The 72089-nt window shown below is 40.9% G+C and overlaps 1 protein-coding gene across 10 annotated transcripts; it reads right to left on the minus strand.

Annotated features, from left to right (window-relative positions):
- Positions 1–19994: 19994 nt before the first annotated feature.
- LOC147606921 (inorganic pyrophosphatase TTM1-like) lies at positions 19995–46587 on the minus strand. 10 transcript variants are annotated; one of them, XM_086790929.1, is made up of 13 exons: positions 45992–46587; positions 44472–44849; positions 33454–33568; positions 33137–33332; positions 23069–23182; positions 22815–22988; positions 22398–22592; positions 22194–22316; positions 21914–22047; positions 21313–21354; positions 21052–21187; positions 20590–20943; positions 19995–20464 (listed from the first exon to the last, which is right to left on the minus strand). In XM_086790929.1, exons 2-13 carry the CDS (start codon positions 44809–44811, stop codon positions 20225–20227), a joined length of 2163 nt encoding a protein of 720 aa, XP_086647055.1. In that variant the 5' UTR covers positions 44812–44849; positions 45992–46587; the 3' UTR covers positions 19995–20224. The 10 variants fall into 10 exon arrangements, with proteins under 10 accessions (XP_086647055.1, XP_086647053.1, XP_086647054.1 ...); XM_086790927.1 differs by having other exon boundaries at positions 19995–20473; positions 45992–46580; XM_086790928.1 differs by lacking the exon at positions 45992–46587 and adding an exon at positions 45293–45429.
- Positions 46588–72089: the final 25502 nt, after the last annotated feature.

Raw genomic sequence — 72089 nt, forward strand, 5'->3', positions numbered from 1 at the left:
GATAGGATTTTTTGTGGCCCAAGGGGTATGCCCAATAGAGGTTTCCACCCCAACCCAAGAGAAGAAAAAAAAATTGGGTATGGTTAGGAGCCTTAAAAGGTAGGGGATTGTTGTGTGGTTATCTCTGCATTAGTGAACTAGTCATTGTTTACTGTTAAGTGGAGGGAGGACTGTTGCATGGAGAATAGCCAATAAGGTTGGGTAGAATAGTAGAGGAATGCATGGAGAGAGGATTCCATGAAGAGGTGAGAAGGAGAAAAGCTTGGATTGTGTGAGAGCTTTGTGTGTTGAAGAAGAGAGTGATGAGAGAAGCAAGTTTTTTATGTTGGGAATTTTGCTGTGTAGCTTGTTGGAAATAAATTGGTTTATTCTGAGAAGAAGGCAACGTGGGGGGACTGCTAATAAAGGAGACTTAGATCTTTTTAGAGCAGGGATTGCAGAGGTGAGATAGAGAGTTCTATGTGAAAAGTGGTGTCCCAGAACCTCTAAGGTTGCATCATTGTTGGAACGTGGATTAGATCAAGGATTGCTCAAAACAGTTCCCAGTTGTATTGGATGGTTGATGCATGCAAGCTGTTTGCTATAGATTTTATTATTATTGGTGATCTTGATAGGGTTGAGAATATAAGTATGGTTTCTGTTGAGGTTATTTGTGTGAGAGCTCCCTTGATCTCTTACTGTTTTCTCTCATTTGCTCAATTCCCAATTCTCAGGGTTTGTTGTGAGTTGCGAAGTTTTCTTTAAATTCACAGGTCAAGTTGTGTGGAATTGAAGAGTTCTCTTGTTTGTTTTGGTTCTCTCAGTGTTGTTTGGATAAAATTCCATTGAAGGAAAGGCTGTGAATGAAGAGCTAACCTTGGTTGAATCTGTGCTGGGTCAGTTAGCTCGTGTAGGGGTCAACCATAATCAGCTTATCATCAATATAATTAGCTTATGGTGTAGGGATCTCGCTTCGCTTGTTTGAGTTGAGGAGAAGTGGTCATAAGTCTCAGTTGCCTGTTGGAGGTCTATTAGAGGTTAGCTGTCATTAGCAGTTAGAAAGCTTTGTGGTCTGATGGGATTCTCGTGGCACTTGTGATTCAATTGTTGTCAGCTAAGTGATTCTAAGGTTGGGTTATGGGTTTTGAGGCTCTAGAAGTGCTAGTTGATGCAGAGGAGAGGATACCTACATCAGTTGTATCAACTTAGTTGGTTGGTTGGGGACAGTCAATTCAAAGGCAGTTGGGTGCCCGCTGTAGTTAGCAAGAAGCTAATTGTGTAATATCCCTTCAAATTTAGAGATACCTGAGCGTCTGTGGATATGTCAGGATATTTGGAGAAGATTTTGATTCACTATAGGCATTTGAGTCAGACAATTCTATGTTATGGCAGAATTTAGTAAGTGAAGGTCAGAAGAGGGTCGACAAGATAATCAGGAAGGTTTAGGGATCATGAAAATTAGGTCAACTAATGCTGGAGGATTGTAGAGAATCCTGGAGGACCCATTTTAGATAGTTGAGGTGAGCTATCAAAAATTGGAAGTAGGTAGACAATTAGGATATAATTTGTTTGTGTGGCGACCAAAGAATTTTATGTTAGCTCTACTGGTCAGCTAAGGGCAGCTACCTGGTTTAGAGAGGCTCTGATGCAAGGTTTTGAGGGTAGCTAACTCTAGAGGACATTCTGGAAGCCTAGAGGATGGATTTCTTACTAGGGACAAGTAGAGGACTTCAAAGGAATTTTATAGGTAGTTATGTAATAACTCAAAGCCATTTTGGTCAGTCGGGAGTTAGCTAAGGTTAGGAGGGGCTCTTAGTTGGAAGATTAGAGGTACTAGAGGTGAGAGCAATTGTGAGAGGACAGTTTGAGTAGATAGCTAGATTGAATAGGGAGGTTGAGAGGGTACTGAAGTGTTGAATTGTGTCGACATATGATCTAGGGACATCAGCTAGGCATATTGGTGTCCTCTTTTGGTGCTTATGCTAGGTGGTGGTGCTGGTGATAGTTTCCTCCCCATGATGGTGTGTTTTAGACGGGGCTATAAAGGCAGGTTCTCCCAGACACATCATTGTTTTGGTGCCTCCATGGAGGAGGGCTTTTAAGGCACCCTTCAAAGTGTTGGCAGAGCTAAGAAGTGTCAGCTATTGAGATGGTTGCAATGATGACTTATCTCGTGTTCCATGGTTATGCTAATGAGGACCCAGAGGACTTTTTGGGAGTTGGCAGCTTTCACCTTTGGGAATGATAGAAATGAGGACAAATTAACACTGTTTTCCATGTTAAAGGGGGAAGGTGGTTCCAGACTTGGAGAGGTCAGCCACATCAGGCATACGAAGATGTCAAAGGAGATCTGGCGCAACATTACAAGAAGGGTGAATCCCCGGATGCTATATGGCAAGACATTCAAAAATTAAAGCATAATCTATCTGATGTGTTTGATAGATTTGTAGATCGTTTTGAGGATCTGTGGGAAAGATGGGATACTTCCTTGGGAATAGAACACCTGCCTGTCCACCTCCTTAAAAAGGATATGTTCATTCAATCCCTTCATGCTAATCCGAAAGAGAAGGTGGAGTTAAAAAGACCAGGAACCTTTGATGAAGCCTTAAGGATTACAAGAGAGAAGGAATGGAAGCTTCAGAGGTTAACTCAGAAGAAAAGGGAGGTTCCAACCGAGGGTATACCTGCTAACTGGGAGAGAAGGACAGAAGAATGGAGGACTACTCCAGATCCATTGGCTACCGATCAATTGATGCAAGGTATTAATCAATTGACTCAGCAAATGGAGAATTTGAATCTGATTTTGTTGCAAGGAGGTAGAAATGCCCCAAGGGCAGGAGATAGAGAAGGAATGAGAGGTAGAGGAAGACGAGGAGCCAACATGAATGTCCAATGTTTCAATTGTATGGAGAGGGATCATATCTCTCCTCAGTATCCTTATGCCAAGACAATAGTATCCTTACCCCAAGATAATGGGAGGAGATGTATATCCTCTGGAACCTAGGAGGGAGGAAAGGCAACATGAATGTCCAATGTTTCAATTGTATGGAGAGGGATCATATCTCTCCTCAGTATCCTTATGCCAAGACAATAGTATCCTTACCCCAAGATAATGGGAGGAGATGTATATCCTCTGGAACCTAGGAGGGAAGGCAAGACGTCACGAGGTAAGAGGAAATTCCAAATCCACAGGGACCTCAGGATCAACAGGCAGCCAATAAATGGGCCTAGACAAGGTGAAGTAATCCTAATTGGTATGGATGAAGAAGCTGACATGTTAGCCAACAAAAGAACTAGAAGTGCAGAGGTTGAAGATGAAGCAGGACCATCTAGGAGGAAGAAGGGAAAGCAAGTGGAGGACCAATTTAAAGAAGGTAAGAGGAAGAGCAGGCCTAGAAGGTGTATTGGAATGCAAGATTTTTCTTTAGGAGCTCAGGAGGAAGAGTATGATTTCGTGCAGGATCTCTAGTAGAAGGGACTCAATCTAACTTGGCCCCAACTCTTGTAATTGTGCCCTAAACTTAGAAGAACATGGAGTAAACTGGTCAACACAAGGGTTTCCAGGAAAGAGAAGAAAGGGGGTCAGCTTAATGTAGTGCGTGTAAAATGAGATAAGGATTATCTGCCTATCATGGATGCCTGGGCAAACAAATTTAAAGTTCCGAAAGTGTATATTGATGGTGGTGCCCAAGTCTATGTAATGACCTAGGAGACTATGAAAGCTTTAAGGCTGAAGGTAAGTGCACCTTCTAAGTCTAGAGTTATAATGGCAAATAATGCAAAAGTCGGATGTTTGGGAGTGGTAAAGAAGTTGTAGGTGACCATTCTTGGACAAGAAGCTGAGTTAGATGTTCATGTGATGCCAGTAAGGAAAGAAGCTTACTGGGGAGGCCATGATTGATAGCAATGAGAGCAAGACAAGATTGGTGGAGAAGACACCTTATCTTTGGATTGGATCGACCTTTGAGAAAAAAAGTCAGATGTGACATGGCCAAGGAGAGAATTAATTCCAGAGAGTACTTCAGAAGATGAAGATGAAGAAACCAGTTCCATAGAGGACATGGCAAGACATCTTAGAGGATGATGGGGAGTAGGAGGTTCAATTGTTAGAGCCAGATTCTAACCTCATGTGTATGTCTGACAGCTGTGTGCAGAGGAAGGGGAGAAGCTAAAAATTGAAGTTGAAGTACATTCAGATAGGGAAGAAGTCTTACAGAAAATTCTTGCCCACGGATCTAGCTGAGGCTAAGAGGAAAGAGTATCTAACTATGTTGCAAAATTTCTAGACCTTTTCATTTCCTCTTATACACAAGTTAGAGGGGAGTGTCAGTAGTGCAGCATGAGATCCAGTTGAAGCCAGAGGCTAAACCAATTATGCAAAGATTGAGAAGATTGGGAGTTGTGCAGCAGCAAGTATTGAGAGAGGAGGTGAATAAACTATTGAAAGAAGGGTTTATCTTCCCAGTCAATAATTTGGAATGGGCTTCTCAAATAGTAATCACTCCAAAGAAGAATGGGAAATGAAGAGTCTGTGTTAACTTTAAGCCCCTAAATGCTGTAACCAAGAGAGATCATTATCCACTGCCTTTCTAAGATGAGATTTTGGATAGTGTGGCATGAAAGATATAGTGTCTGTGATGGATATTCAAGATACTTCTAAATTTTGATTTCCCCCCAAAGGATCAAAAGAAAACCACTTTCATTACCCCATGGGGATGTTTTGCTTACAAGGTTATGCCCTTTGGCTATACAAATGCTCCTACTACCTTCCAAAGGTTCATGAATCTGGTGTTTGATCCCTACCTCTAGGATCCTTCATCAGAGTGTTTATTGATGATTTTTGTATCTATAGTGGCAAATAAGTCCATTGTAAGAAGCTGAGGTTGGCTTTAAAGAGGCTAGATGATCTAGGTGGTCAGCTGAACCCTAACAAATGTCATTTGGCTCAAGCCAAGGTAACTCTACTTGGACATGTGGTTTCTGAGAATGGGATTCAGGCAAATTTTGTAAAAGTGGAAGCTTTGCTCTTATTGGAGGCACCTCAGAATGTGAAACAATTGTTGACATTCACATATAAGGTAAGATACCTTGTCAGATTCATTTACCTTTTGTCTCAGGCATTATATCAATTGCAACAGGCATCCCAAAGGGATCCCATTTGTGTGGTGAGACAGGGAAGAAGAGGCCTTTCTACAAGTTAAGGAAATTCTGAGCATTTTGCTAGTGGTCATGCCCCCCCTAACTGCAGTAAAGAGTCTTTTGTGAACCCTAGTATGGGTGAGGATGCCATAGGTGTAGTACTATTACAGTAGGGAAAGGAACATTCCTATATGAGGCTAGTATATTTTGTCAACATAACAAAGACATTAGGAGAAAGAACATATTTTGAAGTAGAGCTAGTGATGGTGGCTATAATGTTTTCTTTAAGAAAATTAAGGTCTTACTCCCAAAGCCTTTCACTATATTGACCCATTACTCTCTTCTTCCTCATTTGATTCAGTCTGACATTCCATCCAAGATATTATCTAAATGGTTGATTGAGTTGCAAGAGTTTCACTTCACTTGCATGGTGGAAGATAGTACAAGAGCTGCACTGGCATATATTCTGATGTTACAAACAGAATCTTGTGGTGTTAAAGAAAGAGATAGTGATCAAGAAGAAGGTGCCCAGGTGGAAGGACCTTGAAGCAGGTTTGTTAAATGCTTTTACTTTGTTTTTTGATGGAGATTTTAAGAGAAGCTCAGGAGTGGCTAGTGGAGGTGTAGTCTTGTTGGATTCAGAAGGTAAAGTAGTATGTCAAGAAGGGATTAAGTTGCAAGTGCAGACCAGCAATGAATCTAAGTATGCCACTTTAGAATATGGACTTCAACAGTGTATTAAGAGAGTAATTAGCAGGATTGTCATCAAGGGAGATAGCCTACTGGTCATCAAGAGACTTTAAACTGTCTGGAAGGCCAAGAGCCCCAAGTTGAAAGAATGGTGCTTTCAAATAAGAAGAATGCTATAGAGATTTCAAGAGGTACAAATTCAACATGTGAAGAGGGAGCTAAACCAGGCTGCAGATGCATTAGCAAATGGGGGGGTTAGGCAAGGATTTGGATGTATGTGCCATCACTATAGCCCACCCCAACTATGTTGAAAGAGACAATTTACAGTTGAATATTTTTTATACACAGGTCTTATGCCTTCAAGATTATCCAAAAGGCAAAGATATGGTTTCATAAGGAAGGATTTGTAGTACACTATTATGAATAATCAACTTTACATGAAGGGAAAGGATTTGATTTTGAGAAGAGTTCTAACCAGGGAGGAGATCTTTGCCATTATGGCCTCCTGCCACCATGAAGGGGTCTCTGGAGGGCACTTTGCCCTAAAGCTAACTCTGAGGAAGATTTTGACTGTAGGTTATGTATGGCCCACTTTGAGAAAAGATGTTTATCATTGGTGCAAGAGTTGTGAGACCTGTCAGAAACAAGGTTAGAAGGTGCTGCATCATGAGTTAAGGAAAAGTATTGTATCATATGGGGCTTTTGAAAAGTGGGGACTAGATGCAATTGGTCCTCTGTGCCCACAATTGCTAGTGGAAAAACCTACATCTTGACTGGAGTAGACTAACCAGATGGGTTGACCGATAGGGGTTCCGTGTGTTGTTCCAATGTTTGAGTACATTAAAGATCACTTAGAGGTGGTAAAGGGAATTAAGGAATATTGGGAGGCCATGGTTCAAGCACTAGAGAGACCAAGTGTCTAGGATGGAGGCTTCTATCAAAACTTTTGGCCAAGAACTCTAGGCACACATGTGGATGATATAACTATTGATATTGATGAATGATGAATTCTTAGGATTGGAGGAATTTGATGATCGCTACAAAGTAAAAGGCTAAATCAAGATTTTCAACCCATGATATTAGAAAGGGAGACTTTGTTCTCATTTGACCATCAGAACCAATAGATCGAAATGTTTGATTAGAATTGTAATTTGAAAATTAGGACTATGATTAGTTTAGGGCTATGATTTGTAAACTGGGAGTGTGATTTATAAACTAGGATTGTGATTTGTAAACTCGGATTGTGATCTTGTAAACTAGGATTGTGATTAGCAATCTTGGACTGTGATTTATAAACTAGGACTGTAAAGTCACAAAGGGATTATGTGAAGTCTAGGTTCCAAAGGAAGTGTGATAGGACTATAAACTCATTAAAGGGATTATGTGAAATCTAGGGTCTAAAGGAAATGTGAGATGACATCTACACATTGATGACAAATCTTATGTGAAGTCTAGGTTCCATAGGAAATGTGATTTATAAACTAGGACTATAAACTCATCAAAGGGATTATGTGAAATCCAGCTTCTAAAGGAAATCCAAGATGACATCTAAACATCAACAAATCTTATGCACCCTATCAAAGAATTTAACTTTGAGAAAAAGTACCAAGATCTTTTATGAGGTTATTCCGCACATGATAATGTGCAATGATATGTTACGAATGGATGGTGTCAAAATATTTGTATATGACAGACGGGCTAGATTTTTGATTAAGATAATGAGTTTATCATTAAGAACCATCCTTCTAACAAGGATCTAACTATAAAGATGATTAATCTTTCCAAGAAAGAGAGATTTACTAATAAAAACACTATAATTAAGCATAAAGATTAGTATTAAAACATTTAAGCATTATGAATCATTAACAAAACTTGATTTCAAGAAAAAACCATTTAATTGAAAGCTTCCCAAGCATTAGAGGGGCTGGGGAAGAAGAAAGTCATTGAAAAAGATAGAAAAACCATTGAATTAAGACTTACCTTTGATTTTGGCTTGATTCTTTTGGAGACAAGTGAAGCCCACAAAGCAAGGTTTGGCCACCAAGTTGGGGAGGGTAATCTCCAAGAGAGGATGGAGAATTGAGAAGCTCCAAAGCTCCCAAAAATAGAGGCAAAATAGAGGGATAATAGAATTACACTAAAATGAAGATAATACTGGCATGTAATTACTCAAAGATGAAAATACAAAGGAATGAGGGTCTATTTATAGGTGAGGGAGGCCACTAACCAAGTCCAACTGAGTTCTAGAGGCTTCTAGCTTCAGTTTGATTCAGTTTGGACAAGATTTGGACCAATTTGGCTTCCTTTTTGATCTAGTTTGCATGAGGAGAGAGGAGAGATAAAAATATCTCATTTTTTTAAAATTAAAAATGCCAAGTAATGATGAGAAAAAAGAACCTACTTCATGGGGCCTCTCCCTCCTTAATTACTGAGGTGTCAAAAATTGATTTTTTTAGTAATAAACCTTAATTTTTAACTAATAAACCCAATACTCAGTCAACTCTTCATCTTATGTGAGCATTTACTCATTTTTGGGATATTTTCTTTTATTCTTTGCATTTTGTCATCCCAACACTTGGATTAATCCTATTGGCCCTTTAGAACCTTATTTGGACCTTAATCAAAATTTTTTGAAAATGTGGATCCTTAGGTTAAGGCCTTTAATACACATATTCAATTAATTTCTAATGCACATTGAAAAATTCTTTTTGAACTTCTGTTTCAAGGAAATCCATCTTAGATACTAGGAGAAACTTTGTATTCAGAAATGTCTCAATTTTGAATTATCTCTCTCTAGAACATTTTCTCTCTCTAGGTAAAAACAAGCGAAAACAATATTTTCTTGCATTTTGAAATAGGGGATGATTACATGGGATTGAGGTGCGAGCTTATACATCTTTTAGGGCTGAGGAGGAATCTTACATCCTCTCCCACTTGAAAAATGTGAGATGTCCTCATCTCGCAAAGTGGGGGTAGTCGTTTACCAACCCTTTTTCTTTCTCCCAAGTGGCATCCTCTAAAGGGTAGAACTTCCACTTGATCAAAAATTCTGTGAGGACTGTGCTCCTGAGAACCTCCTCCCGAACATCAAGGATTTCTTCATGTTGGAGTACCATCTGGCCTTGAGTCGAAGAAGTCAACTGTTCATCATCCAGCACATGACTCGAGCTAGTGGGTGGGTACATACTTTTTAAGTAAACTGACATGGAATACATTATGTACTTTGAGATGGGGATGCAAAAGAATTTCATAAGCTAGATCTCCTATTTTCTTAGTAATGGCATACGTCCCACAATATCTTGGAGGTAGCTTTTTGTACTTCCGTAAAGATAAAGAACTTCTCTTGGGTCGTACACGAATGAAAACCATATCTGCTTCTTCAAACACTCTCTCCGATCTCTTTTTGTCAGCATACTACTTTTGTCTATCGTGGGTAGCCTTGATATCCTTCTTGTTGCGGATTGCCTACATTTGCTACTCCATATCATTACGCATCTATTTAGACATCTCAACCCTGATCAATGGGTCGGACCAAGTTAATGGTGTGAGGCAATCTTGTCCATACAGAGCTTTGAATGGGCTCATCTCGATACTTCGGTGATAAGAGGCATTATAAGCAAACTCAACCAGGTGCAAATAGCTTAACCACTTCTTGGGTTCTCTGCCACCACAGCATCCCGAAGGATATCTTCTATTACCTGATTTACGCTTTCAGTTTGACCATCAGTCTTTGGATGATAAGCTGTACTGAGATCCAAGGAAGTTCCTATTGCTTCGAGGAACGCAGTCCAAAACCTTGATGTGAACTTAGAATCTCGGTCACTCACTATTCTTCTGGGTAAGCCATGCAGCGTGAAAATCTCCTTAAGGAAGACTTTGGCAACATCCACTGTCGAGTAGTTTTCTTTTACTGGAATCAGATGGGCAACCTTGGTTAATCTATCAACTACCACAAAAATGGAGTTGTAACCTGATTGCACTGACGGTAATCCAATAACAAAATCCATAGTGATACATTCCCATTGCATCTGTGGAATGTCCAAGGGATGCAGCTTACCTGGCATTTTAACCCTTTCTGCCTTAACTCTTTAACATGTTAAGCACTGGCGTACATGATTGAGTACATCCCTTTTGAGTTCTGGCCCCAGAAGAAGCTCTTCATGGGCCAATTCTTAACACACTCAACCTTCTCAGGGTCCACTATAATGCCTTCTTTGCTCACTATGTGTCCACCATAATGCCTTCTTTGCTCACTATGTGTCCAAGATACTCAACCTTTTGTGCCATAAATGTACATTTACTCTCCTTTGCATATAAGTTGTCTTAAAGCATCCAAAACAACCCTTACATGCATCAAGGGCTACTTCTCCCTTTTGTTATATATCAAGATATCATCAAAGAATACAAGCACCCATTTGTAGAGGAAAGGTCCAAGCACCTTGTTCATTAGAGCTTGAAATGTTGTCGGCACATTGCACAACCCAAACAGCATAACCAAATAATGGTAGAGACCCCTCTCAATCTGAAATGTCGTTTTATACTCATCACCTTCCTTGATTCTCAATATGTGATAGCCCGATCTCAAATCAATCTTGGAGAAGAAACATGCACCTTTCAACTCATCAAGCAAGTCATCAATTCGTGGAATGGGAAATCTATTCTTGATTATAGATTTGTTCAAATCTCTATAATCCACGCACATGCGAAAGGTGACATCCTTCTTCTTGACCAAGAGTACGAATGATGCAAAAGGTGATTGGCTTGGAGTAACCCATCCCATATCCATAAGCTTTTGCACTTGCTTTGCCACTTCATCCTTCTCCACTTTTGACAATCTATAAGGTTACTTGTTGACGGGTTTGGTATGCGGTTCAAGCTCTATCCCATGATCCACCTCCCTTTTTGGCAGCAAAGCACTTTGGCATTTGGAACACATCCTCATACTCCTTAATACCTTTATGCATAACTTCACCCTTTTGTTCATTTCCTTCCTCTTTATAAAGCTATAAAACATATATGCATCCCATCTTCTTTAGCTCCCTCTTAAGTTGTGTGGCATTGATCATCTTGATACTAGGCACATGAGTTCCGATCAATGTAACCTCATGATTTCTATGCATAAAACTCATATACCCTTGCTGTAAATTCATGTGAAACAACCCAAGAGTTGCCAACCAATCACATCCCAAAACAATGTCAATGGGACCCATATCCAAAATCAGCCTTGCAAGAATAATAATTTGTGAGAATCAACCTCACATTCTTGCATACCATTGTGCAATCCATCTTTGCTCTATTAGCCACTTGAACCTCATGCCACAAAGATAAAGCTACGGGCTATAATTTGAGACTGTGCATGGATTTGGTGTTAATAAAGCTATGTGTGCTTTCATTATTAATCAAAACATGTGCTACCCTTCCATTAATGCATGCCTTCAACCTTAATTTATTGGCTCCTTTGCAACCAGCATAGGCATCACTTGAGATATTTAATAGAGTAGCCATATTGTCTTTGTCATGATAAGCACACATAGGCATTGGTAACCCATCATCATAGTCAACGTATCCCTTCTTTAATCCACCCGGATCAAAGTGAAATTCACCATCCTTCTCTACATCCTCAACTTTGGTGTTGGCATCTAACTTGGAGAAGCATTCCAATTGCCAAATAGAGGTGGTTCACCTGATGGAATACCTTTTCCTCTTTCCAAACTTCTCCCTTGCATTGGAGATAACCCATGCCCCGATGAACTTGTCATATTAGCATTTCCTTGATGCATAGGCATATTTGGAGCATTATTTCCACTTGATTGCACATGCATCCCATAACCACTTGATTGCACATGTATCCCATAACCACTTTGTTGCATCCCATAACCACCTTGTTGCATATCAGCATTCCAAATGTGCTTGTTCCACCTTGGTACATCTTAGGAGGCCTACTGCTTGATTCAACTTGATGAGGACTAGCTTGAGGTAGTTGTGCAGCATTTGCATTTGAAGTTCCCATGGTAGATCCAAGAGATTAGTGTCCCAATGCTGCTCAAGATCCCATTGGCTCATTGAGAACTTCCTTTCCCTTTCCCAATTCTTGCCTTAAGCTAGTGAATCCTTCCTTCATCTCAACAAATCCATCATGCAAGGTGTCACTATCCATCATGCAAGGTGTCACTAACCTTTCTAAAATTTTGATCCATGGCTTCAAATCTTTGATCCAAGCGGTTAAAGAATTTATTCTCACTTGCATCATCTTAACATCTTCTCCAACCATTGCATCATCCCTAGATTCTCAATGGACCCTTGTGGTAGGTTTGACCCTTGATGCAAGTCAACATTACCTTGCACAGTCTCTTGAACATCTTGCCTTGTTTCCAAAACACCACCCTCATGCTCAACTACTTTCTTAAAAGTAGCCTTGGCCTTTGACTTGGATGCCATTGGGAAATGACCAATTTCAAGTTGGATATGTTTCCGAACTCCGATTTACGAGTTCTTTAGCTCTATTGAGAGGCAATGATGTGTAGAACACCCGTGTATGATCACTTTGACCACGGTTGACCACGGTCAATACGTAAGTACTCTCTATTTTGACTTCTTTGAAAAAGTCAATCGATGAGTAATTTACCACTTTGACCAAGCAAACGGGGTCCAAATTTTGAATATTTTAGCTTGCCGGAATGAGGGAAGAGCATACTATCCAGCTACGGTGTCAAAATAGGTTTAGTCCAGAAACCCTAATTTTTACAGAAACAGGGCATCCAATGGAAAAATGGATGTAGCGGATAGCTCCGGTGTCTGAATCGTGAGGTCTAAGGCTAGATGAGAAGCTTAGGGTATGGGAAACCTAGCCCTATGCTCACGTTGATGTGCTTTTTTTAACTGGGCAGCCTTCTTGTCTTGCGGATAGACTTGCCAATTGGAGAAGTAAACGAAGTCCGAATGAAACACTTGATGGCTCCAAACGTAACCCTTGGAGAGTAGAATGAGATTATGCAAACACCTTGGAAGCATCCCTAACCCTCTTGGATTGAATTAGGGTTTAGTGCCACAACAGAAAACTATCAAACTTCTCTCCAATTCAATCCTCACTTCCCTTTTGCATTGGCAATGTCTTAGACCTTATTTGAAGACATGAATCTCATCAATTTGTAATTTGGCCTCCACATGTAACCTCAAGTGCCTTTCATAAGTGCTTTTTGTAAAAAATTTGACAACACCTCCTTTGTTTTTGTAATCAAATCTCAATATCAAATCAATCAAAATCAATTGTAATACTGAATTCCCTGCTTGCCAAATCCTTTCCCAATAAAATGCATCCACAATAGGCACTCGGAAGTCGATGTAGAGTGTTAAAGCTTGCCGATCTCCCGGCCAAGCTCTTCCTACTCTCATACCTAGATCAAAACTAGGCACAAGTTGGGGCCATTTCTTCTATAGGAGGATAGAGGAAGGCTTAATGAAGATAATGAATGCCCTGGATCTCATGAAAAACATGCAAAAACCTTAATTTCCCAAGAAACCCCAAATCACTCAAGAAGGCCAAGAAACTCCAAATCCAAGTTGAAATCAAGCATTGAGGCGCACTTTTTCCATTAGAACTTAATCATGAAAATGAAGCAAAGAGGCACAGTTTTTCCATTAGACATTCAGCCTATTTATAGGCTTTAGGTACAATGGCAAGCCCACAATCGTGGCCTTGATTGAAGGCAGAATGGTAGAGGATAGATGAGCTAAAATGGTGGAGAGGTGAAGCTGATTGAGAGCCTAAAAGGAGGTGGATACGATTCCCCTAAATCAAGGAAAAGTGCTAGGGTAAAGTGAAAGTAAAAGCTTGATAAAAAAGGTGGAAATAACCTTAGGGAAAACAAGCCATGGTTGGGGCACTATTTCTAACAAGCATAAAAGAATAGAAAATTCTCTTTATGCTCAACAAGTTAATGAGTATTAAAAGACATATATGAACTAAAAATTGACAATATGTACAAAAATTCTAAGTCTAGAGTTGTTTGTGTGTGTGTGTGTGTGTGTGTCCCTCCCCTTACCTAAGGGAAAGCCACCACGAGGTGGGGTGGGTGTGGAAGATTTAAAAGAGTTGTTACAAGGGTTGAATATTCATCAAGATGTGTCACACTCTTAATCAACATAGAAATTTTATAATCATCTTCTATTTCCTTCTTGTTTCCTATGAGTTGTGTTAAGAGGCTTTTAAAATCATTGATGTGGGCAGGCATAGTAGTTGTGGGGTTCTTTTGAAGCCCAAGAAACTTCACTAGGAGACTAATCTTGGAGTGTTTACATGTAGCACCAAATAGTTTATCTAGAGTTTCCCATGCATCTTGAGTTGTATCACAAGTGTAAATGTGATGTACAAAAGTGTCATCCAAGTGTTCCCCTATAATGCCTAGTGCCTTATCATTCTTTAAATCACATTGTGCACTACTCTCTCTAGTAGTAAGTCTTTCCTCTTTCCCTTGAACAATGTTCCCCAAGCCTTTTTTCATCATGAGATTAAACTTCACCTTGGTTTACCAAGTGTGAAAGTTCTCCCCTCTAAAGTTTTCTCTCACCTCACTATGAGCCGTAGCAAGGTCTTACCGCTTGTTGCAAGAGCAAGGGCAGTGTCTAATGCTTCACAAGCTCAAATTATGTTGATGGAAAAAAAATAAGACACAAGTGCAAAATAATTCCCACAAGAAAGTTAATAACCCATGTCTTCTTTCATATTCCATGTCCCATACAAAATGAAGATTTGATGCAAGATAAGGACCTAGTCCTATTTTAATGGCTTCTTTATAGTACCAGGGTTTGTTTGGATTCCACAGCTTTCTAGGTGCCTTATTAATGCTTCTTCTAAAACGGGTAGCTTCTCTCTCCTAGAGGTTACCTCATGTGAAGATTTGGAGGGTTGGTTGACCGGAGAAAATGATGAGCATTCACTCTTAGGTAGAAGATGGAATATTAATGATTTCAACCATGCTCTTGCTAGTGGACATAGCTATAAGTCATGAAGCTGTTGCTGTAAGAAAGAGTTATGTGCTTTACGAAGAAGATTTTTACCCACAGAACTAGATGTTAGATAAAAAATGGCGAGTTTGTAAAGTCGATGATGCTTTTAATGTAGCTCATCATGAAGAAATGAAGCCCAAAGATGTCCTTTTTTTTTGCCTCCACGTGAACATCCCCCAATGTAAGGGTAAGTGTAATGTAAACAAAGAATTTTTTCTTTCTTTTTTTAAAATAATAATAATAATAACGTGTCAAACCAGTTAGTGTCAAACCAGTTAATTGGTTTGTTGATGGCTGGCGCTGATTCTACTGAAGACGTTTGTCGATGACGATGTCATGGCTTGGCGTGGTTCTTTAGTGAGGACAGGCTGGTTTGCTGACGGCTAGCGCTGATTCTATTGCTAGCCAGGTCTACCTTCTGATCTTCACTCAAGAGGATGTGAATTGCTTCTTTGCTACTTTAATAGAGATGACACATGGACTGAGCCACAGAGACTATGCAATGGGCCAAATCATATGTCGTGAACTGAAGTTGTTGAGCATTAATGAAGAGCTAATAGCATAGGCTATTGGTGGCGCAAGCAAGGAACAATGGCACTCATCATTGTTGAGAGTTTTTCACAAGCATAATATTTGTGCTCGAAAAGTGAGCCTGATTAGTGACTAATAAGTACGATTAGTGCACAGGCCAAAGAGCGTGAGCTCTTATACCATATTAGCAAAATGATATGCTCTGCGCTAATCTACCTAGGGTGGATTATAAAGCAAATCAATCATCATAAGACTGTTAATTGAATATTAAGATTGCAAAATATAAACTAAAACTTAATCATGAAAATGAAGCAAAGAGGCACACTTTTTCCATTAGACATTGAGCCTATTTATAGGCTTTAGGAATAATGGTAAGCCCACAATCATGGCCTTGATTGAAGGAAAAACGGTAGGTGGAAATAACCTTAGGGAAAACAACCCATGGTTGGGGCACTATTTCTAACAACATAAAAGAATAGAAAATTCTCTTTAGGCTCAATAGGTTAATGAGTATTAAAAGACATATATGAACTAAAATTTGACAATATCTACAAAAATTCTAAGTCTAGAGTTGTTTGTGTGTGTGTGTGTCCCTCCGCTTACCCAAGGGAAAGCCACCACGAGTTGGGGTGGGCCACCATCACCAAAGAGCTACTCCAAATGAAAGGGTAGCAATGTTAAAAGTGTGAAAAAGAATTTCGGTTTTCTCGCCCATATTTGGGTCCATAGTGGATGTCCCACTATCCATCTTCAAACATTATGATCATGAAAAATAGAACTTGAGAAAAGCTACGAGGGTGTCTCCAATATTTTACTAGTTAGTAGGAGAGCTACCCATTTTATAAATGATGTTCGTAAAAGACAGATTTTGGGCCAACCCAACCAAAGGTTTAGAGAGAAACCATTGTGTGTGCGTGTGTGCGTGCATGCGTGTGTGTGTGTGTGTGTGTGTGAGCACACTAAGACTTCACAACCCTAGGATGCCAAATCATATGTTTGCATACAATCATTATACAATAAAGCTTTAATGACAATAAAATGAAAATCATTTCTAAAACAACAATCCATTTTGACCCAAATTTGGTCTTCAATTGAAAAGTTAAAACCAAATTGTTTATTGTCATTAGTATTAGAAGCCTTGAAGTATTACTAATAAGCTAAAGAGGAAGGATTCATACCTACCATCATCCCAAGAAATTAAAAAATTATGTTTAAAATTTGTATGAGAGGAAGGCAAGTCTTAACACCCTTTCCCTATTGTCATTGGGGTCATGACTTATTAGATCTACAATGATTCTGGTAATCCATACATACTACCTAGCATTAGATAGACACATTGAAGACAACAATATGAAGGTTCAAATAACATAGTTGCATCATACGAAGATCAAAAGCATTGACTATGAAGTTGAAATAACAATGATGCAATAAGAATATTTTTTTCCAGAAAGCCCCCTTTCGAGGGGATATAGCCAAGCTAGAAGCTACACCACTCTCACACACAAACCCTATGGTGTCGGTCGAACCCATGACCTAGTTAGGGTGGGTCATGATGATGAGCTAAGGCATTTGACTACTAACATGCAGTAAGCCTTTTGTAAACATCACTTGTGGCAAAATACCCCTTGCAAAATGCAATCAAGGAGGATATCTACAAAAGGACCAGGATCATGAGATGATAAAAATGCTGAGGATGTATCCATTCTTTAAAGTTGTATACACTTAGATCCAATGATGGGCATAAACTTCCAAGCATTAGTCCACAAAAAAGCAAAAGCAATGAATTATATCGCAACGTATGCTAATAAAAGTGAAAACCATGGTTTGGCATGTGAACATCGTATCAATCCAATGAGGTAAGAAAAATCCTTATTTGGGTAGAAAAGTTAATTTATCACATATCACAACCATTAGGAGTATATGTGTGTGATTCCAAATTGACTATTAAGTGTATGTATGTAAAGTGTTTAAAGTAAATATTGTAAGGTTATTAGTGCAATCTTAAACAAATAACCAATAAGGCATGCACTTTATTGTAAGATTGATGGGTGTATAAAGTAGGGAGGAAGAGCATGATGGAGTCACTAAGGCCCAAGCTCAAGGTAAACATATTATGTAACACAAAGGTTCCCACATGCTACATAGAACCATCATACTAAAGTTAGCCAACGCTACTAGTAGACAATGAAACAAAAAATGTGCAATTCTATGTGTGGGAGACTTAAGGGGAAAGGGGGGGAGGGGGGGTGAGAAAGAGGCATGGGGGGGTGGGGGGGGGAGTGGGAGTGGGGGGGGTGGGGGTGGGGGTGGGGGTGGTGGTGGTGGTGGTTTGACAAAGAGAGAGGGAGGAATACAAACAAACAAGTTATGTGTAAGAAACACGAATTAATGGAGTTTGAAATCTTATAAGAACATATGTGTGTGTGTGTGTGTGTGTGTGTGTGTGTGTGTACATACATACATATACACACATATATACACACATATATACAATACACACATATATACACACATATATACATACATATGTTCTTATAAGATTTCAAACTCCATTAATTCGTTTTTCTTACACAAATTAATGGAGGTTGAAATCATATAAGAACATATGCGTGTGTGTGTGTGTGTGTGTGTGTGTGTTCTTATAAGATTTCAAACTCCATTAATTTGTGTTTCTTACACATAGCTTGTTTGTTTGTGTTCCTCCCTCTAGTTTGAAATCGTATAAGAACATATATATATATATATATATATATATATATATATATATGTATGTATGTATGTATGTATGTATGTATGTATGTATGTATGTGTACACACACACACACACACACATATACATACACACACACACACACACACATATATACATATATACATATATATATATATATATATAACTCCATTAATTCTTGTTTCTTACACATAGCTTGTTTGTTTGTATTCCTCCCTCTCTCTCAAACCACCACCACCACCCCCACCCCCCAACCCCTCTTTCCCCTTTTATATATATATATATATATATATATATATATATATATATATATATATATATATAACTCCATTAATTCTTGTTTCTTACACATAGCTTGTTTGTTTGTATTCCTCCCTCTCTCTCTCAAACCACCACCACCACCCCCACCCCCCAACCCTTCTTTCCCCTTAAGTCCCCCACACATAGAACTATCACCTTAAGACATTCCTAATCAAATGTATATGAGCACGAGCGCACGCACACACATACACATGTACATACATACATATATGTATGTATAATATATATGTATGTATGTATGTATGTATGTATGTATATGCATGTGTGTGTGTATGCGCGTGCATGTGCGTGTGCGCATGCGTGTGCGTGTGCGTGTGAGAGAGAGAGAGAGAAGTGAGAAAGTCTACAAATCAACATCCTGGCTCGCATAACAACACAGTGTCTGTCCGCAAGGAGAGCCTGAAGGAGGATTAGGTGTTTGACATAGGTATTTAGAACAATATTTATTTTACAAAACTAAACTTACAATTATGTGTGTGTGAGTATGCACACACACGCACATGTATGTGAAAATAAATATATTTATAAAAACACAAAATAATTAAATATATGAGAGTATTATTTGTAGAGAACTTGAGAAATGATAATGTTATACATGGTGTAGAGTTCCAAGTTTTAAAGGAAGTGCGTGCATGCACGTTAAGAGAGAGAGAGAGAGAGAAAGAGAGAGAGAGAGAGCTATAATTCATGGAAGCAAATTGGCCTAGGAGACCAAGAATAATAGTAAGATGCACAAGGCATCTTCAAAATCATGCTAAGAGAGAGAGAGAGAGAGATTTGCCATTATGATAGTGGTAATCCTCGTTCATTTCTCACATGGTAACAATATAGCATGCTAATATTTATTCTTGACAAATACACACATATGTGTGTGTGTGTGTGTGTGTGTGTGTGTGTGTGTGTGTGTGTGTGTGTATAAGAAATCCTATAAGAAAACACACACACATATATGCGTGTGTTTTCTTATAACTCCGTTTTGGACCTTGAAATCCTATAAGAACACACATATATATATATATATGTGTGTGTGTGTGTGTGTGTGTGTGTGTGTGTGGTGTGTGTATATAGAACTATCACCTTAGACATACGCGCGTACACACACATACGGATATTGTGTGTGTATATACAATATATATGTGTGTGTGGACAAAATGTATGTACGTGTATATGTAAGAAATATGTGAGCCTTAAAAGTAAATAATAAAGTATCTAGAACAATATTTATTTTAAAAAATAAACTTACAATTATGTGTGTGCACGTGTATGTGAACATAATATATTTATATGTGAGTGAGTATTATTTGTAGAGAACTTATAAATGATATGGTATAGAGTTCCAAGTGTTAAGGGTAGTGCGTGCGTGCAGGTTGAGAGGGAGAGAGAGAGAGAGCTGTAATGCAGGGAAGCAATTTGGCCTAGGAGACCAAGAATAATAAATACATGGTAATGCTGAGATAGAAGATGCACAAAATCATTCTAAAAACATCAAAAAAGAAAAGGAAACCCTAGAATCACTACTCTCTCCCTTGACGAGGAAATTTAATCTATTAGACTCACAGTCACTTAGAGAGAGAGAGAGAGAGATTTGCCATTATGGTAGTGGTAATCCTCCTCCATTGCTCGCATGTTAAACAGCATGCTAATATTTATTCTTGACAAATACAACTCTGTTTTGGCTGTGTTGGGCACTTTGCTTGACAGAGAAGTAAACTTGGAGAGAGAGCTGCAAATGTAACAGCAGTGGCCATCATTCTGATCGTTATATATATATATATATATATATATACATGTTATGTCAAGTGTCATACCACTCCTTGACTTCATTAGTTATAACCTACCTTTCTGGAAGGCTTTAGCACCTACTGCTCCAACAATGAAGCCCAAAGTCAACACTCCAAGCCCCATGGTCATTTTGGAATAGATATTTCTCATGCTGAAGACACTGTCCGGTAGCCCTAAGTCACCTCTGTTCTGCTGCTGTCTCTCATTCAACAAGTCACGGAGACAGCCACTGATCATATCCAACTGTTGGGTAAAATACTGCTGTCCCCTACCAAGATCTTTCATCTGGAGTTGCTTCAATTAAACACTATGAGAAATCAACCATCTCAAATGAAATAAAAGAAGAACATATTAGCTGGAAAAGAGATCATAAAGAGACCTTTAAGGCTAGGTAAACCCATGGGAAATACCTCTTCTAAAAGTAAAGAGTCTGCTGTTGATGCATTCGTTACTCCAAGAGGCAAAGCTGAACCGTTGGCATATCCATTCCCATGAACAGATGGGCCAGTGCCAATACCAGCAACCACTTGCAATTCCATATTTTGTTGAGATAGAGAACGGCCCACAGCACCCACTTGTGATGCCATGTTTTGTTGAGATAGAGTACGGCCCATTGAACCCACTTGCACTGCCATGTTTTGTTGACAGGGTGTACGGCCCATGGAAACAGTGGCCAGCTTACTCTCCAGATCCCCGAGCCTTGACAATATCTCCTCTAATCCTTCATTCAAGCTTGATAGCTTCTCGACAAGATGCACGAAACCCTATTTTTCAATTTTTTTTTAATATATAAGCACACCCTCTGTTCAGATTTTTCCAGGATGAGAAGCAGATTCAGTTAAATTACAGAATGAAGCTAGCGCACAAGCTACCTCATTGCCAGGAAACGTTGCTGGTGAATCAAGAGGTCTATCTTCGTAGCGTTTCCCATTTGCCTCTACCATGGACAGGTGTTGCTTCACAAACTTATGCTGCTCATGCTGAGAGCTACTGTGTGCAGTTGGCAAACTACAACTCAACAACGTACACTTAAAGTTGAAATCATTTCATTTTCAGCCAACTTGAATTCAGTTTGTAGCATCACTTGATAAACCTTTCTCAAGGAAAAAAAGAACTTGTGATCTGAGACATACCTGAAAGATATATCTTTGGCTTGATCATGTGTCCAGCTCAAACTGAGAACATACAATCCTTAAGTCAAGATGGTGGTCACAAAAAGTAGAAATAGAGCAATAAGGTCTAATCGTCACTCGTCTATTATTCAACAATTGAAACACAGTTGCTATGGTCCCTATTTTCTAAGCCTGCACAGTTGTCCGGCCTTCTCACCATCTATCCTGTATGCTGCTGCCCACATTGCACATATATACATATACATAGAGAGAGAGAGAGAGAGAGAGAGAGAGAGAGAGAGAGAGAGTAGTATTAACGTCTCCAAAAGACCTCAAGGGTCAGACCATAAGTGGTACAATGATACCATGGATATACTGAGCCATGGAAAAAGTAACTGAGAGAAAAGAAAAAATGACCATCACCTACAGAGGTGAACGGGAGAAACTAGCCATGATCAACTAATAAGGATGCCCTCCTCAGCCAATACGGATCTGACGGCCGAGAGAATATCTGGCCTGTGCAGAGCACCACTAGTATAACACAAATAGAGGACAGCATATTAAATTGATAGAGAAATGTCTGCTGAGATTAAATTGATAGAGAAATGTCTGCTGAGATCACCTTTTGCTATATATATTCTTGCTTCCATCCTTCTTGTTGATCGCTAAAGCATTCGATAATGGTGGGCTTGGCACTCGGGGGCTCAATACATCTTCATGAAGGCTTAGCTTGGCTTTCAAGTCCTCTGATGGTGCCTAAGGAAAAACCATGCAGAATTTAGTTTAGATTTCAAGTCCTCTTATTTATGGTGCCTCTGGACAAAGCAGACAGAGTTTGGCATTAGCTCCAGCCAAAGAACCTTTTTTTCACATGTAGGAAAACATATAGTTGGGTATTATACCATGAGCCCTGAGATCAGCTTCTCTAGCTGAATTTGTTCTATATAGGAGTGGGGTATATAGGTGCCGTCCAGGCCCAAATTTCTGGCAGCCTCTGCAACCACCCCTCTGTCTTTCCCTTGAACCTATAAGAAAGGTTAACTTTCATACCTAACTACCAATTCTGATTTGAAAACTTCAATATTTATGGGTCCTCCAGGTCGTACCTGCACATACTTCCGTTGTACCTGTTCTAGCTTATCAATTTTAATGCATAATCTCTCATCGGAGAACACCTGACTAGTCCTTTTCAATATAGTTGCTATAGTATACCCAAGAGCCATCAGGCCTCCCAGAAGGCGGACACTAACTTCAAAAGTGATTCTGGGGGAGATGATGAAAGGATTATCTGTGACCACTTCCTGTGCAAAGATGGAAAAACAACAGTTAGGCTCCTGCTTTACAAATCCAGTTCTTCAGTTCTATCAACTGCTCACACTGTCGCTAGCATCATGAGAGACTTAGATAAAGGTAGACGCATAGAAAACAGTCTTTTAACAGACAAAGGTAGACGCATAGAAAACGGTCTTTTAACGGATGATTAGCAAACATAAAACACAAAAAGAGCTTTTAAATCAACTGACCTCAAAGATAAGATTATATTTCCCATCACGATTTCGCATTCGCAGGTAAGACTGGCAGGTTTCTGGATCTTCACCAGGTGGCAAAAGATAGATATCATACGTCTCCCCATTTACCTCCACATGATTCAAGCAGAGAACCTCCCTTATTTGCTCTTCTGTCACAGTTTGAGCAGACTAGAACAACCAAGAGAACACGGTCTCATCAAAGACATCAACATCCAGTAAAATAAACATAGCCAGGTTATTTATCTCACCTTCAAAATATAAGTTGGATTTTGAAAACCTGAGAAAGGGTTGAATTTATTGATTATCTTTATGTGTGCCGTCTCTAGATCTGGCTCAATGAAAGCTTTGTACATAGGATAAACCTGCATAAGACAAGATAAATCTCACACTTGCAACACATAGAAGATGAGGTGAAACTCAAGGTAATGATGTTGACTAGCATTCCTTTTGTGCCCAAATCAGAAATAGCTATATGACCGCAAGCATCATGTGGCATCCTTTTCTAAGATTTTTGCTCGTTAGAAAGTTGTATTTGGAAGAATCCTTGTTTATTCCAAATTAAATTGATTTCTTTCTCAATTGGCAAAAGTAATTCTGAATATTCAGTTGCTCATCAACACTAGGATGGAAAGGAGGATCTACGATATATGGACAGTTACACCAACATCCTTGGTGCAAGCTGACACAGAAAAGGTAACCCCCTTATACTTGTACAGCAATTAAATGCAAAGAGGAGTGGCACCATAGCTCATACGCACCTGGAAGACATACACACACAAAGTGTAGAGCACTGTGCCTATGTACTATGGTTTGCAGAAGTAGAGAGAGGTTGACTTGTTGAGTACAGGTGATGAGTACGAGGATGCTGAATGAGGCGTCATACTTGTGCGAGGGTCACCGAACGAGGTGTTGCACAGGCATGAGTGTGCAAGGGTCACCGAACGTGGTGTTGCCCGTGCGAGGGTCACCGAACGAGGTGTCGCGCGGGTTTTGTCATGTGCATGGGCGTTTACATCGCCTCGACATTTATGAGTTATACTTCATTATTTTTGGTTGGCCGCGTGCCATTTATTTGTACTCGAATATTTATGTACACCGATGTGCACGGGTGTATTGCGTGTGAACTAGAGCTTCACTATTATTTTTGGTACACACTAGATGTGTGTGAACATCCTCTAGAAGGATTGGTCATTTTTGTAAAAAGTAAAGAGCCCTATTTTTAGCAAAAGCTTCACGTTGGCTCAAGGGCTATTTTGGTAATACATGATTAAAATACTCATGTCGTGGAAGGAGACAGCACGCATGAGGGGAAGATTTAACCCAACCCTTTGTTGATAGTGATGTCGTCTAAGTTCTGTTTTCAAGTCTATGGTTTTATCTCATGTTTATTTTCTTATCCATGCTTAATATGTTTGAATCTTTTATTTGTATGGAGTTGATTACTAATTCTTGATTTATGCGAGCACTTGCGGTACTTTGATTCTCTTGTGTGGCAAAGATCCTGACAGTGGTATCAGAGCCAACCACACTCAAAGAGAAGGCAAAAAGCTCAAAAATTGATGGAGAAATTGGGCAAGAGGTTTCCATGAAGGGCAAAGGCAAAAAATCCAAAGACAAAGGCAATATCCAAAGGTCTAAGGCTTGTATGGTTTGGCAAAGCAATCATGAAGATCAAAAACCACCTGCAAGAGGTCTAAAACCACACCTACGTGTGGAGAAAGTGGTTTTCTGTAGCAGTGCATCTCACCCCGATCCAGCCGTACGGATCTGATCAACATCAGGCAAAACCAAAGCACCTTTTCTCTGATTTTGAAGAGGCAAAGCATCTGATGATTGTATAATCAAGGGCTGGTTGTTTGCTACATCCTCACGGGCTGCTGTGCTGTGCCGATTACGTGAAGGATTAGGCCTATAAGCTTAATCATGTTTAAGACTTAAGCATATAAAGTCTTTTAAAGCTTTCAAATCTTTCCAATTTTAAACCTTTCAAAGTTTTCCAAGCCAAACCAAGGGAGCACATGCACATGGAGGCCCCACGCTAAATTCTGATGGCTTGCAATAAATTTCAGATTTGCTGAAATTAAAATTTTCTTGCCAAGGCTCTCCACAACGCCTTGAGGGGAAAAAATTTAATTGTCAAAGCTCCCGAAAATTCATTTTGCAATTTCAAACAAATCAAAGGCTTCAACAAATTCTCCGCGGCCGAGCAAGTGAGTGTGGTTTCCGATATCTCTCAACGGTATTGTCCGGGAGAATACGAGTATCATCGGTGCGCCTGAATCTCGAATCGACTCAACTCTTTGCAAATTTCAGGTTCAACGATAAGTATTATCATCATTTATCATCTTTTGCTGAATTATTTCTATCATTAATTAATCAATCTCTCTATCTCTCAACTTCATTACTTCTGTTAAAATGAATCTGCAACCCCCAACTGTGGAGGAGCAGTTGCTAGCTCTTCAAGCTCAGATTTTAGAGGAGAGGAAAAAGAGGGAGAAGTTGGAGAGGAAGTTGAGAAAGAGGAGTAGAAGGGGAGTCTGATTCGGGTGATGAGATCCGGTGTACGATGGAAGCTACCCTTAGAGCCCAGGAGTCTAGAAAGGAAAAGAAGATTAGTCGGAAGGCCTTTTCCTTTCAAAACTATGACGGGAAGAACACCAAGCTAGTTCTCTCTTGGCTCAGTCAATTAGATGACTAACTTTTCGGGGAACACTTCTCTGAAAAAGATAAAGTCAAATGTGCTGCTAATCATCTTATTGAAAGAGCTGCGTTGTGGTGGAACGCTACCAAGACAGGCCATCATAAGCCTCGTACTAGAAAAGAATTCCAGAAGGCAATTAAGAAAAACTTTTTGCCACCACAATACAAGGCCAGGAGTAGACAGCAATGGGATGGCTTGCGTCAGTTGCAGAAAGAAACCATTCAAATGTATGTAGACAAGTTTTGGCAAGTTCTCCTACAACTCAAAGCCATTGAGAAAGTGCATGAGAAGGACCAGAAGAGGAATCTGAAGTCTCACATTAGGGCCGAAGTGAACATGTTCCATCCGCATTCTCTCAGTTCAACAATCTCTTTAGCCATTAACTTTGAGAAGAAGAATAATATTCCGAAGGAGAATTGTGTTACCCAGGAGTCTCGTCCCTTTAAATCTCAAAAGGATGTTTCTTCATCTAAACCTTTTGACAGGACTCATGGATGGCGCCGCAACTTTGGTCGGTTCAAAAACAAAGAAAGCAACGAATCGGAAAACAAGAAGACCGACAATCTTCCGAAGACAAACAAAGAAGAGCCCAAGCGTCGAATCCGGTGTTTCAAATGCAACAAGAAAGGCCATGTGGCATTTGAGTGCCCGGAGAAGAAGAAGAATACACCAAAAGCTAGTGTCAACATGATCAAGGAGGAGGAGGACCACGACTATTTGCCCAAGCAAGAGGGTAACTCTGAAGACAAAGATCTCTCAGACCCAGGAGGTAAGCTTAAATCTTCACGGGCTAAGTCTAAATCTACACGGCCTAAGTCCAAACCACATATGTTGTTGAAAATGAAAGGAAAGATTAAGAATGAATCTGTCACAGTCTTGCATGATGACGGGAGTACATACGATTTTATTTCTGAAAAGATGGTAAAGGCACTTAATCTTGAAATCACTCCATCTCATTATAAGGTTAAGTCTACTTTTCAAAACCAGAAATATAACAGCACCAAAGAAGTAAGGAATTTAACAATATCACTTTCAACTTATGAGGAAAAACGAACTTTTTTGGTTGCACCACTACAAGGCGTAGATGTAATACTTGGCATGCCATGGCGACACCAGTACAATCCATATATTGATTACGACACGCATTCCTTGTATTTCATGTTCAATGATCAGCATCTTTGTCTTAGGGGAATGATGGAAGACAGGACTGCACCTTTCCTTAGCCACACCCAAGCTAAGAGAGCACTGAGGAAGAGGGAGAAGACGTTTCTCGTCTTTGTGAATGAGATTACTGCTCATGAACCACCTCCCAAGGACACCTCGCATGATTCCTTCCTTTCTCAGTTTTTCGATTGTTTTCTTAATGACCTACCCCCTGGGTTGCCTAGCTTCAGACCTGAGGATCATAAGATTAACCTTATCCCTGGCACTATACCTCCCTGCAAGGCACCTTATAGAGTGAACCAGATTGAGCAGAAAGAAATCCAAAGATAGATAGAAGACCTTTTAGAGAGGAAACTGATCAGGCCTAGTAGTTCACCCTACGGAGCTCCAGTTCTTCTAGTCAAAAAGAAGAATGGAACCTACCGTTTATGCATTGACTATAGAGCCTGAATAAAATCACAGTCAAAAACAGATATCCTATTCCTTGAGTGGACGATCTTCTTAATAGATTGCAAGGAGCAAAGGTATTTAGTAAAATAGACTTGAAATCTGGATACCACCAAGTGAGGATGGTAGAGGAAGATATATACAAGACTGCTTTTAGGACACAAACGGGTCATTATGAGTTCTTAGTGATGCCCTTTGGACTCACTAATGCTCCGGCTACTTTTAGCCGCACGATGAACCGCATCTTCCTCAAATATCGCAACTTTGTGGTAGTTTTCTTCGATGATATTCTTGTATTCAGTGATAGTGTTGCTGAGCATGAGAAACATTTGGAGATAGTGTTTAATCTCTTAAAAGAGAATGAGTTGTATCTCAATCCCTGAGAAGAGCTCTTTCTTTCAGACAGAGATTAAATACCTTGGTCACATTGTTTTTGCTGATGGTATTCGTGTGGAGCCCAAAGAGATAGAGACTATAGTGACTTCGCCGAGACCCAAAGATATTCATGAACTCCGATCATTTCTTGGTTTGTGCAGTTACTATAGACGTTTTGTGAAGAATTTTGCTTACATTTCTCATTATCTGACTTTTCTTTTAAAGAAAGCAAACAAGTATGTGTGGACTGATAAACAGGAAAAATCTTTTAATGCTTTAAAAGAAGCACTCACTAACGCACCAGTTCTGCAATTACCACACTTTGCTAGACCTTTCTTTATTGTTGTAAACTGATGCTAGTGGTACAAGCATAGGGGCAGTATTAATGCAAGGTGGTCACCCCATAGCATTTGAGAGTAAGAAACTCAGACCTCCCGAGTGCAAGTACAGCACTTATAACAAAGAATTGACGGTTGTAGTCCATGCCCTAAAGATTTGGAAACATTATATATTTGATGTGATCAGAATTCATCATTAAAACAGACCAACAGAGTATCAAGCACCTACTTACCCAGCCTTTGATATCTGACCGACACATTAAATGGGCTGATTTTATTCAAAGTTTCCAACCTATTATTCTCTACTAGCCTAGAAAAGAGAATGTGGTCGTTGATGCCCTTAGTCGACAGTCTAGTGTTCATCACATCATGGCTGTAGATAGCTCAACTATTGATGCTATGAAAGACTCTTATGACCAAGACCCAGACTTTTCAAACACTTGGACTAAAATGAGAGATAATGGGTGGACTCCCCACTCAAATTACTCTTATCATGATGGGTATCTTTTCTTTTAGAGGAGATTATGCATCACGAGACCTTTTAGACAGTCTGTTATAGAGGAGTTGCCTTATTATTTGTTTTTTGGGTCTTGCTGCTGGCCCACCAGCAGCCCCACTTACTATATATAGGATATCCTCATCATTCAGCAGATTGTACCACTTCATAGACACATCAGGTACCACATCTGCTAGTGTTGCTGCTGCCAGGGCCTGCACTACATCTGCTTCTTCATCATCATCTCTCTGCTCCAGCACACCAGCGTTTTACCTCAGCTTATGAGAGCCCTCTCTGCTACATAGAGCATACCAGCGTTTTACCTCAGCTAATGGGACAGCAGCCCTCTCTGCTACACAGAGCACACCAGCGTTTCATCTTCAGTTCATGGGCACAGTAGCCCTCTCTACTACACAGTACACACCAGCGTTTTATCTTCAGTTCATGGGGACAGCAGCCCTCTCTACTACATAGAGTACATCATCGTTTTTCTTCTAAAGTTTACCTTGGGACAGCAGCCCTCTCTGCTCACCGTCTCACGTCATCAGGACAGCAGCCCTCTCTGGTTATCTTCACCATCGACACCACTTGGGACGGCAGCCCTCTCTTCTCCTCACCTCTCACTCAGGTATTGCAGCACCCTTGTCACCAGAGCTTGCACCACTCGGGAACGGCAGCCCTCTCTACTCCTCACCACCACTCAAGTATTGCAGCACCCTCATTACCAGAGCCTACATCACTCGGGACGGAAGCCCTCTCTGCTCTTCATCACCCCTCAAAGCACCCTTGTCACCAGAGCCTGCATCACTTCACCTTCTGCTGCCCACTACCACCTCGGAGTACCTCTGCATCCACCGACACGAGCCTTCGACACCGACCACCTCACGGAGTGCCTTTGCCTAAGCCTTTGTTACCGACCGTGCTTCAGCTCCGACATCGCCTTTGCTTCTGCACCGGTCTTCTACTCAGAGTCTCCTCACATCAGAGGGCCTCTTGTACATATTTTCACTCACCATCATATATACACTCACTCACCCGTTTTGTGGTGTGTTGTTTTGCTCTGATCTCTCATACATTTGGTCCTTTCGTCCTTTTTCCCTCGCAGGGTGTAGAGCTGCTCAAAGGATTTGAGACTCTTTAGCTCAGCTTATATGCAGATAAAGGAGAGATACCATTTATGTTACTTGGGGTGCAGATACCATTTATGTTACTTGGGGCGCTGTTGCTTGGCTCAATCAATCAATCTGGTCCACAAATATTTTTTGAGGGCAGGGATCTGGACACCACCATAATGTTTTGTTTTTGTTTTTGAGCTGGGAGGTTGCAAAGGAATCACCCTCTACCACCATTTGCTCGGGGAAAAAACCCGTTACCACCATGTCGCCATGAGTCCTTTAAGAAGGCCATGAGCACTTCCCTGGACTACCCCCTCAGAAAGGAGGCGTGGGTCGGCACCACCATAATGATATGCAGAGGTGTGGCCCAACGCTGCATGCTCCTCATACATAGTTTAGACCACCTCTGCAAAGGATTGATACTATTTGGGAGATCATTGCCAGTATCATTGGAGGGCCGGATGCACAGAGGCTATTGAGGGCATTCAGATATACGACCCTCAGTGCATTTGTACTATATGGGGAAATATTATTCACTCTTATGGCCACACGAGCTCGTATATCCCTTGGGAACATCCATATCTGCACAAGCAAAGTCCACTGTTTTTATGAGGGAGTGAGATCAAGGGATCTTTCTCTCATCGACCCCCACAGGACTCCTGGCACCTTTGTGCCCCATATTGGTTGAGATCACCCTACATTCTGGGATGAGGTTTTTTTGCTCTAGCTTCCAATAGTGAACTTGCATGGTCTATTCATACTTAATAAAAGTCTCCTTTCTGCCCAAAAATTTAAAAAAAATGCAGGGACCCTTGTCGTTAAATGCAACTTCAAACGCATATATTTGGTCAATATTCTCTTCCTTGTCACATTTTATTGCAACAATCTTTGTGGTCTTCATACTTGAGAGACCATAACAGAGAGCCATGAGGGTTTACCAGCACCATTTGGCATTGATTAGTGATTCAAAATCACTACCAAAAGCAACAAGCAGCAAGAAACAAGGAAATGAATGATGCAAGGTTAATAAACAAACTGCAACCTAGAGTTCGTATTCTTCAATCCACATTATTGTAAGGTCCTTCCCTGAATCTCCCTAGACACATCTGAAAAAACAAGGTTAGTCTTAAACCAAATCATGAGTAACACGCTAGCTCACCTTAGGTTCTGTACATCGAACCACCCCTGAGCCAGGGCTAGGGCTCCAACACAATCCCATAAGCCCGTGTCTAACTCCGGCGTCCCACACCACCAAAGCCCACCTATAGGCCTTTGACACACCAACCTATGTACTCGCCATGTGCAGGGCATAAGGATGTGTGCTCTCTTGGTCCAAGCCAAACCATTAGTGGTGCATCCGCACACCTATATCTCATAACAACCCAAGCACTCACGTATATAGTGATAACTAGGCCATAAACAACTAACTCGATATAAAAGGCCATTAAGCTTGTTTTATCAATCCAAGAACCTAGCCCAATATCAGCCTACTAATCCCTAATCCCGAGGCCCCCTAACCCCGTTGGATTAGTTCCCTAATCTATAGATTAGTGTCCAGGTACATAACAATTATCATCAATGCACTTGAAATCATTTTGGACCTTCTGTATCTACTAGCATAGCTAGGAAAAGAGGACACGTCCCTAGAAGTTGATAAGATAGAGGAATGGGACAAGGAAGATCAATGCAGTGAGCAAGAGGATAATGACCGGAAGAAAGGGTCTAAACTTGCATTTAACAAACCACACACAGGCCCCCCTTCAATCTGACACATGTCAGGTGGGAAACAAGGAGAGAAGTATCTTTAAGAAGGAAATGCCTTTGTCTTCTAAAGATAGAGTTACTTTAAATAATGACTTTGCAGGTGCCGGCTGTTTCTGTTTTGTAAGCGAGCGGAGCGAAGTGCTCAGCGGGATCAGGTTTTGATTCTATTTTGCCAAAAACTATGTGTTGCCAAATCATTTCGGCATGATCAATTTGCAAGCAATAATAGTTTGAAAGGTACCGCAGAGACTTTTGACACTCATCAGCAGTCATTTATTTACATGTTGCCTTGTTCCTTCACCTTCAAGATAACTCACTTTATACATGCGCCCAGGTGACAAGCTCTACTCTGCCATGTATGCAAGCACTCTGACCATCATGAAGCTTCAAAGTCACATGACAGTAGCTTTGTTCTCAGTCAACACATCCTCTATAGCATGAGCTGATTTTCCTCAAGTAGGGGGAGCAATACCAATAAGTTGTAAACAGTTCTGTACAATCAAAAGCCAGAGATGGTTTTGTCCATTGACCTAGCCCTCTAGATTCTCTGTTTCAGGTAACATAATCTCATATTTACAAGACATACAACACGAAAAGCCCAACCCCAAGCTGCTAGGCTTGCTAACTCTTTTGGGCACTGTATAGGCCCTTATGGGCAACCTGTTTGCTACGAACCTCTCGAGCATACAAAACTTATCTGCCTGGCTACTGCTAGGTATGTCCAGATGTTGTCCACCATCTCTGGCACTGTCCAACCAGCCAATCGTGTGTCCTTCTACATGTTTATTCTTCTATCCCACCTGGCCAGCTGTCACGTGCACCATCTGTCCTAGGGTGCCACGTGGACATTTTCCTTCATCTAGGACAGAGGATCCCTTTTCTGATAGGCCTTGAGCATGTTGTGAGCCCTAGTCCAAGGGACAGGTCTATTAAGTTTTCAGTAAGTGTTAAGCTTCAATACCTTATACACTTATGTGTTACACCATCCTTCATAACTGGTGGTTTGTATATTGTCCATAGTCCAAATCAAGCCTACTAAGACTTGCCTCTGTTCATAACATGGGGTTTACGACTGGTTAAGCCAGAACCCAAGCAAGTGCCAGAGGGTAGAGCGTTGATTTCTAGCAGCAATATGTTAGGACAGTAGCATTTCTGGTACTGTAGTGCCTTTCGTGGTCACTTCTACCCAAATTATACTGCATGAAAAGCCCACCAATACAAGAATATAGATGAATTCATGTAACAACTTCACTAGAAAATAAACAATCCTCCACCTCTACATGTGATCTGCATTTTCCATGAACATGAAGAAACCTTCAAAATAACAAGGTCCAAATTAGGTATAGGCTTAAGTTATCCTTGCTTTATAGTTCATGTTATGATTCCCACTTAACAATCGTCAATACATCAAAAACAGGGGTCAACCAATAACAGGCACCAAGCTACTTGCACGTGTGCTTCGGAGAAAAAACATGGTTAACATGTTTATGTTACTTCTTGAGCCTTCTTGGGAGACCCAGCCCAACTTATTATTATTACCACTATTAGTTATCTATGAATTCAGAAAAAAGTAGAAAAATCTATACATGGCACCAGGCTGATTGCACACACACACAGTAGTATCAGACAGATTGGCTTTTCAATAGTTACTTGTCAGCCCTCTCTGAAGGCTACCAACACAGCCTCCAAGCAGCACAATGCAAGATCGAAATGCTTTTTTCATACAAACTGTCCCCCCATCATAATCAGCCACTAGCCTTACAATGAATGTGTAATTTATCCACATGGCAAGCTAAGCATTCAGGAAAACATACTGCATCAAGGATAATAGCATGATGAGTACAAGCATGCAGCAAGATTTTTAGAACAATAACATGAACCTGAAAAAATCAATTAAATAAAAAAACGGCACGCACAGTCTCCGAGATTTGATGAATAATCTCTTCAGGGTCTTGGCCAGCCCGATTGATGTCACGAAGAACTCTTTTCACAAGATCAAAATGCACACCTCCTCTGACAGCTACACGCAGATCCAGAAGAGGTCGGAGCTTCTCACTAAGAGCGTATATTCCTTCAATCACCACAATTCTTGATGATGGAACTTTCAAGAGTCTGCATAGAATAAGATGAGATGTTAAAGCATGTTAAAATTAATCTCAAAAATTATCACACACACGAATGCAAAGCCATACAAATTGCAAAAATCCCATATTCCATTCAGCAGAGTTACAACCTGTGGCCCACTCTACGGCTGAGTTTGAAATCATATATAGGGACTTCTACATCCTTTCCAGATTTCAACCCATTTATGTTTTCAAGCAGAAGATCATAGTCTGTCAGTCTCGGATCTGCAACAAGACACATAAATCCAAGCAAGTTTTCAAAGTGCATCATTTTGGCAATTCATCAGCATAATACATTGGCAGAAAGCATGAAATTTCCATCATCAAAGTGAGCTACAGGAAGTGCCCCAGAAAGTGTCAATCAAGAACACATTCCCAAGCTGTCCTTCATCTAAGATAAGCCAGCATGCAAGCGCAATAATAATCACTAAGATACAGCAAGCACACTGGTGGTATGGGATGCTAGGGTGTGGCTATAATGGCCTGGCTGACTCACGGCAATTCAACCTCAAGCTCGAGGGTGGCTTTGGATTGAAGCCTATGGCTGGGAGGTGACTCGCTTGCCACGCTCGTCGATTCAGATTCGATCAGGGTTTCTTCTAACTCTATTAGGGTTTCCAAGTGTATGGTCCTTACACATGGGATACGAAATACATGCATGTTTTGCCTTTGTTGAGAAGGACGTGATGGTAGGGCTACCTCAACCACGAGAACTTTCTAATTGCGCTTCTCAATGTATGTGATGTATTGCATGGCATGCTCACCTTGAGCCCCACAAGAACTACAAGTCAAACAAGCTCTCTTTTATGTACAAAGGCAAAGAGCATCGTATAGACGCACGTATATCAGGTGGTACTATCCCTGTTGCATCTCATGTTTAAATCAATAAAGCAATGAAAAAGAGTGTTTCACATGATGATGTGGAACATAGCATTGTGCATGTTGATTCTCTCACTCATAATAGGTACAATTTTGTAAGTGACTATAGAGATTGCTTTAAAGGTACACAGCCAAGTGAAATGCCGCCTCCTCGATGAGAGGATCAACTCATTGATTTGGTGCTGAGTAGTTTGCCTCCTAATAGGCCGGCATATCATGTGAGTGCTTGCCAACAAGAGGAGATTATGAAGCACGTTGATGAACACTTAGAGAAGGGTTTAATGCGACTAAGCTCTTTGCCATTTTGCTCACCCCTTCTTCTCGGCAGAAGAAGGATGGTTCATTTTATATGTGTTTGGATTACAGGTCACTAAATAAGATAACCATCAAGACTCAGTTTCCCATACCAAGGATTGATGATATCTTACACATTGGATGGTTCATAATCCTTTTGTCCCATTGATCTCAAGAGTGGCTACCATCAAGTGAGAGTGATACCTAGAGTGTACACAAAACAGCTTTTCACACATCTTTTGGTCTCTATAAGTATTTGGTCATGCTATTCGGTCGTCTCACAAATGCTCCAAAAACTTTTAACCGAATGATGGACCGAATTTCAGAAATCATAGGGCTTTCGCACATGTTTTCTTCACGACATTTTGGTGTTTTCAAAGAATGAGGAAGCACAAGATGCACTTGAGAGTGGTCTTTAAAGAACTAACATATACTTATGATCAATGGCAAAAAGAGTGAATTCTTTCTTTCAAAGATTCACTACCTTGGACACGGTGTCTAAAGATGGCATGTGAATAGATCCTACAAAGATCCAAGCCCTTGAGGATTGGCTGGAACTCAAATTTGTTCATGAGATAGACGGTTTTCTTGGTTTATGCTCATACTATAGGAGGTTCATATTTCACCGTGCAATGATTGCTTCATCATTGCAAGAACTTACCAAGAAACGAGCTGCATTCAAATGGTCAAAATCAGAAATTGATGCTTTCCATAAGCTCAAAGATACCATTACATCAGAACCAGTTTTGGGGGTTCTCGAGTTACAAAAGCCATTCAATGTTAAATGTGATGCATGTGTGGCACTTGCATAAAAGATGTCCTAAATCAAGAAGAAGACACCATTGCATATGAGAGCAAGAGATTGCATGATGTTGAGGTTTCTCTTGGCATCTATGAAAAAGAGCTATTGAATGTAATTCGTGCTTGCAGTATGGAAACACTACTTATTGGGAGCTAAATTTACAATTAAGAGTGATCATCAAAGCTTGCACTATTTTCTAACGCAAACCAAGCTTTTGGAGAAGAATATGAGGATGGTCAATTTCTCTCCATGTTTCATTGTCAAATTTTGCACATATCACCATTTGGCCACCCAAATGGTCCTCTGCAATTTCTTGTGCCTGTGTGTGGCCAGTTTGAGGATCCAAGTGTCTAGGATCCCAATTTTCAGCACCTGTTTATGGCCATTGTGTGGATCCAAGTGACCGTGATCCCAGTTCCATGCTTTTTGATGTGCCAAACTTGTGCCCGGAAATAACAGTGTTGTACTTGTTCCATGACCGGGAAATTTGCTCATAATAAAGTGCACATGCACATATATTTGCATGTTTGAAACTGATTTCACATGAACTTTTTTCGTGTGTTGCCTGCTTTGAGTGTCCAGTTCACGGGCCTGGAGTGCCTAAGCCATGTGAATACCCTATATTCTCATGTGTTTTGTGGCCTTACCACAAAAACTCTTGTATCAATTTTGTAAAATGCTTTGTAATGTTTACAACCTTAGCAAGTTCACATTCATTATAGGTGGGTGGACATCAGTGCCCCGAGCCCAACCCAGTGGGCACCTTGGTGGCCTCAAAGTGTGGGTGGACACCCCACATGTGGTTGGCCGAAGTAGTTTGTTGGTATTCAAAGTGCACAGAGAAGCTATGGTGGGTGGTGGACAACCATGGTGTGGAGGGAGAGAGAAACGAAGTGTAGAGAGAAAGTACACAAGATTGCATGACTCAAGAAAAGATTGTCACCATTTGGCCACCCAATTGGTCCACCCGTGCTTTCTCATCATGTATGTACATTGGACTGGTGTCCATGGCAGTTGTATATGCCGGGGATTGATGCCACTCATGTGATACTGTGGAATTGGCTTTCCATTGGGACTTGTGTCTCTGTGTACATGCCCGAAAATGCCTGGTGGATTGGTGTTCCATTGGGTCTGGTACCTCATGTACTTGCCTGGAGTACATCGAAGTCTCATAAACGGGGATTGTCCATACCCATGCTGCATTGCATAACATATTTATGTGCTTGCTTGCAATTCAAATTGCATGCTGTTTTCATGCTTGCTTGACCAATGTGTAGTTCCGAGTAAGGGGACGCCCGCCCGTGAACCGTGCGTGTGAAACTCTCTATACTGACGTGGTTGTGGCATGCAACAAGTCGTAAGTATTGGTCATAAACTAGCCTTAGGAATTAGTACTAATTTATAAGTGAGTGTGTACACACTTCATTAAGTTTTGGGCGACCAAAACTCACTTATAAATTATGACCAGCCCGGTGTTCACACACACTGATGTCCGGAGTGTCACGTGCATCCCGCACTTGGATGCCACGTAGACATATCTGTACAGAAGGTGCAGGACCTGGGATGGTAAACTGGTCCCATGTGAGCCCAGTCCGGGACGAGTCAGCCGCCACGGATCCATCTCAGTCGTCCGAGGTCAGGTGTGCATTGTCCTCTGCACATGAGTCCAAGGTCAGGTGTGCACTGTCCTGCACATGAAACAGTGCCAGTCCGCGCTGTAAGTCTCCCTTTGGAATGATGTCAGTGATTCTGTATATCTGGTATGGTACCGGATGCCAGATCATTGTGTAGATAGTTAGGGTTTGCTTTTAGAACAAGGGGCCAGCCCATAGGGCTACCCCAAGTCTTAGTGGATGGTGTGAAACCACCCCCATGAGGGCCAAGAAGGCCCTGGCTGAACCCACCAGCCATGGAGGGGCTGTAGGATAGCCCCAAGGGCATGCCAAGGGCAGCCGACAGTACATGAAGCAATTATATGGCTGTAGGGCAGGTATGGGGCAGCCCATAGAGGCTGCCCAGCCCCAGGGTACTTGCAAAATCAGTGCCCAGCCTCTTGGAACTCAGGCGCCTAGTGCCAGCCAGCCAAATCAGAGATGCGCAGCATTTTTACTGATTTTTCCAGCATTTAATGCTGATTTATCAGTCGTGGGACAATTTGTTGCTGGCCGCCTGGATTTATAGCTGGCCGTCTACCCTTTATGGGTAGTATAAATAGTAGAGGCCCCAACCCATTGTGTTATCTCATTTTTCACCAAGAGCCAAGGCAAACAAGGGCTAGACAAGCCAAGGAGTTGCTAAAGCAAAGTGGTGAAGGACTGCAGGTCAAGGGCAGAGTTTTCTCAGAAAGGTCAAGATTTCTGTATTTTCTTTTCAGATTTACATCATTCTAATAAAGCAAATACACCATCCGTGGTGGGGGCCCTACAGAGGGTATTTGGGACCCAATATTGTGTCCTCTCCATCTCTCCCTCTCTCTCTCTCTCTATTTTTTGCACATCTTCATTCAGTTTGTGCGTTAATTCCGTCGCGAAAAGAGTGCTGATTTCTTAGCATTGAAGTTACCAATGCTTCCACATGTTACAGTGGTATCAGAGCCTACTTCAAGTGCAAAGATTCAACAAAGAAACCAGAATTTTTTCTCGCTCGTGTGGTTGGTTTTCAGACGTCGATGGACTACCCCTTTCGGAGTGACTCCTGTCCCTCGAAGGACAGTTGGTTTTCAACCTCCGGAAGCCTCCGGCCGTCTCCCACACATATAGTGGATGGTCAGATTGCGTTCCGGAAAGGAAGTGCATTTTCCTGCTATGGCAAGCTTCGACGACGAGAGAGACCAAGAACCATGGGACCAGAGTGCACCAAGCTTTAGTGTTACAGATATGTTCTGGCAGATGATGCAAGCAATCGCAGACCAGACAACCAAGTTGGACGAGCAGAAGGCGTAGATCTTGGCTCTGGAAGAGCGTACCCGTTCTCCAGCGTCGCGTTTTCCATCTCCTCCTCCCTCTCCTTCCGTATCCCAGACTCCAGATCCTCGACATAGGGACCCTCTCGCAAGGTCACAACCGCAGCCGAGCTCTTTGCTTGAGTTGCAGATGCGTGCATTGGAGATCCGACAACATGAAGACGAAGCCATGCGACGCGTGGAGCACGAGCATTACCTAGCAGCTTTGGACGCCACATTGACACCGGCGGCGCCCTCAAATCATTTTCTCGAGAAAATGAACTTCAGTAAGTATAATGGTGAACTCAATCCCACAACTCTCTATTCATGGTTGCATCAGTTTGAAGCTTACTTTGCCGCAGTTAGAAAAACAGATACTGACAGAGTGATCTTAGCCAGTTGGTACTTGGAAGGTGAGCCCATTCCTTGGTGGACTCAGTGGGCTCATGCCCACACCAGATTAGATATGGCAGCTTATGTGTGGGACAAGTTTGTCCGCGACCTTAAGCAACGGTTTCTACCGCCCTACTACCTTGAGCGACTCGAAGACGAGTTCAGGGGAGCGCGTCGGAACGCGCAACCAGTCCTTCAGTTTGCCAATAGAATTTCGACCTTATGTTTGCAATTAGGCTTATTTGATTCGGACAAGAAAGGGCAGTTTTTGTATGGCCTTGACACGCAAATCCAATGGGAGGTGTGTATGTTTAGGCTAGCCACCATTGAAGACGCACTCTCGCTTGCGCAGAGTGCAAAAATGAAGCATAATGGTGGCAAGCCCAAGACTTCCCAGCCGCCTTCTCCCAAGGCTACCGCCTCGGGGGGCAAAGGCCAGAACCAGACGGGGTCTTCCCCAGGACAGAGCCCGGGAGCCTCTGGCTCCAAGAACTCGAACAATGCGTCTAAGCTCACTCCTGACCAAAAAGCGGAGGCAGGCAAGACAGGTGGCAAGTTGAGTGCTAAGGAGCTTTCTCAGTACATGGAGGAGGGTAGATGTTTCTTTTGTCATACAGAAGGACATACTTCTCGGACATGGTATCAGAGCACCACGTTGAGGCTCTTCTACAGAAGGTGTTAAGGCATTTTTCCTCTGAGAGAAGGATTTTTGCGTTTTTTTTTATACTGCTGGTTGCAGAGGAGGAGGGAGCGTTTTGGCCTTGTCTGGGGCGGCTGGAGGAGGTACAGGGCAGCCCCTACTGGCTGTGTTTTCTGCAGGTCTGGGGCAGCCAGAGGAGGTACCCTATTGGCTGCGTTTTCTGCCCTTGTGAGCAGGTGAAGGGCAGCCACCAATGGCTGCATTTTTTTCTCCACATGAGGTGTTGGGCAGCCTGGCTGCGTTTTTCTCCACAGGAAGTGCTGGGCAGCCTAGCTGCGTTTTTCTCCACAGGAGGTGCTGGGCAGCATGGCAGCGTTTTTATCCACAGGAGGTGCTGGGCAGCATGGCTGCGTTTTTCTCCACAAGAGGTGCTGAAGGTGCTGTGTTTTCCTCTTCCCTCTCTTCTTCTTGGTACACGTGCTGCCGGCTGGTTACAGCAACGTTTTTTGCATTATCTCATCTACATTTTTGGAGGCAGTGGAGGCAGGTGTTCTTTTCCAGGAATGGTGCCTTCCCACATGGCCTTGAGCCATTGCTCGGCCAATCTTTGCTTTGTCATAGTTTTTAGACTCATGGGTGCACACTTGGATTCACATCCTCGAGGTGTGTGTGTGGAAGATAGTTAGTCCTTTCTCGATAGCAGAGGGGGTCTATGAGTGTGTGCCAGTTCAACAGAGTTTTGCTAGTGTACAGGTGTTTCCTTAAGGTTCTCAGGGTGTTCACCTTGAGAGGGGGATGTGGTTACTTGGCAAGGTGAGCCACTCCTATTCCCCAGGCAGATGGCCTTCTGGATTACAGAGTACAGGCACAAGAGTCTTCATCCCTAGGATGAGCATTGATTTGGGAGCATGGTGTACAGGTTGAAATTGGCATTCATGCAGAGGTAGGCTAGGTCATTTGGTGACGAGAGATGTTGTCGAGGTTCACACGTACTTGCTCAATTGCAAGATGGGTACAGGATGCATTGCAGGTGTACAAGTTCATTAGGTACAAATAGGTACCAATGGAGCAGCACTTTGGAGCATATGATTGACATCAGATTGTGCTTTGGGATGATGAGTTGTGGATGGTTGGTTCCACATGGACACGTGACTGGTTGGTTGGGAGCTTGCCAGCTGGGGGTGTCAGGTTTTGGCAGGAGAGCTTTCTTGAGCTCAGTGCCATAGTTAACACCAAAGAGCTCAGGGGTGTTGCCATGTGATTGGGTGACTCATAGGGGTGTGTGAGAAGTAGTCCCATCACGCGACGGCAAGTTATGGATACAAGTTTTAAAGGTCGGGTGCCGGCATGATTGTCACCTACAATGCTAGAGGTATGTTTCTTCCACTTGGAGTGTTAGCAGGACAGAGAGGCATCCTTGGACCGAGGGATACATGGAGATCCGAAAACCTAGTATCTGGAGATTGGTGCTATACAAGCTCAGTGTTGGAGGCTTGAGTACCAGGGCTGATGTAGACATTGTGGGCCTCTAGGGTGTCTAGAGGGGGTGCCAGCAAGGAGAATTTGGCAGTGTTCTCTAAGGAGCAGATTTTTTCTTGGAGGTAGAGAGTCAGACGACATCCTTTCTTGCGCTGAAGAGGAAGCACATTGTGTGACAGGTGTGATACAGATTGGGTTGGAGATATGGACATCTGGTCGTTCATTTTTTTTTTGGATTTTGCTTCACTTCTGGATCGGGAGCAGTTTCTTGGAGTAAGTGGCAGAGGTAGGAGCAGATCAACTTCTCAACTTGCTTTGGAGGTTTCCTTTTCCAACTCCTTGGACCAGTTTCTCTCCCAGGATCTGATAGTGGGTGTTAGCATTCATCTCCTGGTAGTGTACCCAAGTTGTGTATCAAGGGTGCCCAGATTTATCCTGGGTAGCACCATACTTTTCCCTCTGTTCAGGGCCCTTGGTTGTAGGGTTGGCCACCCATTTTCACATATTTATTATTAGCTAGTCGTGAGTCTTTTTTTAGAGCAAGTCGGCCAGCTCCTATAGGGGCTATAAAAGCCAAGCTCTTATTCATTTGTACTCACCTTGACAAGGACTTCCAGGCCCAGGTCCTCTCTTACGGGAGTAGTTGTTCATCATGCCCTCACCTACGGGGACCACCCCTTGCACAAGGCTGTTTGTATCATTGCTTCTTCATCATCATGCAAATTCATTTCTTTCTCTCTGTGCCTATGTCTCACGCTTTCCGATGCGCACTCTGACATGGAGATGTATTGGAAGGTGACTCTAGTGTTCTACAATTCAAAAAGCCTCCTCCTGGTGGTGCTATCTCTCACAAGATCAAGTCTTTTCTTCGAAGAGAGGATCCTTCAGTGACTTCCCAACATGCTTCTTCACCACATGACATGAGGAATGACAGTCATGCTTATGCCAAAGAGGGTGGACAGCCAGGTGGTCGTGCATATGCACGGCATGCATCTCATGCAAGACATGGTACACTGCCTATAGAATTGGCCAATGGAGAAAACGCATGGACTAAGATTTTACCACTATACAGGTGATGTGCATGATGACAATTCAGCTCATCGTCATGCCAAAGAGTACTTTCATGAGCATGATGATGCAAGGAGAGATGTTTCTATGCATGCATGTAGGCCGCCAACTTGGAGAGCACATGCCACCGTGTCTCGAGTTGCAATGAGCCCCATGTAGCAAGGGCTGCCCCGTTGGACAAGGGGAAGAGAAATCATGAAGATGATGGACACCATGCCAAGAAGCTCTAGGAATTCAAGGCCAACGACAAGTGGTAAAATTTGAACATATCATGGTGAGTATGATGCGGCTTTTATTCCACAATTTGATATTGCCTTTAGCAATGAAGACTTCACAGAGAAATTAAAGATAAGACATGTGAGCATGTTCTTGAAGGGCATGGCTGCCCATTGGTGGATCTCCAAAAAGCTCTCTCCGGATCCCATCATTACTTGGGATGAGTTTAAAGAGTGTTTTTTGCTCAATTCTTGCCTCATAATGCAGTAAAGAAGAATGTAAAGAAGTGGGACAGCATACATCAAAAAGAGCATGAACCGGTACAAGCATGTCAAAGTTTTGGGAGATTCTCTTGGGGGTATCACCATTTATGCATATTAGTGATCAAGAGAAGAAAAGAAAGTTTGAGTCCAGCTTACATCCTGCTTATCATGGTTGGAACTCATAAACTCCTATCTTGGAGCTCTCCCTCACTTCAGCCAACGCTTTCAGTCTTCCGCTGCTCCTTAATCCTAGGTGATTCCCTCGTGACCTTTGCCCATGTTGCCATTAACATTTCCATCACGCTATCTGTCAACCCTTTGACGATCTAGGCTCTTTCTCAAAACTTTGCTCAACGTGCTTCTTCCTCACATCGCCCCATGCTTTCCTCTCCTGGTTCAATCTCTGATTTGGACGAGGAGTTGTCAAATCATGGAGTTTTGTTCTTCCAAATGGCTAAGAAGAGAATTAATGTCAATCAATCCCTTCCATGTTTCTTGTTGGACGGACTTGAATCTAGCTACCCAATGGATTTAACCTGCTCTAATACCACTGGTTAGGCTCCTAATCACTCTACTAAGGATATGATGCATAGACAAAGCACATGACTGAGAATAACCCACAATGAAATAAATAAGTAATAGAACTGGAGCATCAAATCTGGCACTCATAGATATGATACACATGACACATTATTTTCTTATGGATTATATGATGGTTTTGTACCACGGGGACCAAGGTCACCGCAAAACGTTTCACTGCTGAAACGATTTATTTTGGAACGAAACGTTTCAACGTCAGGCAGGTGGACAATGAAACGATAGACCGAAACGATTATATACCTAAAATCTGAAGGCTAGGGCCCAAATCTAAAATTTCACATTTGGGCCTTCGATTGGAGAAGGAAAGTGCAATTTTCCCCTCCAATTTAGGCCTAAATGTAAAAAAAATAAGATTTGGGCCTTCAACTTGAGAGGGAAAGTGTAGTTTCCCCCTCCAATTTGGGGGCCCAAATCTAAAGTTTCATATTTGGACTTGCCAAAATGTGAAATTTCATATTTGGGCCGAACGGAAGTGCAATTTCCCCCTCCAATTTGGGAGCCAAAATCTAAAATCTCAAATTTGGGCCTTCAAACTTATTTACAATTTTACTTTAATACTTACAATCAAGAAAACAAAAGTACCAAAATCCAATAGCGAATAACCAAAACAAAGTTTAAAACTACGATGCATTGTTAATTGCATCCATAGACAATTCTAAGTGATTTCCTAATTCTGAGTCATACTGTATACATGTTACAAATAAATTGGTGGAGCCGCAAGCACAAATTGCAATAATGTTCAATATTGAACATTTTTATTTCTTCCTTCTCGACTTTTCAGCTGCCCTAAAACGTTGGACGAAACGTTTCAATAGTGAAACACGTTTCACGTTTCACAACAACGAAACGCATTTCATGGTGACCACAAGGGATTTGTATGGGTTATATCAATCTAGCATGGAGAGGACCAGTGATTGTGTGCCTCTCCTTGAATGAGATTTTGTAGGCATAGAGAGCAACCCTTGAAAAAAAAAAAACATCCTTGTAGGCAGGAAAACACCAACCAAGCACTCCTTAATTCTTTCATTCCAAGGATTGGCAGATTTTTTATTCTTTCTTCCCAAGGGTTGGCCAAAGCACACCACAGGAGATGCAGATGACCCTAGCCCACAAGACTGCCCAGCCGATTTGAGGCCTTCCCACACAGAACTTGTCTTGGTGGGTTGCATCATCCCACACACCAAGGATTTGTAAAGCTACCTCCACTACCCAGAGCACAACATGGAGAGTCAGAGAAAGCTTAAGATACTATTAAAATAATAGTCCAGAGGAAGCATAAGATATCATTGACATAATAGTAATGTATATGTGTGGCTGAAATTACAGAGTCATGTGGTTTATTCAGTCCAGGAAACAATAATTAAAAATTTTGACTTACTTTTTATTCTAGCCTTTGGCTTCATTTGAGATTGTTTTGGTGATACAAGGAAAGATCAGAAGTTAAGACAATGACTATTGACTAGAACTTCAAGGCACTACCATCAATAAGCACAATTCTCTTGTTTTTAGATAGATGGATTCTTAACTCTATAAATGAGATAGAGAGTGTGTACCATCATAGTTTCCATCAATGACACGGCTAGAAACATTGTAATTGTCCATAGATATAGTGGTGATTCCAGGCATGAAACCAACAAGCTTCTCACAGAACACAGTCTTTCCAGCTCCAGAAGGGCCTGCCAAACCCACCACAATTACACCTTCCATTTTCTGAGTCAAGAGTTGGCAAGCTCGTATGAATATGAAAAGTCCCTTCTCAAATGAAAGAGGCTCTGCAATTGCAATGATCTCATATCTGTCACAGTCTCTTCTTTTGACCAATTGCAGCTGATGCTTTAGGAGTCCAGCCCTCCGGCTATGTGTTGATAGAAAGCTTTTCATTGTGTTGTCCATTGAATGGTGACAAGGAAGCCCACAAATTAAGACTTCCCCTGCCATGCAACACGTTTATTTTATATCTGAGAGCTGAATCTAAATTCATAAAATAAAATGCCTACTTAGATCCAAGTAAAAAATTAGCATCACAAAGTCTTTCAAAGTCACAGGAAGTGGCTAATATTCAATAGATAATTTCTGTTTCTAAATGATTCTTTATGTTCCTATTCCTGTTTCTGTTCTAGACAATTGTTTCTGCTCCTGTTTTGTTTCTAAAGGGTAGTATCCTTGCCAGCGGTCTCTAGCTCAAGTGGGTCCTACAATGCACAGGTCCAAGGCTCTAACCCTGGCATATAAATAAGATAAAGTTCAGTAATCTCCCTCCTAAATCTCCCTGATGCCTCTGTGTTTTTGCCTCCTCAGTCACAAGGTGAGAGCAAAGGAAACAAGAAGGAGAGAGGATTAGAAGATAAACAAACACAACCCACAGGGGACTTACACAGTTAGGGTCTTTCCGTAAGAGAATCAAAGGCTCAACAAAGAAAGAACTAGTTAAACTTCCTGTATTACGAACAAAGAAAAGCAGCAAGATGTTCTTATAGAGCCTGCATAAAGATGCTTTGTGCAGTCCTGCAAGGCAGGAAAGGGAAGGTGAAGAATAAAGTGGAAAGGCAAAGAAAGAGGGAAAGAGAGAGGGGGATGGTCAAAAGAAGAAGGTGAAATGGCCCTTTATCCACAATTCCCTTTTATTTTATTGTGACAGGAATCCCAATCGATGTAGAGCTTTGTTCACTTTCTTCTTCTTATTCTTTTCGTCACTAGCCAGAAAACTGTGGATATCATAGCATGAAAGCGAAGTCCAAAAGCAGCCACTAGTGGCTCTTTTCGTAGATTAGCTATGGCCATGGGAGCTCTGAGAGAAGCTTGCAGGTGCAGGCTTGATTTGAAGCTTTGTTCACCTATGAAAGCTCTAAATGCCTTACCATGAAAGGGAAACGGCATAAGCAGCAAATACACGCTTATTGCAGAAGGCTATGGCCCCATGAAAGCTGACCATGGAAGCTTGCACGGTCAAGTTTCTGCTGTAGAGGATCTGCTAAGGTTGCAGACCATGAAAAGTAACCATGGAAGCTTTGCAACTGTACGGATTTGAATATAAAAAGGGGGGGAGAGAAAGAGATAAAGGATTGGACATCACCTCGCAGAGCAAAGGATTATATATTTGGTGTCTTTTCAACTTCATCGTTTTCTTTCTGCTCAATTCATCTGGCTTGCTTCCAGCTTCTTCTTTCTTCTCCTTCTCAATTGCAGGTCACCTTCTCTTTCTTCTTCATCATCTTCTTCTGACCATATCAGGCGAGGGCAGAGGCAGCAGCTTTACCCTAATGTTTCTTTCGGTTCTTTTCTCCCTTCAGATATGGCGCAAAACATACCGTCTTCCCTCTTTCTTTCATGGTCTTCCTCCATAAATGGCGACACACGCAGTCTTCTTTCTTCCTGTTTTCTGCTCTCTCACGCGCGAAACAAAGGGGTTCTTCTTGATTTCTCGGCCTTCTAAGTTCTTTCTGCAGAAATGGCACAAGACGCACAGAGAAGAATCTCATCTTCTTAGAGCAACAGCAAGGTGACGGCGCAATGTTGAGATGGCTTCATTATCATCGTTGTCGTCGTTGTTGTAGTCGTCTTCTTCTTCTGCAGTTCTTTGCAAAGCTTGCACAGGAAACACTACTTCGCCTGTTTCTTAATTTTTGAAAATTATATGACCTCTTTATGCCACGTCACTTTAAAGACATTAAATATAGTATTTAATTTTTTCACAAAATGTTTGTCCAATATGCGACCAAAATCTTTTCAGCGTTTAATTAAATAAAAACACATCAACCACGTGGCATCAAAAGAGAGCGAACAAGATCGATCTCGAGGAGGATCAGTTTCCCTAGCCTCAGTAAAAAAACCATCCTTTAGATAGCTTAAATCGGGAAAAACCGGTTGTAATTTTGGCTAGCCTTGAATTTAAAGATTCAAAATTTTGAAATTTTAGTTATACAACACGTTAAGTTATTTTTCAATAAAAACCAATGAACTTCAAGGTCATCCTTTTTTCCACTGGTTTGAAAAAAAGCTCGTTTCTAACTGATGAGGATGCCATTGCAGTCGTCATCAAAGTGCCAAACACAAGAAGACAAAAGAGCTAGCCTATTCAAGCCAGTCGTCATCAAAGTGCCAAACACAACAAGACAAAAGAGCTAGCCTATTCAAGCCAAGGACAACGTAAGTACAACATTCATGTTATGTGGCACTCAGAAAAGAACCCATTCACTACACTTTCAACATTAAAATGTTTCTTAAGATGGAAAAAGAGTATGCTTAGGACTTCCCCCTATGTTTATAACTATAAGGGAGAGACTTGTGCCACCTCTCCTCCATACACTATCTATGGTCTTGTGTTTTCAACATTGTAAGTTTTTTTAAATGGAAAAAAAAAACAGCATTGAAAGGTTTTTTAATGGAAAAAGGATTCATTTCCCTATGTTTATGAACATAAGCGGAAATTTCTGTCACCTCTCTGCCATGCAATATGTAGATCTTTTTTATGCTTTTCTTCTCACACACGTGCTAAAGAGAGAGAACACATAACTTTCATATGCTGAAAAAAGTTTATATTAATTGACAATATTCTTAACATATATCTTCTTTTTGCGCAAGCATACATTGACAATAATTGGGACCATCATGTACGATTAAAGTGTATGACAATTTCTTATGTGTGCATTTCTTCAAGAGCATCCACAATCTTTTTGACAGGTGCAACTTCAAAACAATGTTCAATTAAAATTAACAATTCTATGAGCTAGCCAAAAATCCATAATGCATTGCATAATAGCATACTTCTGAAATTAAGGCACCTAGTTGCCTCATAGAACTCAATGGGCACCTATCATTTGTAAAACAACACTGGAACATATAAAGTGGCCTTACCATGGGGTTAATGTCAAATAGGGGAAGCCTCCGCACTTCGTATACATACGTGCTTAAGACTAGTAATAGTAGCTGGACCATTTTAAGTTCTCGTCATCCTAGATTGAAAACTAGTCACTTGTATATAAGTCAATTTTGACAATAAGCAAGACACATTCATTCCCTTATAATAGAATACTTGTGAGCTCTTCTCTTCTCTTCTCTACTCTTGCTTGCTTGTATGCTATTGGATTCTTGCATGCTAGATGGATTGCTTGCTTGAATAGGTTTGCTTATAGGTTTCTCCCTCTCACATTAGCTTCTTCTCCATCCATCTTTTGTGAGAGAGAACCAATGTGAAGGCCATTCTCTTCTTGCCTTCATCTAGGCAAAGAGAGCTCTTCCTTCAACCCCATAGCTATGGGGCCTTCTGGTGTGACGACGAAGTGAGGACGCGATGGACAAGCTAACACACCCACATCAGGCAGTTACATCTGCAACATGAAGGGAAGAGCCAACGATACATGATTTGGCAAAGACTAAGGTAAGCTCTTAACTTGAACAATATATAAATGGATCATGGAAATGCAACTGTATCAAGAAAAAAATATAAAACTATAACAACTTATAAGGTTCACTAGAGTCCATGATTCTAGATTTTTATGTGTTATTCATATGCTATAATAACGGTTACACAAGTAAATATTTACACGAATATATAATATAAAAGAATTTCTTAATATAAAGAGCACGCTTATGTAATATAGAGAGAGAGCGGGATTAGAAATTTTGTAATCTATATAAATTGTTGTATAGATTAAAAGAATTTCTTAATATAAAGAGCACGCCTATGCAACATAGAGAGAGCGGGATTAGAAATTTTGTAATCTATATACATTGTTATAAATATTAAATCAATTAATCTATATGAAGGAAGAACTTTACCTCACCATTACATAAACCCCTAATAGATAGTTTGAGTGTTTTCAATCTTTGAACTGTAGATTTAAAAACATGAACCAAAACATTGAATATATGCCCTTAATTTTAAAATTAGTGGTTGACCACGATCATCTTCTAAGAGACAAAAGTTGACTACCAAGGCAAGGATTGATTATATGCTCAACCCAAGCTCCTTCCTTGCACTACTCAGCCAACATCCATCCACCATTCCCTAAATGCATAAATTGATGGCTACATAAAATAATTACCAATGGTTTTATTCTAGAATGTAGGAAATGCCTAGTGAAAAGACACCCTTAAGTCACAAAATATTCTTTACTTTACATGGCAAGTAGAAGAAAGAGGGAACATAGCATCTTCTTATGGAGGCTTTCATGTCAAGTCATCTTTTGTGGGTGTATTCTCCAAACTAGAAAACTCAACTTCTGTGTGTACTATCACACTCAATCCTGAACTATGTTGTTTTTCAATTCCCCATATGATTCTTTCAAGTTCCATAGAGAATAAAAATGAGTAGGCCACACAAAGAATAGAGATATGAGAGACCGATGGGCAAAAACAAACCCAAGTGGGAGGATTACTTGAGGGATGGCACAAGGAGGGCAAGTTTCTTACAAAGTGGGAGAACATATATACAACAAAGTGCCAAAAGTTGCAAAGCTTGATGAATCTTACAACTTTGTAACCATCACACAGAACGTTTTACATTCTGTTGGTTAACACGATCTCACCTACCCAACTAGCACTTATATGTTGTAAGACGGTGCTGGAACATATAAAGTGACCTTACCATGTGCTTAATATGTCAAATAAGGAAAGTCTGCGAACTTAGTGTACATAGTTGCTTAAGACTAATAGTAAAGGTTGGCCTAGTGTGAAAACTAGTCACTTATATATAAGTCATTTTTGACAATAAGTAATGCATTTGTATATAAGTCATTTTTTATAATAAGCAATACATAACGATCATTCCCTTGAAATGGTTTACTTGTGAGCTCTCCTTCTTCCCTCTTCTTACTTGCTTGTATACTTTTGAATTCATGCTTGCTAGATAGATGCATGCTTGAATTGGCTTGATTGTAGGCTTCCCTCGTCGATTAGCCTCTTCTTCCCTTGCTTTTTGTGAAAGAGAATGATCATGAAGGACCATCTCTTCTTGCATCCATCTAGGCATTGAGAGCTCTCCCTTCACACCTTTGATAGCATTCCGGTGTGATAAATGGAGTGAGGACGTGATGCATAAGCTAGTGAACCCACATTAGGAAGTTGCAGATTATGGCTCTAAGAAAAAACCCAACGACACATGCTTTGGCAAGGCTAAGATAAGCTCTTAATGTGAACATATTTAGTGTTGTTGGGCCGGGGACTAGCCTAGGGCTTAGCTCCATTTTTCTATCCATTCCAAGCTATTAGGATTACCTAATATTGTGTGGTGTTGATTAGGAGGTCACACTGTGAAAAACATATGGTTTTGGACCATTGGATGCGTTTGTTTAATTTTTCTTTCCATTTGAAGTTTATTTTGTATTAGGGCAATCTATACTTATCTATTGTGGTAAGGTGAAACCTTGATTTTTGTGATTTACAAGAAATTGGAGCCTAAGAGGCTTAGATTTCATTGCTTTGTGATCCAAAATTAGCTTAGCAATTGTGATTAGGAGTGGAATCCACTTCAAAAACATAAGCATTGAAGTCCATTATTTTAAATTAGAGTAAAGTTGTCAATTTTTGTTCATGCATTTCATAAATTTTAATAATTTGGTCATACATTCTTGAAATAGTACAATAGAAGCATGCAAAATCATCAACACCTAATTAGTTATATTACAACTATTAACAAGGATTAGGACTCTTAATCTCACCTCATCAAGTCCAAAAAATCACAAAAACCACCAAAAACCAAGCTAAACTAGCTCTCGAGTATAGCCTTGCACAAAAACATTCATACATTCTTGAATTTGTACACTAGAAGCATGCAAAATCATTAAAAAATACTCAATACTTAATTAGTTATGTTACAACTATTAACTAGGATTAGGATTCTTAATCTCATCTTGTCAAGTCCAAAAAATCACAAAAACCACCAAAAACTAGGCTAAACTGGCTCTCAGGTATAGCCCAGTACAAAAACATGTGAGCCTGCACAAACGTGAGCCGTGAGCTTGGACACATGAGCCGTGAGCCCGGACATGTGATGCAAGAAGAAGGCCCACTCATCACATAGAGTAGACAACAAGGGTGTAGGTCACCATCCTAGAATCTCACGTGGGAGAAGCTCACCACATGGAAGCTTGCTCAAGGCAAGGAGAACCATATGGTCATGTATCAAAGATATAAAAAAGGTATACAAACTATCCCATAAGTGACTTATATAGTCACTTACTCCTAGGACCTTTCACACATGGCCTGCCCATAAACCCAAGTCTATGCCCCATATCATGTGCCTAAGCCCTCATCCCACATGTGCACATAATTTCTTGCATTACATGTGAACCTATATATGCGAGTCTACAAATGTGATCCTGGCGGTAGGTAAACCTAATATAGTACGAACCAATTATTGTTACAACCATAAAGACCCGTACTATGGACACACCTACCCATGTCCTTGGAAGATTTCCTTGTTATACAATTTGTACCAGCTATAAATTCCAAGGAAAATTCTTGTCCTTCATAATTATTGGGGAATTAAGTACACGTATTACCCAATAAGTACACCACAACCCTTAGGCTCAGCTCCTAGATTTCCTTAACCCAGATAGGCCTATTTTATACCAGGGAAGTATGTGAGTTGAGTTCATACAAAAAAAAAGTGTGAGTTGAGTTCATACAAAAAAAAGTGTGAGCCTATATACGTGAACTTGGACATGTGAACCTGCATACGTGAGCCCAGACACATGAACGTGCATACATGAGCTAAGAGATGTGAGCCTAGAGGTGTGAGCCTAATGATATGAACCTAAATACGTGAGCCTAGTGATGTGAACCTAAATACGTGAGCCTAGACATGTGAACCTATAGACGTGACCCTGTAGACGTGCATCTAAAGGCATGAACCTGGACACATGAACCTAGTAGCAAAAAAAAAAAACAAAAGAACAAAAGAAAACTTATCTGAAACCATTCACAGACCTAAACTAGAAGCACCCACTAGAACCTTTGATAGAACCTTTGATGCAAAACGTATTGAACCACACCTCCTCAAACCCACCAAGCTTTTGGTCCCAATAAATTATTAAGAAGGATAGATTCCTTCACATCCACCTCAAGTGAGAAGCTTTGGGAAGAAATAAGCCAACAAAACACACACATGAGTTAAGGAATAGCGGATTACCAGGAAAAAAGAGCCACTCACGATTCTCCAAACTCTAGATTCACCAATTGGCTTTATAAACGCCGCCTTAAATTTTATGAAGAAGGCATTTAACCACCCTATCTTTGAGTGCAGCTCTAGTGAAGGAGCAAGAGCAGGACCTAGAACCTCAAGGTTCTCTACCACAGAAAGCGATCAAACCATGTAGATGCCACAATGTTTGTTGTTGTTGATCCTGACCTAGGTTTATCCCAAGGTGACTATGACTAGCAAACAACTGCAGAACGACAAACGAGACATGTCTCTTTTTGCCGTATATGAATCGGAACAAATGTTCCATAATACACATAACAGTAAGCACAATAGCACAAGCAAGAGTCCTACTTTCCACAACAAGAGCCTCTTATAGAAGTGCCTTTACCACAGAACCGAGTTCTAGTTCTTCTCCATTTGGACAAGGAATAGGAACACAGGGGAAGAGTAAAGAGCCAATGTCAAGGACTACATCCTCCAGGGAATTCACAGAACATGTCCTCAGCCATAGTGAGCCTGCAACCTCAAGTAGAGGACAAGTGATATTGGAGAGTGCACATCTGGACCCCGTAAGGCAAGAGATCTCATACCCTAGGGACTTCCATAACCACCTCCTTACATTTGATCACCATGTGAATACGTAGAAGACATGCTCTAGGATGGCGTTAAAAATGGGAAGGGGTTTGTGACCAACATAGCACCTAGAAGCTCAAAGTTGGGTAAAACTAAGCCAATCCATATCTCAAGGATGATGACCAAATTTGATAGAATTGGAGATCCCATTTAATATCTAGAAAAGTTTGATCATATTTGTGAGTCCACATGATGGATTGATGATCCCACCAAGATTTGAAGGCGAAGCAAACTAGTTAGGTCACTAAAACCATTTGAAAAGGCCAGCTCTACGAGATCTTAAGACACACTTTCATAGTGGGATTTTGGTTTAGTGGAGCCAGATGGACCCTTTGCCATATCTAAAGTCCTCATTCCTTAATCTATGTTCCAAGTTTCCTTGGGTCCAACACACTTACTTACTTTGGTATCTTGGTTGACCATCCTTTTTAAAACACATTGATGTGTTCAGGAGAACCTACCTTTATGCCTCATGATAACACACCATCGTGGGTAGGAAACTATCACCAGCACCACCACCCATCACAAACACCAAAAGAGGACACCAATTCGCCCATCTGATGTCCCTAGATCATCCCCCGACATAATTGAACACTTTAGTACCCTCAACTCAACCTCCCTATTCAATCTAGCTGTCCACTCAAATTGACCTATCAGGTCAGCTCTCACCTCCAGTACCTCTGATCTTCCAACTAAGAGCCCCTCCTAACCTCAGTTGACTCCCAGCTGACCAAAATGGCTTTCAGCTTTGCTAGAACTGCCTTTAAACTGCCTCCAAAATCCTCTACTTGCCCCCAGTCAGAAATCCATCCTCCAAGCTTCCAGAATGTCCTCCAGAGTTAGCTAGCCTCAAAACCTTGCATCAAAACCTCTCTAAACCAGGCAACTACCAGTAGTAGCTGACAACAAATTCTCCTGGCTGCCACAAACAAAATAGATACTAACTTTCTACCTACTTTTGAATTTTGATAGCTTACCTCAATTCTCCAAAATAGGTCCTCCAAGATCCTCTACAATCCTCCAGCATCAGCTAACCTAATTTTCATGATCCCTAAACCTTCCTAATTATCTTGTCGACCCTCTTCCGACCTTTCTTTAACCTTCAGTTATACTAAATTCTGCCTCAAAATTGTCTGACTCAGAAGCCTACAGTGAATCATAATCTTCTCCAAATGTTCACATATCCACAGACCCTTAAGTATATCTAAATTTGAAGGGATATCACACAATTAGCTTCTTGCTAACTATAGCTGGCACCCAGCAGCCTCCGAATTGACTGTCCCCAACCAACCAACTAAGCTGATACAGCAAATGTAGGTATCCTCTCTTGTGCATCAGCTAGCACTTCTAGAGCCTCAAAACCCTTAAACCAAGCATTAACCCAACCTTAGAATCACTTAGCTGACAACAACTGAATCACAAGTGCCACAAGAATCCCATCACACCACAAAGCTTTTTGACTGTGGTGACAGCTAACCTCTAACAGACCTCCAATAGGTAGCTGAGACTTATGACCACTTATCCTCAAATCAAACAAGCCAAGCAAGATCCCTACACCATCAATTGATTATATTGATGGTAAGCTAATTATGGTTGACCCCTACACAAGCTAACTGATCCAGCACAAATTCAGCCAAGGTTAACTCTTCACTCACATCCATTCCTTTAGTAGAATTTTATCCAAACAACACTAAGAGAACCAAAACAAACAAGAGAACTCTTCAATTCCACACAACTTGACCTTTTGTGAATTTAAAGAAAACGACGCAACTCACAATAAACCCTAAGAATTGGGAATTGAGAAGATGAGAGAAAACAAAAAGAGGTAAAGGGAGCTCTCACACAAATAACCTCAACAAAAACCATACTTATATTCTCAACCCTATCAAGATCAATAATAATAATAAAATCTACAGTAGCAACAGCTTGCAGGCATCAACCATCCAATACAATTGGGAATTCTTTTGAGCAATGCTTGATCTAATCCAAGTTCCAATAGTGATGCAACCTTAGAGGTTATGGGACACCACTTTTCACATAGAGCTCTCTGTCACCTCTGCAATCCCTGCTCTGGAAAGATCTAAGTCTCCTCTAGTAGTCCCCACGTCGCCTTCTTCTCATAATAAACAAATTGATTTCCACAATAAGCTACACAGCAAACTTCCCAACCTAAAAAACTTGCTTCTCTCACCACTCTCTTCTTCAACACAAAGCTCTCACACAATTCTATTTTTTCTCCTTCTTGCCTCTTCACGCAATCCTCTCTCCATGCATACCTCAACTATTCTACCCAACCTTGTAGGCTATTCTCCATTCAACAGTCCTCCCTCCACTTAACAACAGTAAATAATGACTAGTTCACTAATGCAAAGATAACAATGCAACAATCCCCTACCTTCTAAGGTTCCTACCCATACCCAATTTGTTTTTTCTTCTCTTGGGGTTGGGGTGGACACCTCTATTGGGCATACCCCTTGGGCCACAAAAAATCCTATCATATTTTGCCAAACCCCCCCATGGTTAGAGCATTAAATGCTATGGACTCATTGAAACAATCCTCAGCAAAAAGTGCATCCAAGTCCCAACAAGCTTCTCCATGTTCTTTTGTAGAGCAGCTTGATTAGTAGGCAGGCTTGTGTCCAATGTCTCTGAATCCTTTTGAATTGTCATGATTCTGCACCAATATGGCTTTAGCCTATAGCCATTGACTCTTTTTGAATGGAGCTGATCATCCAAATCTGCAAGCTGCATTCTCATAAATGTGCATAACCTTGAAGAGACCTTCCTGCTTGATTGGAACTTGGTCTGGAAGGTGTTGTCTAATTTGTTGTTGTACCTGAGCACCAGATCTCCTTCTTTGATGCCTTTATCCTTAATTTTTTCACTGAAAAGCTCAGCTCTCCTATTGCTTAACTGGTATTATGGGCTACCGCACCTCCTAAGAGAGAAATCTACCCATTCACAATCGGAAGAAGCAATAGACAAGAACCATCATTGGGTACTTACCATGCTTTGAGCTCACATTCCTTGAGGCTCCCCAAGCTCACTTTTGGAAGCTCCACTCCTCCAATCTCCACCTCCACACTGTCAAATCGCAGAATCACTCTTACCACAATGCAAGGCAATCTACCTCTCACTCTTCCACACACACACATGCATAGAAGAGGAACATGCACTAGAGTGCACTCTTACTCTCTCTCTCTCTCTCACTCACAAGACAAAGCAAGAGATCTCATAGCACAAAGGGGGATTGTGTTCTTTCATTAGAGAAATTGCATTTTATACATCTAGCCCTTATTCACACTTGGGTGCCCAAAACTTACTAACTATGGCTTTGGGTGGCCATTATCTCAAAATGTACAACTTTTATAGTGCCTTTATATAACACTTATTAATGTCCTCAATTGGAGGAACATCTTTGTTAATCCAAAATGGGATTAACACCCCCTACCTGATGTAGGTTTTGTTCTTAGAACCTTTACCTAGGTCGAAAGACCTAGTCGCCAAACTCGTGTCTATAGAAGTTTCGACGGGATTGAAGCTTTTTAAGGGTTCTTTGGAATGCTGAGTAGGACGTTCAAAACCCGATGTCAACCATGTCTTCAAACGTGACATGCATGTAACCCAGAAGAGACCTTAGGTGATGATAGTAAAGCATCATGCCTCTTTCAGTTGGGCCTTTGTTCATGTCAAAGCAAAGCTTCTCCACCTCAAATCCATCATGCCTTTCCTTTGGTTGATCAATGAGAACTATGATCAACTTCAAGAATTTCACGGTAGTTACTATATCTCGATCTGGAATTCTGCGCCATGCTTGTATCCATGTAGGCAATTACTGTCGTTCATTGACTTGTTATATCTTGGAATGTGGATTGCGAGAAGTGAGGGAAGTTGTAGCACAAATGAGAATCCTGTTTCTTCACCTCATGGAATTGGAGTGCAGTCATGCACTTTTTAAGTGGCATGAAGAAGTGATCCACTCGTTGTGTTGGGGCGGGGAGCACTGGTATTGATAACTATATTCTGGGACTGTCAGATACTCCTTGCGCCATTCCGGCTATATGCCAAAATCCACCAGCGAGGGCTGGTATCATCTATTTGGATTGCCGTATAGCCTCCCCTTGTATGCACTGGGTGTTGTTTGCACCATCTGCGAAAACAATAGCTGATCATGAATGTGACAATTCATATCTTCAGCAGATCAGCCAAGTGTGGATTGGCCAGCTTGGTGTGATGAGCCACATTCTCTCACAAGGTCCCCTCTCCTGCCATTGGTAAAAGCTCTTCTAATTTTGGCATTGGGGCTTGAAGAGGGTATGGAACATAAGGCTGGCTCTGTGACTCCATGTTCGAGTATGCATTCGGCAGGATCCTTTTGGTAGGTGTGGTTTGCATTAGTAGCTTGAACATGAGTTTAGGCTTTAAGAGTAGGTTACCTACTTAGATGAAGCCATCGTACTCTGCAGCAGCTGACAAAGACTCAAGAATATTTGCAGCAGTAAAAGCTTGGATATCATCTTGAGGGTGATGGTCACGTACCTCATTGACCGGCCTTGTTGGAGATAGACCGACATCTCCTCGTCGGGGGGAAGAGTGTTAGTGGGAAAATCAACGAGGATAGAGGAGAAGCGAGAGAAGATACAATCGACCTCAATTTTGTTAGCTGGAGATACATTAGGAAAGGGATTTAATAACTTAATAGCAATGGAAGAGAACACTGGATAAGTAAAAGATGAGGAGGTTCCTAGTGTTTCTTCTTGACCCTCTCTGGAACTTGGGGGCGGGAGGCTGGGCTTATTAGTTTTCATAAATTCTTGGAGGTCACTTGTATCATTGGTGGTTATATTAGGATATTCTATATGCTCTTTATCAAAATTATAAATCACGTTAGTGAGCATAGCCTCCAAATGCTTATGGATATTTTGATAAAGCTTTATAATACCAAAAGGATAATATAATGTGGATTTTGAGAGGTTTAGATGGTGATGGGTATTATATACTTCAGTCCAGCCATGGCTAATAACCATTTGGTAGCTTTGTGTAACAACCTCGTAGTGGGCCGATGTCATTGGGATATCATCCTGGTAGAAACAGGTCAAGTTTATCGACACTGTCATCTAGGATGTCTGATTGTTGTAGCACCCGACACCAACTATGAAGGTTTAGCACTATGTGATGTAAAGGGAAAAAGAAAATATCAGCTGGGTCAGTTAGAACTATATCCCCCCTTAGGATTCCCATTATTATGGTTAGGTCTGCATCCCGTTCTGTGTTTTGATGAATTAGGGTTAGGTCTCCTAAACTGAGGTCTTTGGTTAAGTTAATTTTGTATTGAAGAAGAGAGAGGGTTAGTGTAGATGAAAAAAATGTTAGTCTGAGGAGGGGCCCAAGGAGTTACTGGCAAAAATGAACCTATGTTCGAGGCACGTTCGAGGCACGTTCGTTGATGAGTTGGCATAATTCATCCGGTTGATCAATTCATTTAGTTCTTTGTTGGAGGGCGAGCTGGTGTTCTAGATAAAGTATTCTGGAGTCTTTGGTGGTGAGTAGTGGGAGATGCCTACTTCCCGCACATCTCGAGTAGCAATGGGGCTAGCTCTGTATATCTTCTGGCAGCTTCCTTCATTGCAATCATGGAAGCTATGGCTTGGACATTAGCCTCTTCAATTTTCCTTTGCCGCTCCTCTGCCAAGCTTTGGCTTATAGTCAATTGCTAGTGTACATACTCAAGCACCTGTTGATGGCTAACCAGCATCTGATCTATTTCTAGGGACTTTGCAGTGATCACCTCATTGAGAGCTTTCAATTTCTTAGCATGTGCTTTGTTCATTTGCTCTCTTTTTGTTTGAAGGCTTACCACTCTCTATTTTGCTTTAGCAATGGCCTCAGTGAGTGTGTTGATATGTCCTATATATCCATCTTCCTTTGCTTGGAACATGGCATGTGCTTCCTCTAGCTGCTGCTGTGCATATTGCGCTTCTTTCTCCTTGGTATATGCCACTTCCTTTTGTAGTTGTACCTTGGCTTGTTCTAATCTTGCCTTGAGCTCCTCATTCTCTTTGGTGGTACAGACTATGGACTTGCTGATGAGTTTGTTATTGCCTTCCAAGGTCTGCAGCCTTGCTTCCTGTTCCTCGTCGACTGCCTTTAAACTCTTTAGGATCACTTCTCTGTGTGTGGCATCAACCACTGCTATTTGCTCCTTAAGCGCTTTCACTTGGTCAGTGGACTCCTGGACTTGTTTCCATAGTGCAACACTCCTGTCATGCAGCATGTGAGTGTTAAGCAAGTGACTTCTCCATACCCTTTGCTCTTGGGTCTAATTATCTACACTTGTGGAGGCCGAGCCTTTTGTTTGGTGCACGAGCACAACATATCAAGGCTTTCCATGGTCTCTTCAAGGAATTGATTAGCATTGAGATTATGCAAGAAGGATCCTTCTTCTATTAGGCCCTCAGCTTCCATTCGCCTTCGCTTATTGGGACTAGGGGTCTTGTTGGTTCTCTTCCTCTTCTCAGCTTCTTGAGTTTCTGGTTGTGCTGAGGTGGCCTCTTCATTCCTTTCTCCCTCATTTGTTTGTGGCACTTGTTGTGCTTCTGGAGCCTGTGTTGCACCAATCTCCGCGGAGGTGGGCTGATCTGAGATTACGAATTCACGGAGTGGTGAAAGGTTTGTGAATACCATATGAGCAGGGCTGGAAGGTGGTGTTTGCTGTTGTTGACTCTGGAACTTTTCTTGTTGTCAAGCTAATATTATCTTTTTATTTTACTTTACTGCTGCTTTAGAACCCGTTGAAAAGATGCGATGTCCTATGCTACCTCTTCTTCCATATGTTGCGTTTTGGATTCTAATTGTTGGAGGCTGCCTTGCATCTTTTTATCTTTCTTTGATTTCTTACCACCCTTCAGCTCTTGAATTAGCTTCTTCGTTTCCTTTAGGACCGCCTGTCTCTACTATAGCTCATTTAAAATGAGGGTAGAGGGCTCCATGGATCCTTCAGTCTGAGGTACCCCTACCTCCTGATGCCTTGGGGAATGGGAAGATTCACTGCATGGCTAAGTACTTTGGTTAGGAGATATGGATTACACACCTCGGATTGGTGTGACTTGAGGTAATTCTCCATTTTGCAGTGGATATACTAATGCCAATCCTCTTGTTTTTCCTCATGGACTTTCGCTATGCGGTTGAGAGGGACCATGTTATACTTGTCCACTGGCTTTACTTGCATGAGCATTGACATTGCTCTACAAGCTTTCTCATCTGCTTCATCCCTTATATTCTAGTATTCTGCTCCATTCAAGTTAAATGAAACCCTCTTCAGCATGTCCTATGACAAAAAAGGGAAAAAAGATGTATTTATGATCTAGCCGTCGACCCTCGACGACCATTTTAATTGGGTATGCCACGTGTCTGCCCGCGATTCATGGAGGTTTTTTTTAATACCATTTAATGGCATGAGTTGGTTCATGACGTGACCCATTTTGAAGCGTTTCATGACATGAAAGAGTCCTGAGCATTTCATGATGTGAACTAGCCTAAACTGGTTCACGACGTGAAACAACTTGTACCCTTATGTATGTGAATATTGATACCCTATTGTTTTTTATATGCTCATACACTCCAAGGCCATATGTTATGCATTCTGAGGAGTAGAAGTGTACACGTGAATGAATGAACATGTTTCACAGCATGGAAAGCATACCCCTTCACCTTGTACCTAGTTGTTGGAGTTGGGTACCCCTTATCATCCTTCTTCCTTTTAGTGCCACAGGAACCAATGTTGTACTTTGGAGCATGTGGGTATGTGTTGTTGCAACCGCTTAAGTTATGAGTGAGAACTTTTGCTTTTTCCCTCCATCCAGTGGAGGAGTACATTCACCAAATCCTAAGTGAACTTGTTTTGCTTCCCGTGCATGTGAGTGCATGTCTCTCTTATCCTGGTCCACGTCTTGGTTCAACTTTTCCTCATTGGTGGATAACAATGGCGATGTCGTGCTCCCTTGTTTTCTTGGTTGAACTTATTTCTTTCTCCAGATCAACTTTGTGCTTCCTTAGCACTTGATTTAGCTGGGCCTTGGTCCTATATGTGTTTATGGCTCTCTTCTATTCTTCTGTAAGTACATGGGGAATTGGGTTTTGGATTGATTTTTGGTACCCATACCATTTCGTTTCCTTGATAATAGCCTTGTGCTGCTAGTAAGTCTTTTTGGACCCACCATTGTTGAATGCTGAGTTGTGCACGGGCTTGCTTGGAATATAGCTTCCTGTCCTTGTTTGGATTTCCTTGTTTCTTGCTTGTAACATGGATTTTTTGCTTTGTTACCCATGAGGCTTTGTTTGTCTCATAGTATCCTTATGCTTCAAGCTAGGCTTTGGGAACCCACTATTTTTTTCCTGGGTACTTTAGTTGCCTTTGCTTTGGTTCTCTTGAAGAGGGATGATCTTTTGACATGGATTCTTGTTTTGTTAAGCCTTCTATTTTTCGTGGCATTGGAGACTCCATGTCGTATGCCACTACATGTTTTTCCTTATTTAATGGACTCCATAATGGCACGGTGATGGTGTCCTTGCCATCATTGAGTTGTACTTCTTGTTTTGCCCATTGGATATGGCAGTTGCTTGGCGCAAACCTAGGATCATCCAAGAAGCATTTCCTCTTCCATGGTTCCATGCAGGCATAATAAACACCTTCCTGACCAAGGGATTATTTTTGATTCAGATGTTTATATTCAAAAGTCCTATTTTATGTGTAACAAATGGATGCACACTACGAGCCTGTGTATTAGTTACCTCTAGTGGGGGCTTGTTCAAGGCTAGCCATGTCTAATAGGAAATCAAGTTATGACTTGACCTTGTATCAATTAGTGCGATGCTTGTCGTGTGACCCTCCTTTGTAGAGACTTTCACAGTGAGTCATGCAGGTTCAATATCCAAGTCATCCTTATCAAGCAAGGTGAGTGAAGCCATGTTTACTTGTAGCATTCTTCTTTGGAGTCTTTGTTTTGCTTTGGCTTCCCTCACCTTGGATTCCTCTTGAGCTTGTTTGATCTTTTCCTTAACTAGCTCATTTTCTTATTTTAAGAGATGCTCTTATGTGAGCATTTCCTGGGTTAGGGGTCCATAATATTTCTTGAGTTTGCTTCCGTTGATATACCCTTCCATTTCCACTTCTTCGATAGTTTCAATTCGGACTGACCCTTGAGGGGTGATTTTGGACACTCTAAAAGGCCTTAATCCTCTGTATTTTAGTTTCTTTTTCTTGGTGCTTCCCACACAATACATGAGGACAAGGTCTCCCGTTTCTTGTTCTTTGTGTTTTAGATTATGGTCAAACCAATGTTTTCTCCATAGTTTTTTGACCATAAGCCCATGCAATGTAATCAGCCGAGTTTCTCCAAGTCAACCAACCTCTCAGCTAACAAAGCTAGACGAAAGGGAGTGTATCTCGTCGCTACCTTATATAATGTATGATAGGCTCATAGTGCTGTCGTCAGCTTGTGTTCCTAATCTGTGCGACTACCTTCTAGGGTTTTTGTCAAGATAGCATATAAAACCTTTTTTGTGCTCTCTGCTTGGCCATTTGCAAAAAGTGATGATTTGCGGTATACTATAAGGAATCCTGTAAGTAATTATTATATCACCTTATTAATGAAATTTGAACCTCGGTCTAACTAATTCAAGTGGGTAGCCAAATCTGGAAATGATCTGTTCATATAAGAACTTGGCCGTAGTTTGAGCATCAGCTCTTTTAGAGGCTCTCGCCTCTGCCCACTTAGTGAAATAATATGTAGCCACAATCATATAACGGGTTTGTGATGGATATGTTGCTGGACTAGTTGGTCTAACAAAATCAATACCCCATTTCTCAAAGGGTTGTCTCACAATCACAGGAGTGAGTGGCATCCTATCCTTTGTTGTGGAATAGTGAATCGTTGACATTCCTTGCATCTCCTTACAAATTCTATGGCATCCTCGAATTCGAATAACGTAGGCCACCATAGTCCCCGCTTGAAGCACTTTGCGATCTGTAACTTCTCCCGCAAAATGTTCTCCTATTCGTGCATGTTCTTCTTCTAAGATTGTGTGACAAACTCATCTTCTCGCACACATCTCCGGAGGATATCGTCTTTGCCTAGCTTATATAATTCTCTAGTAATCAATTGATAAGGTGCGGCCAACTTAATAAGTCGACGCATCTTATCTTTGTTCAAGGGTCGATCTTGTGGGGAACCCATGAGCTAGATAGTTGGATATTTCCTCACTCCACTCAGGCACCATGTCAAGTTTGAATAGACAAGCATCTGGAAGGTCATTGTCAATGTCTGTTACCAATTCTCCATTAGGAATTCTAGACATATGGTCTGCCAAAACATGTTGTGTTCCTTTTCTCATCGTGACCGTAAAGTTGGATTCTAGGAGTATAAGCAGCCATCATGTGATTCTTCCTGTGGTGCAAGGCTCGTTCACCAGATATTATAGGGCCTGATGGTCCACAAAGAATACAAATTTGTTGGCTAGCACAGGTAATGTCTATATTTCTTTACAGCATAAACCATGGCCAACCCTTCACACTCTCAGTGGTGGTGTAGTTTATCTCTGCATCATTTAGTTGATGACTAGGCGGACAAAGCAAACTAGGTAATCCAATTTGAATTCTCCAGGCTGCGCGAATACGCATCCTATAGCAAAGTTTGATGCATTGATGTGTGGAATACAAGATCTCAGTTAGGTGGTCTTAGGATTGGCGCACTAGCCACCGGTACATTCTTCAACTTATCATAGGCCTTTTGGCATTCCTCAGTCCATTCAAAGATAATGAGTAGTCTATACAATGGCCTGGAAATTTCAGCATAGAATATAATGAAGCATTGATAATACTCAACATGGCCCATAAACCGCTGTACATCTTTGTAGTTGGTTGGTGGGGGTAATTCCAAGATCAATTTTACCTTGCTCTCATAAGTGGAAATGCCATTTTTAGACACAATGTCCCCTAAGATTACATCGTGCTTGACCCAAAATTGACACTTTAAAGGGTTTAAGGATATATGATATAATCAACATTCCTCAAACACCTTTGCAAGCCAAGTGCTAAATCTGGTGTGAGTGTGCACACAGATCATCAATGAATACCTCCAGCCACTTTTGCAAGTAGCTCTTGAAGGCCATGCACATCAGTCATTGGAAAGTTGCTGGGGCATTGGTGAGACCAAAAGGCATAACCTTATAAGCATATGTCCCCCACATTGTATTGAAAGCCGTCTTGTGTTGGTCTTCTGGTTCTATGGACACACGATTATAGCCTGAAAACCCATCTAAGAAGCTGTAGGCTTCTTCACTTGTTTGCTACCCGTTTCTCATACATGTTCCGTATATGACAATGGGTAGTGGTGTTTCCTGGTGGCTGCATTGACCTTTTTGAGATCAACATAGACTCTCAATTTTTCATTTTTGTTTGGCACAATCACAATTGGTGAAAGCCAATATGTGTGCTCGATTTCATAGATGAAATCTACACAATGAGATTATCAATTTCCTCCTTTACAATTGCTGCATATTTTGGATTCATCTGATACGGTTTTTGCCTGGATGGCCTCGATCCTTCCATGATCAGAATAGTGTGTTGAACCACCTCGGATGGTACACCCTTCATTTTTGTGTATTTCCAAGCAAAATAGTCCTTGAATTCTTTTAAGAGAGCGATGAGCTCTTCTTCTTCAGCCGCAATTAAATCTTTAGCAATGTAGACAAGTTTGGTGTCCTCCCCCTGGCTCTACAATATCAACCTCCTTAACTTTAGCTAGACCATTGTAAGACGTGGATTGGCCATCTTTCTTTACTCTTTTAACCGTCAATTGGACCACCTTTCATTCATCAATGGTGAAATGGTCCGGCGCACTGAGAGTAGGTCTAGCTTGTTGTCCTCATTTTTTGTCTAAGCTATTGCCTTCTTTGCCTCGCGCTCAGCTTCAACCAGAGCTTTATTTTGTTTTCAGCATCCTGTCTTAGTGAGTTTAGGTGCTTCCAGCTCTTGTTGCATAGCCTTTTTCTCTCATTTTCCTTCTAGGGTTATCTTACTCAACTCCTCACCCCAATTCTGAGAAAACTCCTCGTGTACCTTAGTGACCTCGAGATATCTTAGCCACTGGGCATTCGTGGGTTTGCTTCATAGAGTAGGGAATTTCATTGAGCAATTTACCTCTTTTGTTTACGCCATCTCCTGAGGCATTGGGTGCTGTTGTGCGGCCTTGCGACCCAGACCCCTCTATGTTGGAGGCTTCATTCTCTGTTTCCTCTTCTCTTGGTTGCACATCTACCATGTGCACTAACGTGGGAGGAATGCTTCCCAATTTAACATGCTGGGTTCCTCTGGGGGGCAACAAATATGTAGTGGCAAGCACGTGCATTTAGTTTTCGCTAAAATCCAGAGGTGGAAGTGAAGCGTACATTGCGGTCTCTTCCTCTTCCTATGAATTCTCCTCAACTGGTTGTGGCAAACTTGTAAGAATGTGGTTCGCTTAGTGGTGACCGAATCATTTCCAAACAATTGTCCTTTCATGGGGTGTGCATTTCCAAACAATTGTCCTTTAATGGGGTGTGCCTTCCATGTATGTAGATCGATTTTCAGAATCTACGAATCCTTTTTCAAACATACACTTGATCTAATGCCCAATCATGCACCAATTTGACTTCCCTCATGAAGGGTCTGCCCAATATAATATCATATGAATCCGGCTGGAGCAAAAAGTTCATTACAACAAATGTATGATGGAAGCAGAACAAAAAGACCTTAAGCCTAACGTTTTTCAACAGCCCCATTGGTCTTTAGGATGTTCCATCTGGCATCTTGATGATTAGATCTGCTCTTTCCAATTTTGGTTTTCCAACATCATTTGGTAATAATGCTCACACCCGCTCCACCAACTAGGATAACAAGTGCTTGGTACCTATTATGGTGGATTGGAATTGTGGCATTCGTATCATCACTCTCATAATACCGGCCCAATTGGTTAACATATATTTTGATGAATTTGGGTGCATATCAGTTCTGGGATACAATGTATCCCTAGGCTGGTTAGCCCTTAACTTGTTGGCTGCATGATTGCGTTGACACTCCTCAACCAGGGCCTTAGCTTCTTCAAGCTTCCTTATTTCTTCTTCAGCATTTGGATATTCTCCAATCCCCTTAGGGCTTGCTGGTCTCTCTCTTACAGTTTCTTATGCATGCCCATCCTGTTTCGGCACTTGGTCACCTTCTTCCTTTGATTGGGTAGATCCGGTGTTAATGGTATCTTCTTCAGATCCATCTTGAATTATGACCATGGTATCTCCCTTCCCACTTTTTTCACTCTTCTCCTTCTCCCAATCTTAGAGGTTGTAACACCACCTAGGTTCTTCCCTTTGTCCACTTGTTTCACTTGCGCTCATGTCATGACATTTAGTGACGTGATATTCCTAGGCTGCACACATGTAAGGGTGATCAACTTAGAGAACTCTTCCTATTGACGCAAGTCTAGCAGTGATCCTAGATTTAGCTTTTTTTAATAAAGTTTTTGTCTCTGTTGGGCTTGTGAACGTGCGTTCACAAGTTAAGTATGTGTATTTTGAGTAGGTATGTACATGGCTAAGTGAGTTGGGAATGTGCATGGTAAGGCTCCAATTGGACTTATGAACTGTGAGACCCCTGCCCCCTCCACGTGGTCTCCTCTGGGGCATTGGCAGCGGAAGCAGCAACCTCTCGCGGCACAGGGCAGGGCTTCCCACTCGGGGCCTTGCCTACCAAGAATGTTCGGAAAAGAGACTAATCCGGCGGTTCTTCCGAAATCGAGACCGAAAAAACTTCCCTCGCCTGGAAAGCACAGGTGATTCTGCCAGGAAAATCATCTAAGGGGAGATTTATATAACGGGTCAAGGCCTTAACTATCCTTTCTAATCCAACCGAACCCATAGGTTACATGGCCAGATCAAGGAAGAGACTTGCACTTGGTTCATAGAAATCATCGCCTTTTCTCCCCTTAAGCGAGGCACAGCCGTTGATTCTTTCCCACAAAATAAGAATCTTCCTAGGACTTATTCTAACCAACACAACTTGAACGTATCTAACTGTATCGTAGGAATCCACCGATCCAGCTTAACCCCAACCAACTCCCCATGGGTTACCCAACCACCCAACCACTGTATTGGTGGGATCCCTTTATACAAAAATTTGGTTGAGTTTTGTCCCGGGTACTAGGGAAAAGAGTTCCCAGGCCCCCTAGTCGGCGCTCATGCAAAATACAATTTAGACACACCACTTACGCACCCAATATGAAATTGCCTTTTACAGATTCAGCTGTAAAAGGCAAAATACAATTTAGACACACCACTTACGCACCCAATATGAAATTGCCTTTTACAGATTCAGCTGTCTTTAAACTTGAAATGAAACCATAGTATTTCAAATCATAATCCTCCAAAATATCAAGTCCATTGTTTTACAATCAAAATATCATCCAAACTCTCCGTTGAAGACCAGCTAGTCAACCAACGAGATCCAAATTCAAGTTCTAATTCACATAGATAATTCCTCGTCAGTCCATCCATATGTTTCTCGACATATGCATGGGTGTCCTAGCAACTGCAAGCCCATGCATCACCTAGTCAAAACCCTCTAGGATCCTCCTAGGTGTCCTAGCACTTCACTCAGGGACCGCTTCGTCGGTCCTCATCCATGGTACCGGAAGCGCACCATTTTAACCATACTGAGGCTGGTCAAGACCTTGGCAGGCTTTGCCGTCGAGTGACATCCTTTGATGACTCCCCAACAAGCTATTGCAACGAAACTCTCCTTAGTTTAAACGATAGGCCAAAAGCTTCCTCTAGCATTTTGGCGTAAGATAGTCCTTTTCAGAAAAACAGAGTTTCTATGCAAGTAAGAATTTCCCGTTGAGTTTGATTCCACAAGACCCTTTTTCTCAAAATCTAAATTTTCTTAATGAGAATCACGAATCTCGATCAGGGTAATCCACCCATTAATTTCAATGATTTTCTAACTTATTTCTTGACGGTTTCGGTCTTAGGGAAAACTTCTCTAAAGCAGCCGGAATCCATTCTTAGTACTGAGAGATAGGAATGGTCACAAGGTTTTACTTAATTTCTGATTCGAGAGATGGGCAAGCATCTTATTGGCCTACCTTTCTCACGTGGTTGTGGTGGTCGTGGTCCAACTATAAATTATTCGGATTTGATCCTAGCTTTGATTCCTAAGGATTTTTCTTCTATTTATCTGATAATTTAACGGTGATTTCCAATCGTAAGGGAAAAATCCAAAATTATGAAAATTTATTCTTTCCTGGCCAAAATAGAATTATAAATAGTTCTATTTGAGAATAATGGAATTTAATAAAAATAACTCTTTTTCCAAATAATCCATTTATGAATATGCATACATCATTTTATTGATTTATTTACATAAAAATATCTTAAAATATTCTTTTCTTCATTTTGATCCTCAATATTAATATACCATAATTTTTTACATAAAATTATGGTGAAAACTTCTCTTTTAATACCGAAATTAATTTATGCATTTTTCTACTTAAAGTACGATGAAAATTCCTCTTTTAAATAAATAAAAATATCCATATTTTGAAATATGCCAAAAATTCCTCTTTAAATATTTAAAATATTTATATCTAGAATATCATGGAAATTCCTCTTTTTGCATCTAAATTTTTATGCATGTAAAAATAAATATAACAAAAATTTCGCTTTTCGTTATTTAAACAATTATGCATAAATATCATAAAAAATATTTTTCATTAATATGACAAAAATTATCCTTTTTGCATAAAAATATCTATGCCTAGAATATGATGGGAATTCCTCTTTTTGTATTATTAATTTTATGCATAAAAATAAGATTTATTTTTTTAATGAAAAATTTTACCATAGACTGAGAATGTTCAAATTTCTAACTTAAATGAATACACATAATTGAAATGTGATAGGAACTCCTCTTTTAAGCTAAAATTTTATTTATGCATTCATAACATAATTATAAGCATAATTATGATAAATCCTCTTGATTTAAAATATCCATTCATCAGTTCTATAGGAGAATTCTTATAAAATGTTAGCATTCAACTTTAAAATGAGTTTATATGATTTTTCTAAATCATAAACAAGCTTAGAGAATTAATCATCATTTTTACTAGATTAAAATCATAAAAATACCTAATCTTTTTCTCTAGCTTGTCAAGCCTAGAGTTTTGATTAAGATAATGAGTTTATCATTAAGAACCATCCTTCTAACAAGGATCTAACCATAAAGATGATTAATCTTTCCAAGAAAGAGAGATTTACTAATAAAAATACTATAATTAAGCATAAAGATTAGTATTAAACCATTTAAGCATTATGAATCATTAACAAAACTTGATTTCAAGAAAAAACCATTTAATTGAAAGCTTCCCAAGCATTAGAGGGGTTGGGAGGAAGAAAGTCATTGAAAAAGATAGAAAAACCATTGAATTAAGGCTTACCTTTGATTTTGGCTTGATTCTTTTGGAGAGAAGTGAAGCCCACAAAGAAAAGTTTGGCCACCAAGTTGGGGAGGGTAATCTCCAAGAGAGGATGGAGAATTCAGAAGCTCCAAAGCTCCCAAAAGTAGAGGCAAAATAGAGAGATAATAGAATTACACTAAAATGAAGATAATACTGGCATGGAATTACTCAAAGATGAAAATACAAAGGAATGAGGGTCTATTTACAGGTGAGGGAGGCCACTAACCAAGTCCAACTAAGTTCTAGAGGCTTCTAGCTTCAGTTTGATTCAGTTTGGACAAGATTTGGACCAGTTTGGCTTCCTTTTTGATCTAGTTTGCATGAGGAGAGAGGAGAGATAAAACTATCTCATTTTTTTAAAATAAAAAATGCCTAGTAATGATGAGAAAAAAGCACCTACTTCATGGGGCCTCTCCCTCCTTACCGAGGTGTCAAAATTTGATTTTTTTAGTAATAAACCTTATATTTTAACACTCAGTCAACTCTTCATCTTATGTGAGCATTTACTCATTTTTGGGGTTTTTTCTTTTATTCTTTGCATTTTGTCATCCCAACACTTGGATTAATCCTATTGGCCCTTTAGAACCTTATTTGGACCTTAATCAATTTTTTTTTTGAAAATGTGGACCCTTAGGTTAAGGCCTTTAATACACATATTCAATTAATTTCTAATGCACATTGAAAAATTCTTTTTGAACTTCTGTTTCAGGGAAATCCATCTTAGATACTAGGAGAAACTTTGTATTCAGAAATATCTCAATTTTGAATTACCTCTCTCTAGAATATTTTCTCTCTCTAGGCAAAAACAAGCGAAAACAATATTTTCTTGTATTTTGAAATAGGGGATGATTACAAGGGATTGAGGTGAGAGCTTATACATCTTTTAGGGCTGAGGAGGAATCTTACATCCTCTCCCACTTGAAAAATGCAAGATGTCCTCATCTTGCAAAGTGGGGGTAGTCGTTTACCAACTCTTTTTCTTTCTTCCAAGTGGCATCCTCTAAAGGGTAGAACTTCCACTTGACCAAAAATTCTCTGAGGACTCTGCTCCTGAGAACCTCCTCCCGAACGTCAAGGATTTCTTTATGTTGGAGTACCATGTGGCCTTGAGTCGAAGAAGTCAACTGTTCATCACATCTAGCACATGACTCGGGTTGGGTACATACTTTTTAAGTAAATTGACATGGAATACATTATGTACTTTGAGATGGGGAGGCAGAAGAATTTCATAAGCTAGATCTCCTATTTTCTTAGTAATGGCATACGGCCCACATGCAGCTTTTTGTACGTCCCTAAAGATAAAGAACTTCTCTTGGGTCGTACACGAATGAAAACCATATCTGCTTCTTCAAACACTCTCTTCGATCTCTTCTTGTCAGTATACTATTTTTGTCTATCCTGGGTAGCCTTGATATCCTTGCGGATTGCCTGCATTTGCTGCTCCATATCATTAAGCATCTATTTAGACATCTCAACCCTGATCAATGGGTCGACGGACCAAGTTAATGGCGTGAGGCAATCTTGTCCGCACAGAGCTTTGAATGGGCTCATCCTGATACTTCGGTGATAAGAGGCATTATAAGCAAACTCAACCAGGTGCAAATAGCTTAACCACTTCTTAGGTTCTCTGCCCACAGCATGACCAAAGGATATCTTCTATTACCTGATTTACTCTTCAGTTTGACCATCAGTCTTTGGATGATAAGCTGTACTGAGATCCAAGGAAGTTCCTATTGCTTCGAAGAACACAGTCCAAAACCTTGATATGAACTTAGAATCTCAGTCGCTCACTATTCTTCTGGGTAAGCCATGCAACTTGAAAATCTCCTTGAGAAAGACTTTGGCAACATCCATTGTAGAGTAGGTTTCTTTTACTGGAATCAAATGGGCAACCTTGGTTAATCTGTCAACTACCACAAAAATGGACTTGTAACCTGATTGCACTGACGGTAATCTAGTAACAAAATCCATACTGATACATTTCCACTGCATCTGTGGAATGTCCAAGAGATGCAGCTTACCTGGCATTTTAACCCTTTTTGTCTTGACTCTTTGACATGTTAAGCACTGGCGTACATGATTGAGTACATCCCTTTTGAGTTCTGGCCACCAGAAGAAGCTCTTCTTTACAGACATGTAGGTCTTTATGAACCCTGGATGTCCAGCTATCGGGCTATCATGGGCTTCCCTCAGAATTTTTCCCTTTGTTTCCTCATCATTAGGAATGCATAGCCGATTGTTGTAATACATGCATCCTTCGTCCATTTTGTACCCAAGAACTCGACTCATTTCCTGAGGAGTCTTGCTTTCCTGCATCAGTAGGGTAGCAATGGGGGCAAAGAAGTCTTGCATGATTTTCTCTCTTGCTTCACTAATCAATGGATTTGACACCAATGTAATTGCAAGCAAGGAGGCTTTTCTACTGAGCGCATCGGCTACCACATTTTCTTTCCTTGGCTGGTACTTTATCTCAGAGTCAAATTCCTACAGGGTCTGCATCCACCTTCTTTGATGCATGTTGAGATCCCTTTGGGTGAAGATCCAGTTTAGACTTTGATGATCTATCATCAAGGTGAATCTCTATCCCAGGAGATAATGTCTCCACAACTTCAGAGCATAAACTATTGAGAGTAACTTTAAGTCATGGGACAACATAATTTCTCTCATGCGTTCGGAGCTTTTTGGATTCATAGGCTACTGCATGACCTTCCTACATAAGTGCACCACCTAGGGCAAAACCACTGGCATCTGTCGTCACTACCTCAAAGGGTAAGAAAAAATTTGGCAATTTTAGGACAGGTTTGGTTACTAAGTGGACATATTGCCCTACTGCATGCCACTTATGCTGTCGT

This window comes from Cibotium barometz, chromosome 56, assembly GCF_041138505.1.
Source record: "Cibotium barometz isolate CiBa-2024 chromosome 56, ASM4113850v1, whole genome shotgun sequence".
NCBI lineage: Eukaryota > Viridiplantae > Streptophyta > Polypodiopsida > Cyatheales > Cibotiaceae > Cibotium > Cibotium barometz.

What these genes read in the sequence shown, in the direction of transcription:
- LOC147606921 (XM_086790920.1), bottom strand. Translation starts at nt 44,856, where the DNA reads ATGGCAGGGGAAGTCTTAATTTGTGGGCTTCCTTGTCACCATTCAATG. An exon ending in CATTGATGGAAACTATGATG is followed by an intron (nt 33,569 to 44,471) that starts GTACACACTCTC and finishes GTCTTGTTGCAG; the next exon opens with ATCCGAGACTGACAGACTAT. An exon ending in AAGAATATATATAGCAAAAG is followed by an intron (nt 21,355 to 21,913) that starts GTGATCTCAGCA and finishes GTATGTTCTCAG; the next exon opens with TTTGAGCTGGACACATGATC.